This window comes from Scyliorhinus canicula, chromosome 17, assembly GCF_902713615.1.
Source record: "Scyliorhinus canicula chromosome 17, sScyCan1.1, whole genome shotgun sequence".
Taxonomy (NCBI): domain Eukaryota; kingdom Metazoa; phylum Chordata; class Chondrichthyes; order Carcharhiniformes; family Scyliorhinidae; genus Scyliorhinus; species Scyliorhinus canicula.
This window is the reverse complement of record NC_052162.1, coordinates 132,418,016-132,490,104: the sequence shown is the minus strand read 5'-3', so window position 1 is coordinate 132,490,104 and position 72,089 is coordinate 132,418,016. Positions and strand designations below refer to the sequence as shown.

General features: G+C 47.2%; 2 protein-coding genes across 2 annotated transcripts; both read right to left on the bottom strand.

The window, feature by feature from the left end:
- Positions 1 to 26,667: 26,667 nt before the first annotated feature.
- LOC119951155 (probable G-protein coupled receptor 139) lies at positions 26,668 to 35,825 on the bottom strand. The gene is made up of 2 exons (XM_038774174.1): positions 35,687 to 35,825; positions 26,668 to 28,196 (listed from the first exon to the last, which is right to left on the bottom strand). The coding sequence occupies exons 1-2, from the start codon at positions 35,814 to 35,816 to the stop codon at positions 27,298 to 27,300; spliced, it is 1,029 nt and encodes a 342-aa protein (XP_038630102.1). The 5' UTR covers positions 35,817 to 35,825; the 3' UTR covers positions 26,668 to 27,297.
- LOC119951638 lies at positions 35,816 to 69,310 on the bottom strand. The gene is made up of 4 exons (XM_038774818.1): positions 69,278 to 69,310; positions 68,571 to 69,110; positions 61,105 to 61,384; positions 35,816 to 36,071 (listed from the first exon to the last, which is right to left on the bottom strand). Exons 2-4 carry the CDS (start codon positions 69,007 to 69,009, stop codon positions 35,816 to 35,818), a joined length of 975 nt encoding a protein of 324 aa, XP_038630746.1. The 5' UTR covers positions 69,010 to 69,110; positions 69,278 to 69,310.
- Positions 69,311 to 72,089: the final 2,779 nt, after the last annotated feature.

Here is a 72,089-nt window from a genome sequence, read left to right as displayed (position 1 = left end):
GAAAGTGATTGGGAAGTCAATGGAATGTTGCCGTTTATTGCAAGAGGAATGGACTATACAAGTCGGGATTTGCAGCTGCAGAGTGTTGGTGAAGCCACATCTGGAATGCTGCACACCGGCTTTGCTTTCCTCACTTGGGAAAAGATATAAATGGTCAGAGGAGGTTCACTCGACCGATACGTGACATGTGGGGTGGGGAGTGGCAGGGGCTCGGCGGGGGGTGTGCTGTGGCTGTGTTTACCTTATGAGTAAAGGTTGGACAGGTTGGGCCTGTTGTAAGATTGAGAGGTGACCTTATTGAAACATAAGATCCTGAGGGGACTGGACAGGGTGGGTACTTAGAGGATATTTCCCCTGTGGGTGAGAGTAGAGCTTTAAAGGAGGCACAGGTTAAAAATAAGGGGCCTTCCCTTTTAAGGTGGAGATGAGGAGAAACCTTTCCTTTCAGAGGGTCGAGAGTCTTTGGAACTCTCTTCCCCAGAGAGGGTGGAGGCAGAGTCATTGAACATTTTTATGGTCGAGGTAGATAGATTCTTGACTAACAAGAGTCATAAGCTTTTTCCTCAGAAGCCCCTAGCACCCAGCAGCACAACCCCTTCACATGCCACCTGCTATAGACCCCCCTGACCCATCAAGCGTGCAGCTCACAATGCCCCCTCTTTGTCCCCGGAGGAGAAGGCAGCCCATAATAAGCAGGGAAGGGCCAAGACAGGAGGTGGAGTCCGAGATCTGAGTCCTCACCCCCGATGTGATAAGTGTCCTAGAGATGGCAGGGTTGCCCAAGGAGAGAGCAGTGACCGACAGCGAGGTCAGCCTGTGCCAGAGAAGTGACGATTCACAGCTCCTTCATCCAGATGACCAGTTTCAAGTGACTCGTTCATGTTTCCCAGAAATGATCCTTCCCTCTCACTGACCACACGTCCGTTGTCTCGCAGGGTCACCATACGGTGAGTCATGTACCCGCCCACCCCGCCACCCAGGGGAGCACCTCAGAGGAGAGGTCCAAGGAGATCGCCGGTGAGGCATCACAGTTATCAGCCGCACCTTCCACCAGCGCAGATACACACATCTCGATGTGCGGCATTAGTGGGCAGGCTTAGAAGGTACAATCTGGTGAGAACAACACAGTTGCTGATGCCCATCAGGTGGAGGTAGGAGCAGCCAAGGCAGACAGCAGTTGGAGGACTGCTGGGTCCCAGGACTCAGCTGGGTCACAGTCAGATGTTGAGACTCTGGACTAGGTTCTCCCAGAGTTGATACGGGTGATAGGACACGACCGTGACATTCAGGAGACGGTATCAGTGACATTCCAGCGAGCACATAGACGATTGGAGGAGTCCCAAAGCCCTTCAGGTGCAGGATGTGGTGCCGACAATGCGTGGCACCCAGGCCAACACTGCTGGGATGGGGTCTGCAATGGAAAACTTGGAGCACGACATCCACACTTTGAGTAGTGGTGCCCAAGGCATGGCTCAGTCTGTGATGACCATGGCTGAGGGCCTCAACATCATGACCCAGTTGATGAGAACAAAGAAAAGTACAGCACAGGAACAGGCCCTTCGGCCCTCCAAGCCTGTACCGATCACAATGTCTTCACTAAAGAAAAATCCTTCTGCCCTTCCCTAGTCCCTATCCCTCTATTTCCTCCCTATTCATGTCCCCATCCGGATACCTCTTAAATGTTGCTAATGTTCCTGCTTCCACCACATCCCCTGGCAAAGCGTTCCAGGCACCCACCACTCTCTGTGTGAAAAACTTACCCTGTACATCTCCCTTAAACTTTCCCCCTCTCACCTTGAACCTGTGCCCCCCTTGTAAATGTCACTTCCACCCTTGGAAAAAGCCTCTGATTGTCCACCCTGTCTATGCCTCTCATAATTTTGTCGAAATTGCCCCAATACCAAGTCTAATATGCCCCCTTCCCTGGTTGAATGGTCAACAATTGTATCAAAAAGCCCTCCTGGACACATCTAAAAAATTGCTCTCCATCCAAGCCCCTGGCTATAAGGGATTCCCAGTCAATATGGGGAAAGTTAAAGTCACCCAGCACAACTACCCTGTTTTTTTCGCACCTTTTGATTGCACAATGCCATATTGGTTAGCATTGCTGCGTCACAGCTCCAGTGACCCCGGTTCAATTCCGACCTTGGGTGACTGTCTTTGTTGAGTTTGCACACTCTGTCTGCGTGGGTTTCCTCCAGATGCTCTGGTTTCCTCCCACAGTCCTAATATGTGCAGGTTGGGTGGATTGGCCATGATAAATTGTCCCTTGGTGTCCTAAAGTTCCGTGCAGTAATCCCGGCTCTCAGTTCATCAGGGATGGCCGCCAACACCCTTTTGATAAAATCTGCATCATCTCAATTTGGTGCATAAACATTCACTAATACCACTGGTGCCCCCGCCTACACCCCACTCACCACAACACAGTTCATAGAACATAGAACAGTACAGCACAGAACAGGCCCTTCGGCTCTCGATGTTGTGCCGAGCCATGATCACCCTACTCAAACCCACGTATTCACCCTATACCCGTAACCCAACAACTCCCCCCCTTAACCTTACTATTAGGACACTATGGGCAATTTAGCATGGCCAATCCACCTAACCCGCACATCTTTGGACTGTGGGAGGAAACCGGAGCACCTGGAGGAAACCCACGCACACACAGGGAGGACGTGCAGACTCCACACAGACAAGTGACCCAGCAAGGAATCGAACCTGGGACCCTGGAGCTGTGAAGCACTTATGCTAACCACCATGCTACCGTGCTGCCCCAGTTATCATAGAATTTACAGTGCAGAAGGAGGCCATTCGGCCCATCGAGTCTGCACCGGCTCTTAGAAAGAGCACCCTACCCAAGGTCAACACCTCCACCCTATCCCCATAGCCCAGTAACCCCACCCAACACCAAGGGTAATTTTGGACACTAAGGGCAATTTATCATGACCAATCCAGCTAACCTGCACATCTTTTGGACTGTGGAAGGAAACCGGAGCACCCGGAGGAAACCCACGCACACACGGGGAGGATGTGCAGACTCTGCACAGACAGTGACCCAAGCCGGAATCGAACCTGGGACCATGGAGCTGTGAAGCGATTGTGCTACCCACAATGCTACCGTGACCCCCCAAGCTTTCAAAATGCTAGTTGCCGTAAATGCCACCCTCTTATTTATCAAGATCACAACTCCTCTCGACCTTGTACAAAAATGTGAGTGGAACGCCAGCCCCACCCACCCTTTCGTCAGTCTTGTTTGAGCCCTGATTCGCAAATTTGCCTCCTGCAAGAAGGCTACATCTCCGTTCAAAGTCCTCAAATGAATAAATACCCGGGACCATTAAGTTCCCTAACGTTCCATGTCACCAACCTAGTGGGGGGGCTCCGGACCCTCCCTCCAGTAGAGTCAAGCATATCCTCTCTGTGAGGACCTCCAACTGGGCCCTAACCTACCTTGAATCCAGGCCCACACAAGATAATAATCTTTATTACTGTCACAAGTAGGCTTACATTAACACTGCAATGAAGTTACTGTGAAAATCCCCTATTCGCCACATTCCTGCGCCTGTTCGGGTACACAGAGGGAGAATTCAGAATGTCCAATTCGCCTAACAGCACGTCTTTCGGGAGGAAACCGGAGCGCCCGGAGGAAACCCACACAGACACAAGGAGAATGTGCAAATTCCGCACAGACAGTAACCCAAGCTGGGAATTGAACCTGAGGCCCTAGCGTCGTGAAGCAACAGTGCTCACCGCTGTGCTACCGTGCCGCAGCCGATGGAAGCCGCCCCCACCCCACGTCGGTTCATTCGTAAAGAGATTCTCGTCACCAACATTTTATCTGCCCCCCCCCCCCCCCCCCCCCCCCCCCCCCCGCACCTTCCAACCCTCCACCTCGGCTGTCCACCCAATACCCCTCCTCCCCCTTTCCCTCACCCTTCCAAACATCTGCCAACCATTCCTTCCAACTCAAATACTGTGACTCTTAGTCTGGTATTGTTTCTTGGTGTCCCTGATGGCTTTGTGGAGGTCGTATCTCGATTTCTTGTAGAGGTCAGGGTCCCCCCGTCTTGAATTCCTCAAACCTGGACTTCATTGGGGAGTGGACTTCCCCGTTAAACCATGCTTTCCAGTTGGGGAACCCACGTACTACCTTCTGAGGCATGCAGCCATCGACACACTTACTGTTAGAGCACAGGCACACTGTTCAGGCATCAAAGATTGCTGGACATCCAGACAACTAATCATCCTCTCAGACACGGCACATGTTTCTTCGAGGAAGCACTTGAAAGTTCAGGGACCATGAAGTGACCCCCAACCTCCATAAATTCTTCCACCCGCCTTTCAAGGGCATGGCTCACCTCCGGTCCTGACCTGTGGCCGTTGCCCCCCTGGCACCCTTGTGGATTGAGTACGGGGTTAGTGACTGAAGCTGAAGAGACTGAACAGTAATATAGTTCAACATGGTTTACAAATAAATAACTGGATCGAGAGACTTACCGGGGACACCAACAATAGCCAGGATGGGATAGTAACCCATTTGAATGTCCTTCAGTACATTTCTGATCTGATCAGCTAATGTTATTGGATATTCAGGTGGCCTGGGTATCGTTGCGAAGAAATCGTCATCAATATTCCAATCGAATACTTTCAGATTCTGATCCATTGTTGTAACATTCCAATCTGTTCTCAGATTCTGATCCATAGTTGTAACATTCCAATCTGTTCCCAGATTCTGATCCATTGTTGAAACATTCCAATCTGTTCTCAGATTCTGATCCATAGTTGTAACATTCCAATCTGTTCTCAGATTCTGATCCATTGTTGTAACATTCCAATCTGTTCTCAGATTCTGATCCATTGTTGTAACATTCCAATCTGTTCTCAGATTCTGATCATTCCTCTCTGTCTCCCTCTAGCTGCTGATCCCTGTTAGTGTCGGAGTTGAAGCTGCCGCTGACACTATGGGATAACACATTGAAAGGAGCCCCTTATTAAGAGAAGAGGGAAACCCTCCAGTGACGCAATTAGGATCCACGGAGATTGACATTAATTACAGTCACTGAACAAACAGGTTCAGTTAACCCCTTTCAGTCAAACACTTTTTCTATCACAATAATATGGAACATTTACCGGGTCTGGGTGGGATGATTCAGTGTGGCTGAGGGCAGGAATGGTGGAAATGGCGGAGGGATTGACCATAAACTTTCAATTCTGCTTGGGTATGGGAACGGCGGCAGAGGATGGGAGGTTGTAAATTTCTCACCATGTTTTTTAAAGGTGGGAGGGAGAGACCAAGGAACTATAAACCATTCAAGGTGGAGCGAGTGGGTGAAAAGAGGATTCGGAGACAGTGACCATCTGTCTGGCTTAAATGGGTCGGTGCAGAATGGCCTCCTTCTGCACTGTATGTTCTGTCCAGCGACAGTAACATGTGGAGGCGGTGGCATAGTGGTATTGTCGCTGGGCTAGTAATCCAGAGACCCTGGGTAATGATCTGGGAGCCCGGGGTCGAATCCTACCCTGGCAGGTGGTGAATTTAAACTCAATAAAATATCTGGAATTAAAAGTCTAACAGTGACGACGAAAGCATTGTCGATTGTTGTAAAACATCTGGTTCACTAATGTTCTTTAGGGAAGGAAATCCTTACCACATGTGACTCCAGACCCACAGCAATGTGGTTGACTCTTAAATTCCCTCTAAGTGGCCGAGCAAGCTGCTCAGTTATATTCAACAAAAAACCCCATAAAACAGGAATGAAACCGGCTGGACCACCAGCAACGGCCGACACACCGGACGGAAGTGACAATGGCAAACCCAGCCCTGTCGACCCTGCAGAGTCCTCCTCACTAACATCTGGGGATTGTGCCAAAGTTGGGAGAACTGTCTCACAGACTAGTTAAGCAGCAGCCTGACAGTCATACTCACAGAATCATACCTCACAGACTATGTCCCAGACACCATCACCATTCCTGGGTATGTCCTGTCTCACCGGCAGGACATTCCCAGCAGAGGAAAAAGAACAAAGAATTTTCAATTTACATAGATGATTTGGAGTTGGGGACCAAGGGTAATGTGTCCAAGTTTGTAGACGACACTAAGATGAGTGGTAAAGCAAAAAGTGCAGAGAATACCAGAAGTCTGCAGAGGGATTTGGATAGTTTAAGGGCCTGGCAGATGGAATACAATGTTGGCAAATGTGAGGTTATCCATTTTGATAGAAATGACAGCAAAAGGGATTATTATTTAAATTATAAAATATTAAAACACGCTGCTGTGCAGAGAGAACTGGGTGTCCAAGTGCATAAGATGCAAAAAGTTGGTTTACAGGTGCAACAGGTGATTAAGAAGGCAAATGGAGTTTTGTCCTTCATTGCCAGAGGGATGGAGTTTAAGACTAGGGAGGTTATGTTGCAATAAAACGTTAGTGAGGCCACACCTGGAGTATTGTGTTCAATTTTGGTCTCCTCACCTGAGATAGGATGTACTGGCGCTGGAGGGTGTGCAGAGGAGATTCACTAGGTTAATCCCAGAGTTGAGGGGGTTGGATTACGAGGAGAAGTGGAGTAGTCTGGGACTGTACTCGTTGGAATTAGAAGGATGCGGGGCGGAGGGGGGGGGGGGGGGGATCTTATAGAAACATAAAATTCTGAAGGGAATAGATAGGATAGATGCGGGCAGGTTGTTTCCACTAGCGGGTGAAAGCAGAACTAGGGGGCATAGCCTCAAAATAAGGGGAAGTATGAAGTGGAGATTCCGTCATTTGACTGGGGTGAGCACATTAAGAAATCTTACAACACCAGGTTAAAGACCGACAGGTTTGTTTCGAATCACTAGCTTTCGGAGCACTGCTCCACCCTCAGGTGAATCAGGTGAAGGAGCAGTGCTCCAAAAGCTAATGTTTGAAACAAACCTGTTGGAATTTACCTAGGGTTGTCAGACTTCTTACTAAGGCAAAGTAGATTTCGGACTGAGCTGAGCAGGAACTTCTTCACCCAAAGGGTTGTGAATCTATGGAATCCCTGCCCAGTGAAGTAGTTGAGGCTCCTTCATTAAATGTTTTCAAGATAAATATAGGTCGTTTTTTGAAGAATAAAGGGTTATGGTGTTCTGATGGGAAAGTGGAGCTGAGTCCACAAAAGATCAGCCATGATCTCATTGAATGGCGGAGCAGGCTCGAGGGGCCATATGGCCTACTCCTGCTCGTAGTACTTATGTTATTATGTAAAATTGCAGCACAGGAACAGGCCCTTTAGCCCTCCAAACCTGCACCGATCATGCTGCCCATCTGAACTAAAACCCCCACCCTTCCAGGGACCATATATCTCTATTCCCATCCTATTCATATATTTGTCAAGACGCCCCTTAAAAGTCATAATCGTATCTGCTTCCACTGCCTCCCCCGGCAGCGAGTTGCAAGCTCCCATCACCCTCTGTGTAAAAAAACTTACCTTGTACATCTCCTTTAAACCTTGCTCCTCGCACCTTAAACCTATGCCCCCCCTAGTTGACACTTCCACCCTGGGAGAAAGCTTCTGACTATCCACTCTGTCCATGCCCCTCATAATCTTGTAGACCTCTATCAACCTCTGTAGTTCCAGTGAGAACAAACCAAGTTACGCCAACCTCTCCTCATAGCTAATGCCCTCCATACCAGGCGACACCTGGTAAATCTTTTCTGTACCCTCTCCAAAGCCTCCACATCCTTCTGGTAGTGTGGCGACCCAAATTGAACACTATACTCCAAGTGTGGCCCAACTAAGGTTCTGTAAAGCTGCAACATGATTTGCCAATTTTTATACTCAATGCCCTGGCCGACGAAGGCAAGCGTGCTGTATGCTTTCTTGACTACCTTCTCCACCTGCATTGCCACTTCCAGTGACCTGTGTACCTGTACACCCAGATCCCTCTGCCTATCAATACGCTTAAGGGTTCTGCCATTTGCTGTATATTTCCCATCTGTATTGGCCCTTCCAAAATGCATTACCTCACATTTATACGGAATAAACTCCATCTGCCATCTCTCCGCCCAAGTCTCCAAATGATCTAAATCCTGCAGTATCCTCTGACGGTCCTCATCGCTATCCGCAATTCCACCAACCTTTGTGTCGTTCACAAACTTACTAATCAGACCAGTTACATTTTCCTCCAAATCGTTTATACATATTCAAACAGCAAAGGTCCCAGCATCGATCCATGAGGAACGCCACTAGTCACAGCCCTCCATTCAGAAACACACCCTTCCATTGTTCACTCTGTTTTCTAGTGGGTATAAATCCTGTCTTGAAGAATCCTCTCCAATAATTTCCCTTCCACTGATGTAAGGCTGACCGGCCTGTAATTATCCTTGCCACCCTTCTTAAACAAAGGAACACCATTGTCTATTCTTCAGTCCTCTGGGATCTCACCTGCAGTCAGTGAGGAGACAAAGATTTATCTCAAGGCCCAGCAATTTCCTCCCTTGCCTCTCAATATTTTGGGGTATATCCCATCTGGCTGGAGTCTTGTCTACCTTCATGTTTTTAACAACTCCCAGTACCTCCTCCTTTTTGATCTCAACATGACCCAAACTATCCACACACCCTTCCCCAAACTCATCATCCACCAAGTTCTTCTCTTTGGTGAATACAGATGCAAAGTACTCATTTAATACCTCGCCCATTTCCTCTGGCTCCACATATAGATTCCCTCCCCTGTCCTTGAGTGGATCAACCCTCTCCCTGGCTATCCCCTTGCTCTTTATATATGTACAAAAAGCCTTGAGATTTTCCTTAATCCTGCTGTCCAATGACTTTTCATGACCTTTTTTAGCCCTCCTGATTCCTTGCTTAAGTTTCTTTCTACTTTCCTTATATTCCACACTTGCTTTGTGTGTTTCCAGCCTCCAAGTTTTGCCAAATGCTTCCTTTTTCTTTTTGACTCGCATCACAATATCTCTCATTATCCAAGGTACTCAAAACTTGCCATACTTATCCTTCATCCTAACAGGAAAGGGCTGGTCCTGAATTCCTACCAACTTACACTTAAAAGCCTCCCACATGCCAGATGTTGATTTGCGTTCAAACATCTGCCCCCAATCTACATTCTTCAGCTCCTGCCTAATATTGTTGTAATTAGCCTTCTCCCAATTAGCACCTTCACCTGAGGACTACACTTATCGTTATCCATCAGTTCCTTAAAGCTTCCTGAATTGTGATCACTGTTCCCGAACTGCTCCCCTATGGAAATAGCGTATTCACCAATACCAGGTCCAGTATGAAGTCAAAATCCCCCACCGCAACAACCCTGTTACTTTTACACCTTTCCAAAATCTGCCTACATATCTGTCCCTCTATCTCCTGCTGGCTGTTGGGCGGCCTACAGTAAACATCCAACATTGTGTCTGCACACTTCCTATTCCTGAGCTCTACCATATTGCCTCCTGCATGAGCCCTCCGAGGTGTTCTCCCGTAGTACAGTTGTGATATGCTTCTTAACCAGTAGTGCAACTCCCCCACCCCTTTTACATCCCCCTCTATCCCTCCTTAGACATCTGTATCATGGAACGTTAAGCTGCCAAATCCTGTCCTTCCCTTAACCAAGCCTCTGTAATGGGAACAACATCATAGTTCCAAGTACTAAGCCAAGCTCTATGTTCATCTGCCTTACCTGTTATAATTCTCGCATTGAAACAAATGCGTTTCAGACCATCAGTCTCACTGTGTTTAGCAACCACACCCTGCCTGCTCTTCCTCGGAGTCTTACTGGCCTTACTCTCCAATTCTCCTTCAGTTAATTCACCTTTGCTTTGGCTCCCACCCCCCACCCCTACCAAACTAGTTTAAATCCTCCTGTGTAACACTAGCAAACCTCCCAGCCAGGATATTGGTGCCCCTCCAGTTCAGATGCAACTCGTCCTTCTTGTACAGGTCCCACCTGCCCCGGAAGAGACACCAATTTCTACCTAACTCACTGAACTGCTGCTGCAGGATCTCGTCACTCTTCCCACCCATTTTGTCAGTACCAATATGTACCACAACCTCTGGCTGTTCACCCTCCCCCTTCAGAATGCTTTCTGCCCATTCAGAGACATCCCGGCCCCTGGCACCAAGGAGGCAACATACCATCCTGGAGTCTCTTTCATGCCCACAGAAGCACCGATCTGTACCCCTAACCATAGGGTACCTTATACGTATTGTTCCAGTGATCTTTGTCCCTCCCTGATCAACAACAGAGACAGCCAGGCAGTGGCACAGTGGTATACAGTCGGGAGGGAGTTGCCTTGGGAGACCTCAGCATCGACTCTGGACCTCATGATGTCTCATGGCTTCAGATTAAACATGGGCAAGGAAACCTCCTGGCATATCCTCCAATCTACCATTACCACCATGGGGAGGGATTGTCATTGGACTAGGAATCCAGAGACCCAGAATAATGATCTGATGACCTGGGTTCGAATCCCAACACGGCAGGTGGTGGAATTCAATCTCAGTAAAATATCTGGAATTAAAATGTCTAATGATGGCCATGAAACCATTGTCGGAAAAACCCTTCTGTTCACTGACATCCTTTGTGGATGGAAATCTGCCATCCTTACCTGGTCTGGCCAACATGTGACTCCAGACCCACCAATGTGGTCGATTAGGGATGGGCAATAAATGCTGGCACAGCCTGCGATGAACGAATAAGAAAACAAGCCTGGTTCAATGACGAGTGCAGGAGAGCACGGCAGGAGCAACACCAGCCAAACCGAAAAATGAGGTGTCGACCTGGTGAAGCTACAACACAGGATTGGAACCATAGAATTCCTGTAGTGCAGAATGAGGCCATTCGGCCCATCGAGTCTGCACCGACCCTCTGAAAGAGCACTGTTCCTACGCCCACTGCCTTGCCTTCTCCCTGTAACCCCATATCTCCACTGAACCTGCACATTTTTGGACTGTGGGAGGAAACTGGAGCACCCGGAGGAAACCCACACAGACACGGGGAGAAAGTGCAAACTCCACACAGACAGTCACCCAAGACCGGAATTGAAGCTGGGCTCCTGGTGTTGTGAGACAGCCGTGCTAACCACTGTTATCACCTTGCTGGCTTCACTACTGTGTGCCAAACATCAAAAACAGCAAGTAATAGACAGAGCTAAGCGATTCCACAATGAATGCATCAGATCCAAGCTTTGTACGCCTGCCACATCCAGCCGTGAATGTTTCTGGATAATTAAACAACTCACTGGAGGAGGAGGCTCCACAAATATCCCCATCCTCAATGATGGAGGAGCCCAGCACATATGTGCAAAAGACAAGGCTGAGGCATGTGTAACAATCTTCAGCCAGAAGTGCCGAGTGGATGATCCATCTCAGTCTCCTCCAGAGGTCCCCAACATCACTGATGCCAGGTCTTCAGCCAATACGAATCACTCCATGTTATATCAGTAAGAAGTCTTACAACACCAGGTTAAAGTCCAACATGTTTGTTTCAAACACTAGCTTTCAGAGCACTGCTCCTTCCTCCTTTCACCTGAGGAAAGAGCAGTGCTCCATAAGCTAGGGGCTTTGAAAGCAGACCAAGGCAGGCCAGCAGCATGGTTCAATTCCCGTACCAGCCTCCCCGAACAGGCGCCGGAATGTGGCGACTAGGGGCTTTTCACAGTAACTTCATTGAAGCCTACATGTGACAATAAGCGATTTTCATTTCATTTTCATTCATTAGTGTTTGAAACAAACATGTTGGACTTTAACCTGGTGTTGTATGACTTCTTACTGTGCTCACCCCAGTCCAACGCCGTCATCTCCACATCATGTTATATCAAGAAACAGCTGAAGGCACTGGATACTGCAAAGGCTATGGGCCCTGACAATATTCTGGCAATATTTATTCCGGGCTGTTTAGCACAGGGCTAAATCGCTGGCTTTGAAAGCAGGCCAGGAGCACGGTTCGATTCCTGTAACAGCCTCACTGAACAGGCGCTGGAATGTGGCGACTCGGGGCTTTTCACAGTAACTTCATTTGAAGCCTACTCGTGACAATAAGCGATTTTCATTTCATTTCATTTCAATAGTACTGAAGACTTGTGCCCCAGAACTTGACTCACCCCTAGCCAAGCTGTTCCAGTTCAGCTACGACACTGGCATCTACCCAGCAATGTGGAAAATTGCCCAGGTTTGTCCTGTACACAAGAAACAGGACAAATCCAACCCAGCCAATTACCGCCCTATCAGTCTATTCTCCATCATCAGCAAAGTGATGGAAGGAGTCATCAACACCTCTATCGAGTGGCACTTGATAAAAGCAAATTACTGCGGATGCTGGAATCTGAAACGAAAGGGAAAATGCTGGAAAATCTCAGCAGGTCTGGCAGCATCTGTAGGGAGAGAAAAGCATTAATGTTTCGAGCCTGATGACTCTTTGTCAAAGCTAACAGACAGAGAAAGTGGGAAATATTTATGCTGTGGAGTGAGAATGAAAGATGAGTCGTAGCCACAGAAACCCAGGGAAACCGGGTGCTAATGGCCACAGAAACCAAGGGGAAAGAGTGTTAATGGCAGTCCCCAGAGAGGACAAAGGATGTGAAAGGCCAAACAGCAGAGAAACTATCATTAGAGGATGAATTGCAGATGTGGGGGGAGAGGAAAGGGGAAACAATGAGGAGAAAGGGTAAGGAAAGTTGGATAGGATTGTGTGGGGAGGGGTGGGGGCACGGGGGGTTAAATATCTATTAAGAAAGCAAGAAATGGTAAAAGACAGTTAAAAGAAACGAGATGGAAACAAATGGGTTGAGGTGGGGTAGAGGTAATCATCTGAAGCTGTTGAATTCGATGCTCAGGACAGAAGGCTGACGTGTGCCTAACTGGAAGATGAGATGGTGTTCCTCCAGTTTGCGTTGAGCTTAACTGGAACATGGCCGCAGGCCAAGGACAGACATGTGGGCATGGGAGCAGGGTCTTTTGTTAAAATGGCAAGCAACAGGAAGGTCAGGGTCCTGAATGCGCACAGACCGAAGATGCTCAGCAAAGCGATCACCCAGTCTGCCTTTGGTCTCTCCGATACAGAGGAGACGACATTGGAACAGCGAATGCAGTGGACCAAATTGGAAGAGATGCAAGTGAAACGCTGCTTAACCTGGAATGAGTGTTTTTGGTCTGGGATGTTAAGCATGGAAGAGGTAAAGGTGCAGCTGTTACACCTTCTGCGATTGCATGGGAAGGTGCCATGGGTGATGGGAGAGGTGTTGGTTATGGTGGAGGAGTAGACTAGATTATCTCGGCGGGAAAGGTCCCTGCGGAATACTGACAGAGGGAGTGAAGGGAAGATGTGTTTGGTGGTGGCATCACGCTAGAGTTGGTGAAAATGGCGGAGGATTATGCTTTGCATACGGAGGCTGGTGGGATGAAATGTGAGAACGGGAGGGTCTCTATCCTTGTTCTGGGAGGAGGTGGTACGCGACGGTAATGGCGCAGGAGATGGACCGCACACTGTTGAGGGCCCTGTCAACAACTGCCGGTGGGAATTCACGGTCAAGGAAGAAGGAACACATTTTCGAAGCACCATTTTGGAAAGTGGTATCTTTGGAACAAATGCGATGGAGGTGAAGGAGCTGAGAGAAAGGGATGGAGTCCTTACAGGATGTAGGGTGCAAAGAGCTGTATTCCAGATAGCCGTGGGAGTCAGTGGGCTTGTAGTGGATATTAGTGGATAGTCTATTGCCGGAAATGGAGACGGAAAGATCAAGGAAGGGGAGGGAAGTGTCTGAGATGGACCAGGTGAAAGTGATGGAGGGGTGGAAACTGGAAGCGAAGTTGATCAATGTATCGGTAAAGGAGTTGTGGGAGGGGACCGGGGTAAGCCTGGAACAAGGAATATTGCACATACCCCATAAAAAAGCAGCGTAGCTAGGACCCATGCTGGTACTCATTGCTACACCTTTGATTTGGAGAAAATGGGATGAGTTGAAGGAGAAGTTGTTGAGAGATAGAACGAGTTCAGCCAGGCGGAGGAGAGTGATGGTGGATGGGAATTGTCCAGGTCTCTTTTCGAGAATGAAGCGAAGAGCTCTCAGGCCATCCTGGTGTGGGATGGAGGTGTAGAGGGATTCCACATCCATGGTGAACAGGATGCGGTTAGGGCCCGCAAACTGGAAACTGTCAATATGGCGCAGGGCATCAGAGGAATCCCGGATGTAGGTGGGGAGGGAATGGACCAGAGGAGTGAGGATGGAGTCAAGATAAGAGGAAGTAAGTTCAGTGGGGCAGGAGCATGCTGACACAATGGGCCTGCCGGGACAGTCCTTTTTGTGGATTTTGGGAAGTAGGGAACAGCGGGCTGTCATGGGTTGGGAGACTATGAGGTTGGAAGCTGTAGGGGGAAGATATCCAGAGGAAATGAGGTCACTAACGGTGTTGGAGATAATGGTTTGATGTTCAGTGGTCTGGTCATGGTCCAGGGGGAGGGAGGAGGAAGTATCGGAGAGTTGGCACTCAGCCTCTGCGAGGTAGACGTCAGTGCGCTAGACGATAACAGCGCCCCCTTTGTCGGCAGGTTTGATGACAAACTCGGGGTTAGACCTGACGGAGTGAAGTGCAGAAAGTTCGGAAGAAGAGAGGTTGGAATGGGTGTGGGGGGGGGGGGGGAAAGAAAAATTAAGATGGCCAATGTCCTGTCGACAGTTCTCAATGAAAAGATCAAGGGCAACACAGTGGGTATACCTACACCTCAGGTTCAAGAAGAGAACTAACCATCACTATCTGATAAGCAACAAAGGATGGTCAATAAATGCTGGCCTAAGTGGCCTTTCCCACATCCCTAAATGAATTTTTAAAGTACCAACCTGTTACTGGGCAGAGCACAGCCCTCTGGGCCCATTCATTGGTCACCAAGTCCTCACGGATTGTTTGCACTGGAGTGCTGAATTTGGGTGCATTAGAGTGCTATAGTGAGAGTTTGGTGACTGAGGGAGTTGGGTCAGGAGGGAGCAAGGTGCTCCTTTCATTTCATTTCCTACATTTCCTCACAGAGCGTGAAGGAAGCTGGGGTGCAGCTGACTGGGAGCAGAGTTGGAGGGCGGAGTTCCAGTTGGCTCACAGCCAGCTACATTTCTGTAAAGTAAGATGGTTTTTTTGTTTTTTGGGGGGCAACAAGCTATCTTTGTATTATTCAGCAGATTCACCAATTTTAGAGGGTTTACCTAAGAGACTAGCAGCAGTATATATATATATTTTTTTTTAAAGGGCCTAATGAGTGTTTAATTTTTTTTTCCTTTTTAAATCTCTTTGGGAATTCAGATCAGAGGGGATAGAAGCTAGGGCAGTTGTATGCTTCTCCTGTAGGATGTGGGTGGTGAGGGATATCACTAGTGTCTGTGTTACAGTCCGGGGAAGGAAAATAAACAGGCAGACAATGCAGGGAACCCCCGTGGCCATTCCCCTTCAAAACAAGTATACCTTTTTGGATGCTGTTGGGGGGATGACCTACCAGGGGAAGGCCCTGGCGGCCAGGTCTCTGACACTGAGTCTGGCTCTGTGGCTCAGAAGGGAAGTGGGGGGGGGGGGGGGGGGGGGGGGAATAGACAAGCGATAATGATAGGAGACTCAATGGTTACGGGAACGGATAGGAGATTCTGTGGTCACGAACGAGACTCCCGGAAGGTATGTTTCCTCCCGGGTGCCAGGGCCAGAAATGTCTCGGATCGAGTTGACAGAATTCTTAAGGGGGTGGGTGAGTAACCAGAAGTCGTGGTGAACATAGGCACCAACGACATAGCTAAGAAAAGGGATGAGGATCTAAAAAGTGATTTTAGGGAGTTAGGTTGGAAGCTAAAGAGCAGGACCAGCACAGTAGTGATCTCAGGGTTGCTACCAGTGCGACCTGCAAGTGAGGTAAGGAACAGAGAGCGAGTGCAGCTGAAGACATGGCGACAGGGCTGGTGCAGGAGGGAAGGCTTCAGATATGTGGATCATTGGGATATCTTCTGGGGAAGGTGGGACCTGTACATGAAGGACAGGTTGGACCGAAACTGGAGGGGCTCCGATATCCTGGGTGGGAGGTTTGCTCGAGCTCTTTGGGAGGGTTTAAATTGGTTTGGCAGGGGGATGGGATCCAGAGCTATGGGTCAGAGGATAGGGTAGCTGTTGAACAGGCAGAAATAGTATGCAGTGAGTCTGTGAGGAAGGATAGACATTGATAGGGCAAAGTGGCATTCAGTGTCTGTTAAAGTGTGTCTGTTTTAATGCAAGAAGTATCAAGAATAAGGGAGATGAACTTGGAACATGGTTATACAAGTCCCCTTCCCAGTCTCTCCATTGGTGAATAGTCAGCCCTTAAACACGTGACAAATCATCCGCAATCACATTGTCCTTTTCAGGAATGTGTACAATTGTAAAGTTGAACTGTTGGGATAATAAACTGGAACAATATAATCCTGCATTCTAGGCTTTACTCTATAAACACAAGTGGATATGGTCTGTGGAAATCAAGCTTTGTTGATTGTTATGATGGATATATACTTCAAAGCTGAAGGGCTGGTGCCAAGGCAAAGCTTCCTTTTCAATGGTGGAATATTTTCTCAGGCACGGACCTAGATTTAAAACAAAATATCCCACTGGCCTCTCTAGTCCTGCATTTTCATCTTGTAGTTGCACTGCCCGACCCCGTGATCACTGACGTCTGTGACCATCTTAAATGGTCTGAAACGACAAGCAAAGTTTGTGCACTAACACATCAATCTTTGAACCTCCACTTGGAATTCTGTGGACCACAGCCGTTTCACCTGTTTGTGCAACATGCACTGCATTTCAGTCTCTAACTGAGCCAGTCTCCGTGGTTTTAGTCGAGACGGATGACGCTTATTAGTTCAGAGTTTTTTATACCTGCATCATGATTAGGTAACTGAGTGCCTGCTGGTGTTTCCCTACAATCCTGTCCATACTCTTTCAATATCTTTATTTTATCTATCTCTTTCTGTGTCTTGTGTAATGCAGTCAATCTTTTCTGATTGTCCAATGAATGTTTAACCAAATTTCGAAGATCTCTTACAACCAAACAACAAGTAGTATTGTCAATGCTGATGGAAATATTTGGTGAATTTTTAATCAATAAATACTCTTCAACCCCTCCACCTTTATCTCCTCTCTTTTCCTTCACAGGGTTACTTTCAGTGACACGTACAGCTGAGGGTTCAATCTCCACAGAGTTGATTGGCACCATTTTCTGTTTTACAGCTTTTACCTCCTCATCGGAGTCTTTGTAATCATACCTCTTATCTCCATTTAGCAATACCGACTTACACATTTTGTGCTTTCCAGATTTCGACTGTTCCTCTTTATTTCAGACTCAGAGGATGGCAGATCATTGGCCCATGAACTGTCTGTATTTTGTGAACGGATTCAGTGGCAGAATCACTACATGGTTCTCCATCCACCTTCTCCATTACCTTTGGAAGAAATTAAGTACAGATTATTTCATTTCCTTTGCTCGTTGCTTCCTCTACATGAAGAGGCACTGTGGACCTTTGCAAGGACGTGGGCTGACCTGCCGTTAACTTGGTATCACTTCATTGATACAGAGAAAATAGAAGCAGGAGGAGGCCATTCAGCCCTTCGAGCCTGCTCCACCATTCATTCTGATCATGGCTGATCATCAAGTTCAATACCGTGATCTCGCCTTACCTCCATACCCCTTGATTCCTTTAGCCCCAAGAGCTATATCTAATTCCTTCTTGAAATTACACAAAGTTTTCACCTCAGTTATTTTCTGTGGAAGTGATTTCCACAGGCTCACCACTCTCTGGGTGAAGACATTTCTCTTTACCTCAGTCCTAAAAGGTTTCCACTTATCCTCAAACTATGACCCCTCGTTCTGGACTCCCCCACCATCGTGAACATTCTTTCTGAATCTGTCCTGTGTAATCCTGTTAGAAATTTGAAGTTTCTATGAGACTTCCCTCTCACTCTTCTCAACTCAAATCAATTTAATCTGAACCAGTTTAGTCCCTCCTCATATGACAGTTCCGCCATCCCAGGAATCAGCCTGGGAAACCTTCGCTGAACTCCCTCCATAGCCAGAACATCCTTCTTCAGATAAGGACACAAAAACTGCACACATTACTCCATAAGTTTTTTGAAATTCATTTACAGGATGTGTGCCTTGCTGGTTAGGCGAGCATTTATTGCCCACCCTAGTTGTCCTTCAGGACATGGTGATGAGTTGCATTCTTGAACCGTTGCAGTCCCTGAGGTGTAGGTACACCCACAGTGATGTTAGGGAGGGAGTTTCAGGATGCTGCCCCAACGACAGTGAAGCAACGGCGATATCCTTTCCAAGTCGGGGTGGTGAGTGACTTGGAATGGAACCTCCAGGTGGTGGGGTTCCAAAGTATCTGCTGCTCTTGTCCTTCAAGATGGTAGTGGTCGTGGGCTTTGAAGGTGCTGTCTGAGGAATCTTGGTGAGTTACTGCAGGTCATCTTGTAGATGGCACACAAGGCTGCCACTGCTCATCAGTGGTGGAGGGTTGGTGTAAGGAGGACCAATCAAGCACTATATGTTCTATGTCTATGTCTATTAAAGCATCGGTTCACTACAAAGCGTCTTGACTGAATTGATATCCATCAATTCTGTACCACAGAAGGTTGTGCAGGCCACGTCACTGAATATATTCAAGAAAAAGATTGATAAGTTTTTAGATTTTAATGGCATCAAGGCGCAGGGGGAGAAAGCGGGATTACGGCATTGAGATAGAAAATCAGCCATGATCACATTGAATGGCAGAGCAGGCTTTTGTTGAGTTATGTACTCTGGGAGAACACAGGCTGCAACTCGATGCAGCTTTGACCAAAAGATACTCCAGACGTTGAAGTAAGTTCAGTGTGATTTATTGAACCATTAGCACAGTTCCCCACGAGTTCGACTCTCCTGCTAATCTTGCTGTAGTAACTCAGTCTAACTAACGAGTCTGCTTTCAGCCACGTGGTGGGTGTGATGCTTCTGATCTGCCCCTGTCCTACTCTCTAAGTGTCACCTATGGAAAGAGACAGGGCATGTGTGCCCTGTACTTATATATGGGTTGTGTTATGGCCCATTGTGGTAGTGTCACCTCTGGGTGTCTTGACTGCCCATTGGTCGTGTCCTATTCTAGGTGTTCATTAGCTGAATGTCTGCATGTCATGACGGCTCTGGTGCTCCCTCTAGTGTTTACTTAGTCGTAGTGTATTTACATTAACCCCTTGTGTATTTACAGTGATGCATATCACCACAGCTTGAAGGGCCGAGTGGCCTACTCCTCCTTTTTCTATGTGACTCACTTACACTTTATTACCTCACTTCCTCTTCGTGATCTTGTTAATTCCTGATTATTTTGCTGTCATTCTGGATTCAATAAAATCTGAGATGGATTTGCAGGTATCATATCATTTAATAATAACTGACTTGCAAGGCTGACTCAATCCATAGGACCTCAGGACACACACACTGACTTCTGAGAGCCCAGGATAAAGAGAACCTCAGGACAAAGGAACACTGGAGATATACTTCAAATGACATCAAGATTTGCATACAAACTTCCCATTGGTCATTTTACACACCTCCTGACCTAGTCATATATCCTAATTGGCTCACTTATCCTGGGCCTCTTGTTACCCAACATCCTTTTCACCATTCTCTCTATGAGGCTACCATCCCCCGTGTCATGCTTTGCTCATCCCTTTCTTCTCTGTTTGTGAACTCATTACCCTCAGGGTCCTACTGTCCATCACATTCGTTTGCTCACTTCCTCATTCCCTCCTTTTATCATTTCATGATAACCCATCGGTCCAAGCTGTAGTTATGGCCCCTCAGCTAAGAAAACTCGTTGCTGCATTTCTAAATCCTATTGCAGCACCCCATCGGCCGCTGCACCCTTGTCGTTTCTAACAGTCAAGACTCTAGGGGCGGCTATCCGTTCCAGCGCACCCTGCATTTTACCCATCACGCATTTAAGGGTGGCCAGGCCCACAAAGATGCAGACAAGAAAGTCAAGAGCATACCGGTTCTGCATGGCAAACAACCTGAGTTGAGATAATTCCTTGGTTATTGCCCCGAGGGCCCCCAAGCTTTCGTTGCCCAGGATGGTAAGGCCACAAATAACTGAACCTGCCCAGCGTGCCAACTGGTGGTGCAGTATCCACGCAGAGGGGCAAGGGACCGTAATAGGGACTAGAGTCCCGATAGCAATTTGGTGGGGAAATGGGGGTGACAAAACATTGGTCCTCGCTCCGTGTACAGGCTAGCATTACAATCAGTATATTGGTGAAGTAGGGATTCCCCAGTAGCCCAGTTCATCCAGCTTCGGAACGCCCATTCAGGCCTCCTAGCAATGCGGAAAGCCCTAGTTCCAACAGTGATATGAGAGACATTCGCCCAGCCACAAAGGAGCTGGATGCCTGGCGTCAGTGGGACACAAGTGGCATTGTAACAGGGGCATTGACCTGATGTCAGGGTTATGCAACACTTTGGATCAGTACAAATGGAGAACAGACATGTTATATTCATTTTCATCTCTACCAGCAAACAGCCGTACCCCTCACTGCTGAAACAATTCTCGCACGACCGGGAGTCTCTATTGGGAGTGAAGTGGCTAGGTATGTACGCCCTCCACCGTCGAAGCTTATCCTGCTGTGAGTGGGAATTATCCCGAGGAAGGGGAAGGCGAATAGCTGGTGGGGCCGAACCCGGATCATAAGGAAGAGTAATTTGCTTGGGCGGTGGCTCGGAACTCTGACAATGAACCACAGTTTGGGGAGTGCCCCAAAGCGGTGAAACAGAAAATAACCTAGACACCGATGTGGGGTTCGGGTAGCAGACAACCCGTCCCTGGCCATACAAGCGGTGGGAGATCTAGTAGAAGAGATTCATACTGTCCAGGTTTCCCTCATACTGGGTCCTAAATGAATTAAGTACATCTCCTGGTAATCTCCTTTCTAGTTGTACCTCCCTCCTTACACAGCCCTTCCTCTGTCTAGTCCCTCTCTCTCTCTCACAACCTCTTCCTACCCCCTCCTCACACTCTGATTTTACCTGTAAGGCACCAAGGTTAACACATCCAAAATCAAATTTACATATACTCCAAAAACAAGGCAATGTCCATGCAGTCTTCCCTTCCCATCGTTGGGACCGGTGCAATTGCTTCATAAGTCCTGCACGGTCCGTTAGCCGGATGACCTTCCATGAGTCCATGCCACGTCCTCATATATGGGGGCAGCGAAGAACGTCACCTCTGCAGAGGTGAAATGTCCGGGTACTTCGGTTGGGGTTACAGATGTAGATGATATTCCCCTGTTCCATTTCCGCCGCCGATGTCAGTCTAAGCGAGGCAATGCCGAAGATCACACAGGCGGCGTGTAGCCACCCCATCATGCTTCACACCTGTAAAATAGCGCTGGGGAAGGGAGGCAGGTTAGTGACCGACATTTTACAGTGGTGGAGGTGGACCCAAGCACTCCGCCCCTCCACTTTGACTGCAGTAGGGGTAGTAAGGAGAACTTGGAAGGGCCCCTCCCATCGTGGCTCTGACCCTTTCCGAGTCCAATTTTTGACCATGACATAACTACCAGGCTGCACTGAGAGCAAGCTATGTGATAGGGACGGTGACTAGTGAGCTGCGCGGAATTGGCCATGGAGCTCCTTGAGGGCGTTAGTAAGGGCTAGAACATAGTTAGTCCTTTCTTTAGTCAGATGGTGAAACTGGACCAATCTGGGAACAGGCAGGTTCCAGGGTGTTCTAATGGGCCTGCCGTAAAAGATCTCGGCAGGAGAGAGCCAGGCCGCTCCTGCAGGTGTGACTCACAGCTGAAAGAGGGCAACGGGGAGCAACTTAAGCCATGTCAGTCCCGTGTCCGTTCTTAATTTAGCCAATTTAGTTTTGAGGGTCTGATTGTGTCTCTCAACCAACCCGGCCGCCTGCGGTCAGTACGCACAGTGTAACTGCTGGCGTATGCCCAACTGGGAGCAGAACTCCTTGTTAACCTGTCCAATAAAATGAGGCCCGTTATCAGAACTTAACTGAGCCGTTATTCCGTACATAAACACTTCATCACATTTTTACAGCTTCTGGCTCTCCGTCCTCTTCCGTCTGGTGTGATGGTCACCAGTAACGAGATGTCATCTTTGGTGAATAATGATGGGCCAAGCCTATCGGCAGCATCCGAGCCCTAGCCAGCGTACAACACATATTAAGGAATCCAATGATTATGCAGTATACAATTATAATAACAAGTATTATCAATCCATGCATCACGTAAAACCCCATGGCCAAGCTATGAGAGAACACTGAGCTGAATCCGACTAGATAGATAGCCATCCTCAATGCTACCGTGTTGCCCTTAGGATTTATATCCTTCTTATAGTTATACTGACTAGCAACTATCCCTCAGCATTGTCATTCGTATGTACATGTCATGATTTGTAAACTGTGCAGGAAAATCAATGGTAACTGCATCCATCTCGCAGACCAGTGTCGATAGACCCTTTGTGATGTGCTTTCCTCAAGTCCAATCACCGTGAACCATAGCTGGCGCCGCTCAGGAAGGTAACAAAATAGCCATTCAGGTTGTTCCACTACCTCTAAGGCATCTGACTACCTTGGGGTAGTCGCACCATAAAAGCTTCCTCATGTCCCTTAGAAGCAGCACACAACTCAGTCCATCAGAGACCAAAAGCTCCTTATCCCTCACTGGGGTTTTTTTGTAGGAAGTGCTTTCCATTTCCCATAGGAATGGTAAATTATGATATCATGTTTCATGCACTGATTATCTTGCTGTATTAATTGCAGGAGCTTCAACCAATCCTGTTTCTATTCCTGACTTCCTGACTCTGACGTCGAACATTGTACTGAATCATGTAGCCTGCCAGCCCTGGCTTACTTGAGATAATAGCTCAGTTTTCTTCAAACCCCTGTTGTCTGTTATCATTTTCCTTACAGCATGGAGTGTATACTTGCCATTATTTGTTTTTTTGTTAAACACCACTCACACACTTAGTACAGTTAACTTTTTGTGGTTACAACCCAATTGAATTTATACATAACAGTCCCTCACAATTTACAGGACATTTCATCTGTAATAACTGTTATACTCTCCAATGCTATATTGGTTGCTGCATTGGTTACAATTCCCCTCGCGGCAGCAAGCTGCCAAAATTCTAGACTATCGTCATTTAAAATACGGGGGTTCCTCGTCAGTCGCTGCTGTCTGCCGAGACCCTTAATAACTCCACCGTGTAATACGTCCTTCCTGGAGACCACAGATCACCCATCAGCTAACGTCCCGTTAGAGATGTCTGACCGGAGGTTTCAGTATTCGGTAATAATTTGATATTTTGATTTGTTGCTAACCCGTAAGGTTGTTCTTCCGGGCTCTATCATTTAATTCCCTCAAACATGTAGCCAATTGTATCATTAGTTTTTTTCCCATACTGTCTGAAACATTCTTCTGCAGAGTGTTGTTCAGGTTCTTCATCTGTATTATTGTTGCTTCATCTGAAACTAAAATCAAAGGTCAAAGGCGGAGAGGGCCCTATTTCTTGATTTGTATCTTCCTATCCTTGCTTGGATATTCCAGAAGTACCATCTCCAGGACTTCCGGATTTCCATTGCCACCATTCCTCTTTTTCTAACTCAGTGATTCAATCAGGTCGAAACTTTCCCTGATACATTTCGGATATTGCTACTGCGTCTACTTCAATGTTTTTAATTCTGATTGTGACAGGATAAGTTCCGAACATAATATTTTCACTGATTCATCTGTCCTATTGATGCTGCTAACAGGTTTCAATTCACTGGCATCCTGACACCCACACCCAAACATTCATTTTTCCCTTGTCTGAGCGAATTGGGGATATGATCTATCCTATGGCACGGCATCATTGCAGTGATACAGTCTCTAACACTGTTAGGCTCATTTTACATCCCCAGGTCATCCCAACAGCATAAACCACGTACTTCCTCATAAATCGATACCACAAGTCTGTCACTTGTCCACAAGTTTGCACAGCCTTTTAGAGTCACATTGTTATGAGGAAAGGCTGATGGACTTGAGGTTGTTTTCGTTAGAGAGAAGAAGGTTAAGAGGTGACTTAATAAAGGCATACAAAATGATCAGAGGGTTAGATAGGGTGGACAGCGAGAGCCTTCTCCCGCGGATGGAGGTGGCTAGCACGAGGGGACATAGCCTTAAATTGAGGGGTAATAGATATAGGACAGAGGTCAGAGGTGGGTTTTTTACGCAAAGAGTGGTGAGGCCGTGGAATGCCCTACCTGCAACAGTAGTGAACTCGCCAACATTGAGGGCATTTAAAAGTTTATTGGATAAGCATATGGATGATAAGGGCATAGTGTAGGTTAGATGGCCTTTAGTTTTTTTCCATGTCGGTGCAACATCGAGGGCCGAAGGGCCTGTACTGCGCTGTATCGTTCTATGTTCTATGTTGTCGGCCAAATTATCCTTGCAGTAATTGCACATTGTCATTAATCTACCATCCCACTTACACTGACACTTCTTGGATTCAAAATTCCCCCCTGTGGTCACAAACCTCAATCATTAAAGTTGCCTGATATTTCACAAAACAATCATGACAAACCTGAATGCCCCAAATCTCCCTGGGGGCTGCAGCATCCCATCGCTGTCTTTGCAAATGCATTATCAATTCTCCTGAATACTCAGTATCTGACCGTCTCCTGGGTCTCATATGACTACTACCAGTCCAAACAATCGGGCTACAGAATGCCCCACAATCCTGACTTGTGGTTTCCTGATGCTCACTGTGAAGCATTTTAAACTGAGGGCCATTAATCACCACCCTTGTTCTATCATTCCATACATTTAAATCTTTACTGATTACATTCCTGCGCTCATTGCCCTTAGGCTGCCGATGGAGTATCATAATTCCTCTGTTATTGTTCAATTTGACCAGATTTTGAAATTCTGACACAATTTCTTTTGCTCCAGACGCCATGGTTCTCTAATACAATTGTATGTTCACCCACATTTTTTATGATTACTTCTCCTGTGGTTGTATTCGGCAGTTTCACCCACACTTCCTCTCTGTCATCAATTGGTTTTAATATCCTAATTTTTCCTGCATCATCTTAATTTTATTAAATCTTTCCCTGTCATCAGATTCTTATTTCCTGATACTGCAAGTAATTCTCCTAATCTAACTTCAGGTCTAACGTTTCTATTGCCTAATACCCCCTCTATAATGTAATCTCTAACTTCTGTTCTAATATCTTTATTCCTTAAAGCTCCTTCAACAATGTATTTAACACCCTAAACTTCATTTCTTCTGCTAGTAACTTTCTAGCGATGCATCGGCACTAGGACCCTGGTGGAGCTGTGCCGTGTCAATTTCAACCGGTTAGTTTCAAAGTAATTTCCTGCACAAAGCTCTGACTGCTTGGGAGTAAAACTTCTCTTTGTGTTTTGCGAAGACCAATTTAGTGCTGAGCATATTAAATTCCTACCTCATAATATTGATCACATTTCTTGCCTGCCATTTATAACTTCTAATTGATGTGAAACTATTTTATTTATTTATTTTTTAGCAGCCAAGACTATGCCGAGTTGCAACTAATCATTTACAAATCCCAATTTATACATTTTGATTTCATTTTGTGTTTATTTCCTGAGAATTATGTGCTAATTAACTCCCACAACGTTAATCATTATTACTAAGTTTCTAAAGAACTTTCAAATACTTACCCCATTTTCAATCTCACTTTAATACCTCCTAAAATACAACATTTCACAAAACTAGGAACAGAGGATATCACATTCTTATTAAACAGACTCATTCATTCATTGGAGATCTCCATTCAAACAAAATAATTCAAATCATTATACTTTCATTCATCAACACACAAGTGTGTCTCTGGTTCCCCCTAGTGGCCATTCATCTCCCAATTTTGTTTCATTCAAACAACCCATATCTTCCCATAATAAATGTTCGCGTAACCAATTATATTTGTACGGAATTGAACTGTCCGCAAACATTCCATCAGCGGTCTTTTACTGAACTGTTCTGCGACATCACATCAACCCGATAAAGACCTTACCAATTTTAGCCAATTCGAATTGCACAGAATTAAACTGTCCGCAAACATATCATCAGCGGTCTTTTACTGAACTGTTTCAGCGACATCACATCAATCCGTTAAAGACCTTAACCGAATTAAAGTGTAATTTAATAGAACCAATTTTTAATTTTCTACTCACATGCAACTGACTGACCAGGCAACATTCCCTCAGTCACCAACTGAATTGTTACCTCATTCCAACCCTCAGCCGTACCTGCATTGACTGAAATAAATTCTTCTAATCCATCAGACTGACCTTTGATTTCGTCGAGACAATCTTACCTGATCAAATGCGAGTGATTAGACTGTTAGCAGAATACGAGACAGAGGAAAATCGATATGGCAAGTTTTATCTATTCATATCGTGGGCCCATTTCCTTTTTCCCCTTCCGAGAGCAGTCCAATTCTGATTTCGCAGATGAAAGGCAAGCATCTAGAGAAATCCTGATTTCGGTACCAAATGTTAATTCCTGATTATTTTGCTGTCAGTCTGGATTCAATAAAATCTGAGATGGATTTGCAGGTATCATATCATTTAATAATAACTAACTTGCAAGGCTGACTCAATCCATAGGACCTCAGGACACACACACTGTCTTCTGAGAACCCAGGATAAAGAGAACCTCAGAACAAAGGAACACTGGAGATATACTTCAAATTACATCAAGATTCGCATACAAACTTCCCATTGGTCATTTTACACACCTCCTGACCTGGTCAAATATCCTAATTGGCTCACTTATCCTGGGCCTCTTGTTACCCAACATCCTTTTCACCATTCTCTCTACGAGGCTACAATCCCCCAAGCCATGCTTTGCTCATCCCTTTGTTCTCTGCCAGTGAACTAATTACCCTCAGGGTCCTACTGTCCATCATATTCGTTTGCTCACTTCCTCAATCTCACCTCTTCTACCCTGCCCTCCCCACAAACTGGTGCACTCTGGGAATTGTAGTCCCACTTGCCCATCAGGTGATGGATGGAGGATTCATGTCCAATAAGTGTGAAGCAGCGAGATGATGGATAGTTGGACTGGCGAATGGGAGAGGTGAAATGTCAGTGCAGTTGCTTTCCTGTCCAATCAGCGTATGGTACACTGGATGATGGATAGGTCACCTAGCCAATGGAAGGGGAGAGACCCTGTGGTGTGGGTTCCCCTCTACCCTTCTGGAAATGTGAAACAAAATGAGAAAATTCTGGAAACTCTGAGTGATTCAGATCTTCTCATCATTTGATTAATTGAAGAATTGGAGTAAAGGGATATTTCAGCATATTCTTCAAATGCTCCCTGAACTTTGTCTGCGTCACGGCATAAATAGCAGTGTTTGTGCAGCAACTCAGTAGCTGCAGCATGTAGCCCAATTCTTCAACAAAAGCATCCAGATTTGCAGAATGATACGTCAACCACCATATCTGTAAATCTAAAGTAGTAACCATTAATGTTGACCATAACAGGATGAAATTGGCCGAGATAACGAACAGTAAAATGATGGATTTCCTTCGACTCTCCATCTCTGGGTCTCTGGGACTCTGTTCACTGCTGTGAACCCGGAGTCTCCTGCGGGCTCTGCTCATCACTAAAATGTGTCTGGTGGTGAGAACATTGAGCAGCAGAATGAGGACAAATGGGACACATGGGTTTAGAATGTAATGGAGGAACACAATTGTGCCCCAGACCGGAGATAACAGGTCAGCAAATGTGTAATAACAAAACCAGGGGTCATTAATCAGCACATACTGGCCGCTTACCATAAAATACCAGAAAATGTTCTTTAAACAGCTCAGCACAGTCACTGTTCCCAGAACCACAGACGCCGTTTTCTCGCTGCAATATTTACTTTTCAGCTTCTGACAAGCAATGGCCACAAATCGATCAAAAGTGAAAGTGACGGTGAACCAGACAGACCAGTCAGTGGCTGCATAAAGCAGGACAGCGTGGATATTACACACGGGGATGAACTTCAGGAAATGAAACTGTTCATGGAACACAATCGGAATGTGTCTCAATATCAGGTCGAGGATAACGACCAGTAGATCCGCCAATGACATGGCCACCAGGTAATGAGTGACACATTTGGAGAGACCACAGTTTTTGCGGATGAGGATCACAACCGTGACTAAGTTCACTGTAAGGAAGGAAAATAAACAATGAAATTACACATCAGGCTGGTAGCGAAATGACCAGTATGATTGAGGAGTTATTGGTGGCACAGTGGTTAGCACTGTTGCTTCACAGCGCCAGGGACCCGTGTTCGATTCCCGGCTTGAGTCACTGTCTGTGCAGAGTCTGCACGTTCTCCCTGTGTCTGCGTGGGTTTCCTCCGGGTGCTCTGGTTCCCTCCCAGAAGAAAGACATGCATATTAGGTGAATTGGACATTCTGAATTCTCCCTCTGTGTACCCAAACAGACACCGTACTGTGGCGACGAGGGGATTTTCACAGTAACTTCATTGCAGCGTTAATGTAAGCCAACCTGTGACAATAATAAATATTATTATCAATTCCCTGGATATGGAAAAAGTTCCAGGGGATTGAAAAATGCTGACGTAACGCCCTTATTCAAAAAGAGAGGGAGGCAGAAAATACCAAACTATAGACGAGTTAGTTTAACATCTGTCATTGGGAAACTGTTAGAATCCATTATTGAGGAAGTAACAACAGGACATTTAGAAAGTCAAAACCGTCAGAGTCAGCTTGGTTTCATGAAGGGTAAATCATGCTGACTAATTTGCAAGAGCACTTCGAAGATGGAACAAGCAAAGTGGATAATGGGGATGCTGCAGATGGACTACCGGAAGGCGTTTGATAAGGTGCCGCTGAAAAGGTTAATACACAAGATCAAGATTTGATTTAATTTATTATTGTCACATGTATTAGTATGCAGTGAAAAGTATTGTTTCTTGCATGCTGTACAAACAATGCATAACCGTACATAGGGAAGGAAGGAGAGACTGCAGAATATAATGTTACAGTTATAGCAAGGTGTAGAGAAAAGATCAACTTAATAAGAGGTAGGTCCATTCAAAAGTCTGATGGCAGCAGGGTAGAAGCTGTTCTTGGGTCGGTTGGTACGTGACCTCAAACTTTTGTGTCTTTTTCCTGACGGAAGAAGGTGGAAGAGAGTATGTCCGGGGTGCGTGGGGTCCTTAATTTTGCTGGCTGCCTTTCTGAGGCAGCGGGAATTATAGATAGAGTCAATGGATGGGAGGCTGGTTTGCGTGATGGACTGGGCTACATTCACGACCTTTTGTAGTTTCCTGCGGTCTTGGGCAGAGCAGGATCCATACTAAGCTGTGATACAACCAGAGAGAATGCTTTCTATGGTGCATCTGTAGAAGGTGGTGAGGGTCGTAGCTGACATGCCAAATTTCCTTAGTCTTCTGAGAAATCACATGGGATTAGGGGTAATTTATTAGTTTGGATAGAAGACTGGTTAAGCAGCAGTAGGCAGAGAGTCGGCAAGATGGAACTGGTGAGGTACTCTGGATTCGGTCCTCTGGCCCTAACTATTTACAATATATATGACCTGGATGTAGGGATGGAAGGTACTGGAGCCAAATTTGCAGATAGTGCTAAAATAGGTGGGATAGTAAGTTGCAATGAGGAAATAATAAATTTGCAAATGGATATAGATAGGTTAGGTGAGTGGGCCAAGATGTGGCAGATGGAGTTTAACGTAGATAAGTGTGAGGTTATCCATTTTGGTTGTATAAATAGAAAGGAAGCTCATTGGGCACGATTCAATGGAAACATTTTGGAGAGTCATTTCGGGCGGGTTTGGTGGGGGGTTTTGTGTCCGCTGCAATGGCGAGATGGAGACCGCTATTCAATAGCACTTAGTGCAAGAAGCGAGCCCCCACGTGAATCTCAACATGCCTGGCATCCTTGGGGTCTGATTCACCCGACTCCTGCCTCAGCTGCTCACCATTAACCAGGGGAAGCTGCTTTTAGATGTTCCCTCAGCACTCACTCTCTGCCAAGACACGAGGATGGCAGCGCAGAGACCTGCTCCTTGCTCTGGGGATGCCGATCTGACCAGGCTTCTCGATGCCTGTCAGCAGAGAACCAGTCAGCAGGGTCAGCGATGCCGCCTGGGAGGCCGTGGCTGCCAGTGTGGGCACCATGACCAGGAGGACCCACGTCCAATGTCGGAAGAAGACCAATGATCTCTAAGGAGCTGCAAGGGTTACCACCTCTCTCATGGCATCAGTCCCACCTGCCACCCCTCAAATTCCCAAACCCCCCGATCTACCTCCCCAATCCACTGGCTGGTACCTCGTACCCCTCCCAACATCCCTCCCAGTTCCTAATCGCCCTTCAGAAGGTGGTGGTGAGCTGCCTTCTTGAGCCCCTGCAGTCCTTCAGGTGTAGGTGCACCCAATGTGCTGTTAGAGAGGGAGTTCCAGGATGTTTCCCCAGCGACAGTGAGGGTGGTGAGTGACTTGGAGGAGAACCTCCATGTGGTGGGGTTCCCAGGTATCTGCTGCCTTTCCTGACGTTTTTAGTCACAGGTTTGGAAGGTGCTGCCTAAGGAGCCTTGGTGAGTTGCTGCAGTGCACCTTGTAGATGTCACACACACTGCTGTCGCTGTGTGCTGCTGATGGAGTGAATGAAACAAACTACTTGTGGTCCACCATTATTTCTGTCTCTCCCTTGCCAGAAGACTGCTCATCGCTCAGATATAACTCCACAGCGGTCATAGAGAAAGAACAATAACCATAAACAGCATCATCGATCACAGGATGACTAAACGTCTGTACGCCACACTTACCCTTTCCTTTCTTGTCTAAAACATCAAATCTCATTCATGAAGGTCTGGAACTACTGGACAATCTGATCATGGCTTCTCCAAAACTGTCTACCACAGGCCTACCTTCACCGGCCGATATCCCATTGGAATTCATACACTTTCACATCCCGTAAGATTGGCCTTATCAGCAATCTTGCAAATAACACTCTAGCTATTTGCTCACCTTGTAAACTTGACACAGAAATCCGGCACATCGGAGTTACCCTGCAGGACAATGACTAACCTGTTCAGATCAGCGATCACTGTGTACCACCCACCCAAACTCACAAACAGCTGTGACCTTCAGCCCTGAGAAGTGCCTGGTCACCTCAAATTCCCCAGGAATGTGATTGGGAAGTCAATGGAATGTTGGCGTTTATTGCAAGAGGAATGGACTATACAAGTCGGGATTTGCAGCTGCAGAGTGTTGGTGAAGCCACATCTGGAATGCTGCGCACCGGCTTTGCTTTCCTCACTTGGAAAAGATATAAATGGTCAGAGGAGGTTCACTCGACCGATACGTGACATGTGGGGTGGGGAGTGGCAGGGGCTCGGCGGGGGGGGGGGGGGGTGCTGTGGCTGTGGTTACCTTATGAGTAAAGATTGGACAGGTTGGGCCTGTTGTAAGATTGAGAGGTGACCTTATTGAAACATAAGATCCTGAGGGGACTGGACAGGGTGGGTACTTAGAGGATATTTCCCCTGTGGGTGAGGGTAGAGCTTTAAAGGAGGCACAGGTTAAAAATAAGGGGCCTTCCCTTTTAAGGTGGAGATGAGGAGAAACCTTTCCTTTCAGAGGGTCGAGAGTCTTTGGAACTCTCTTCCCCAGAGAGGGTGGAGGCAGAGTCATTGAATATTTTTATGGTCAAGGTATATAGCTTCTTGACTGACAAGAGAGTCATAAGCTTTTTGCTCAGAAGCCCCTAGCACCCAGCAGCACAACCCCTTCACATGCCACCTGCTATAGACCCCCCTGACCCATCAAGCATGCAGCTCACAATGCCCCCTCTTTGTCCCCGGAGGAGAAGGCAGCCCATAATAAGCAGGGAAGGGCCAAGACAGGAGGTGGAGTCCGAGATCTGAGTCCTCACCCCCGATGTGATAAGGGTCCTGGAGATGGCAGGGTTGCCCAAGGAGAGAGCAGTGACCGACAGCGAGGTCAGCCTGTGCCAGAGAAGTGACGATTCACAGCTCCTTCATCCAGATGACCAGTTTCAAGTGACTCGTTCATGTTTCCCAAAATGATCCTTCCCTCTCACTGACCCCATGTCCGTTGTCTCGCAGGGTCACCATACGGTGAGTCATGTACCCTCCCACCCCGCCACCCAGGGGAGCACCTCAGAGGAGAGGTCCAAGGAGATCGCCAGTGAGGCATCACAGTTATCACCCGCACCTTCCACCAGCGCAGATACACACATCTCGATGGGCGGCATTAGTGGGCAGGCTTAGAAGGTACAATCTGGTGAGAACAACACAGTTGCTGATGCCCATCAGGTGGAGGTAGGAGCAGCCAAGGCAGACAGCAGTTGGAGGACTGCTGGGTCCCAGGACTCAGCTGGGTCACAGTCAGATGTTGAGACTCTGGACAAGGTTCTCCCAGAGTCGATACGGGTGATAGGACACGACCGTGACATTCAGGAGACGGTATCAGTGACATTCCAGCGAGCACATAGACGATTGGAGGAGTCCCAAAGCCCTTCAGGTGCAGGATGTGGTGCCGACAATGCGTGGCACCCAGGCCAACACTGCTGGGATGGGGTCTGCAATGGAAAACTTGGAGCACGACATCCACACTTTGAGTAGTGGTTCCCAAGGCATGGCTCAGTCTGTGATGACCATGGCTGAGGGCCTCAACATCATGGCCCACTTGATGAGAACAAAGAAAAGTACAGCACAGGAACAGGCCCTTCGGCCCTCCAAGCCTGTACCGATCACAATGTCTTCACTAAAGAAAAAACCTTCTGCCCTTCCCTAGTCCCTATCCCTCTATTTCCTCCCTATTCATGTACCCATCCGGATACCTCTTAAATGTTGCTAATGTTCCTGCTTCCACCACATCCCCTGGCAAAGCGTTCCAGGCACCCACCACTCTCTGTGTGAAAAACTTACCTCGCACATCTCCCTTAAACTTTCCCCCTCTCACCTTGAACCTGTGCCCCCCTTGTAAATGACACTTCCACCCTTGGAAAAAGCCTCTGATTGTCCACCCTGTCTATGCCTCTCATAATTCTGTCGAAATTGCCCCAATACCAAGTCTAATATGCCCCCCTCCCTGGTTGAATGGTCAACAATTGTATCAAAAAGCCCTCCTGGACACATCTAACAAATTGCTCTCCATCCAAGCCCCTGGCTATAAGGGATTCCCAGTCAATATGGGGAAAGTTAAAGTCACCCAGCACAACTACCCTGTTTTTTTCGCACCTTTTGATTGCACAATGCCATATTGGTTAGCATTGCTGCGTCACAGCTCCAGTGACCCCGGTTCAATTCCGACCTTGGGTGACTGTCTTTGTTGAGTTTGCACACTCTGTCTGCGTGGGTTTCCTCCCGGTGCTCCGGTTTCCTCCCACAGTCCAAATATGTGCAGGTTGGGTGGATTGGCCATGATAAATTGTCCCTTGGTGTCCTAAAGTTCCGTGCAGTAATCCCGGCTCTCAGTTCATCAGGGATGGCCGCCAACACCCTTTTGATAAAATCTGCATCGTCTCAATTTGGTGCATAAACATTCACTTATACCACTGGTGCCCCCGCCTACACCCCACTCACCACAACACAGTTCATAGAACATAGAACAGTACAGCACAGAACAGGCCCTTCGGCCCTCGATGTTGTGCCGAGCCATGATCACCCTACTCAAACCCACGTATTCACCCTATACCCGTAACCCAACAACTCCCCCCCTTAACCTTACTATTAGGACACTATGGGCAATTTAGCATGGCCAATCCACCTAACCCGCACATCTTTGGACTGTGGGAGGAAACCGGAGCACCCGGAGGAAACCCACGCACACACGGGGAGGACGTGCAGACTCCACACAGACAAGTGACCCAGCAGGGAATCGAACCTGGGACCCTGGAGCTGTGAAGCATTTATGCTAACCACCATGCTACCGTGCTGCCCCAGTTATCATAGAATTTACAGTGCAGAAGGAGGCCATTCGGCCCATCGAGTCTGCACCGGCTCTTAGAAAGAGCACCCTACCCAAGGTCAACACCTCCACCCTATCCCCATAACCCAGTAACCCCACCCAACACCAAGGGTAATTTTGGACACCAAGGGCAATTTATCATGGCCAATCCACCTAACCTGCACATCTTTTGGACTGTGGGAGGAAACCGGAGCACCCGGAGGAAACCCACGCACACACGGGGAGGATGTGCAGACTCCGCACAGACAGTGACCCAAGCCGGAATCGAACCTGGGACCCTGGAGCTGTGAAGCGATTGTGCTATCCACAATGCTACCGTGACCCCCCAAGCTTTCAAAATGCTAGTTGCCGTAAATGCCACCCTCTTATTTATCAAGATCATAACTCCTCTCGACCTTGTATGAAAATGTGAGTGGAACGCCAGCCCCACCCACCCTTTCGTCAGTCTTGTCTGAGCCCTGATTCACAAATTTGCCTCCTGCAAGAAGGCTACATCTCCGTTCAAAGTCCTCAAATGAATAAATACCCGGGACCATTAAGTTCCCTAACGTTCCATGTCACCAACCTAGTGGGGGGGCTCCGGACCCTCCCTCCAGTAGAGTCAGGCATATCCTCTCTGTGAGGACCTCCAACTGGGCCCTAACCTACCTTGAATCCAGGCCCACACAAGATAATAATCTTTATTACTGTCACAAGTAGGCTTACATTAACACTGCAATGAAGTTACTGTGAAAATCCCCTATTCGCCACATTCCTGCGCCTGTTCGGGTCACAGAGGGAGAATTCAGAATGTCCAATTCGCCTAACAGCACGTCTTTCGGGAGGAAACCGGAGCACCCGGAGGAAACCCACACAGACACAAGGAGAATGTGCAAATTCCGCACAGACAGTGACCCAAGCTGGGAATTGAACCTGAGGCCCTAGCGTCGTGAGGCAACAGTGCTCACCGCTGTGCTACCGTGCCGCAGCCGATGGAAGCCGCCCCCACCCCTACGTCGGTTCATTCGTAAAGAGATTCTCGTCACCAACATTTTATCTGCCCCCCCCCCCCGCACCTTCCAACCCTCCACCTCGGCTGTCCACCCAATACCCCTCCTCCCCCTTTCCCTCACCCTTCCAAACATCTGCCAACCATTCCTTCCAACTCAAATACTGTGACTCTTAGTCTGGTATTGTTTCTTGGTGTCCCTGATGGCTTTGTGGAGGTCGTATCTCGATTTCTTGTAGAGGTCAGGGTCCCCCCGTCTTGAATTCCTCAAACCTGGACTTCATTGGGGAGTGGACTTCCCCGTTAAACCATGCTTTCCAGTTGGGGAACCCACGTACTACCTTCTGAGGCATGCAGCCATCGACACACTTACTGTTAGAGCACAGGCATACTGTTCAGGCATCAAAGATTGCTGGACATCCAGACAACTAATCATCCTCTCAGACACGGCACATGTTTCTTCGAGGAAGCACTTGAAAGTTCAGGGACCATGAAGTGACCCCCAACCTCCATAAATTCCTCCACCCGCCTTTCAAGGGCATGGCTCACCTCCGGTCCTGACCTGTGGCCGTTGCCCCCCTGGCACCCTTGTGGATTGAGTACGGGGTTAGTGACTGAAGCTGAAGAGACTGAACAGTAATATAGTTCAACATGGTTTACAAATAAATAACTGGATCGAGAGACTTACCGGGGACACCAACAATAGCCAGGATGGGATAGTAACCCATTTGAATGTCCTTCAGTACAATTCTGATCTGATCAGCTAATGTTATTGGATATTCAGGTGGCCTGGGGATCTGTAGCGAAGAAATCGTCATCAATATTCCAATCGAATACTTTCAGATTCTGATCCACTGTTGTAACATTCCAATCTGTTCTCAGATTCTGATCCACTGTTGTAACATTCCAATCTGTTCCCAGATTCTGATCCACTGTTGTAACATTCCAATCTGTTCTCAGATTCTGATCCATTGTTGTAACATTCCAATCTGTTCTCAGATTCTGATCGTTCCTCTCTGTCTCCCTCTAGCTGCTGATCCCTGTTAGTGTCGGAGTTGATGCTGCCGCTGACACTATGGGATAACACATTGAAAGGAGCCCCTTATTAAGAGAAGAGGGAAACCCTCCAGTGACGCAATTAGGATCCACGGAGATTGACATTAATTACAGTCACTGAACAAACAGGTTCAGTTAACCCCTTTCAGTCAAACACTTTTTCTATCACAATAATATGGAACACTTACCGGGTCTGGGTGGGATGATTCAGTGTGGCTGAGGGCAGGAATGGTGGAAATGGCGGAGGGATTGACCATAAACTTTCAATTCTGCTTGGGTATGGGAACGGCGGCAGAGGATGGGAGGTTGTAAATCTCTCACCATGTTTTTAAAAGGTGGGAGGGAGAGACCAAGGAACTATAAACCATTCAAGGTGGAGCGAGCGGGTGAAAAGAGGATTCGGAGACAGTGACCATCTGTCTGGCTTAAATGGGTCGGTGCAGAATGGCCTCCTTCTGCACTGTATGTTCTGTCCAGCGACAGTAACATGTGGAGGCGGTGGCATAGTGGTATTGTCGCTGGGCTAGTAATCCAGAGACCCTGGGTAATGATCTGGGAGCCCGGGGTCGAATCCTACCCTGGCAGGTGGTGAATTTAAACTCAATAAAATATCTGGAATTAAAAGTCTAACAGTGACGACGAAAGCATTGTCGATTGTTGTAAAACATCTGGTTCACTAATGTTCTTTAGGGAAGGAAATCCTTACCACATGTGACTCCAGATCCACAGCAATGTGGTTGACTCTTCAATTCCCTCTAAGTGGCCTAGCAAGCTGCTCAGTTATATTCAACAACAAACCCCATAAAACAGGAATGAAACCGGCTGGACCACCAGCAACGGCCGACACACCGGAAATGACAATGGCAAACCCAGCCCTGCCGACCCTGCAGAGTCCTCCTCACTAACATCTGGGGATTGTGCCAAAGTTGGGAGAACTGTCTCACAGACTAGTTAAGCAGCAGCCTGACAGTCATACTCACAGAATCATACCTCACAGACTATGTCCCAGACACCATCGCCATTCCTGGGTATGTCCTTTCTCACCGGCAGGACAGACCCAGCAGAGGAAAAAGAACAAATAATTTACAATTTACATAGATGATTTGGAGTTGGGGACCAAGGGTAATGTGTCCAAGTTTGTAGACGACACTAAGATGAATGGTAAAGCAAAAAGTGCAGAGAATACCAGAAGTCTGCAGAGGGATTTGGATAGTTTAAGGGTCTGGCAGATGGAATACAATGTTGGCAAATGTGAGGTTATCCATTTTGATAGAAATTACAGCAAAAGGGATTATTATTTAAATTATAAAATATTAAAACACGCTGCTGTGCAGAGAGAACTGGGTGTCCAAGTGCATGAGATGCAAAAAGTTGGTTTACAGGTGCAACAGGTGATTAAGAAGGCAAATGGAGTTTTGTCCTTCATTGCCAGAGGGATGGAGTTTAAGACTAGGGAGGTTATGTTGCAATAAAGTGTTAGTGAGACCACACCTGGAGTATTGTGTTCAATTTTGGTCTCCTCACCTGAGATAGGATGTACTGGCGCTGGAGGGTGTGCAGAGAGATTCACTCGGTTAATCCCAGAGTTGAGGGGGTTGGATTACGAGGAGAAGTGGAGTAGTCTGGGACTGTACTCGTTGGAATTAGAAGGATGCAGGGCGGGGGGGGGATCTTATAGAAACATAAAATTCTGAAGGGAATAGATAGGATAGATGCGGGCAGGTTGTTTCCACTAGCGGGTGAAAGCAGAACTAGGGGGCATAGCCTCAAAATAAGGGGAAGTATGATGTGGAGATTCCGTCATTTGACTGGGGTGAGCACATTAAGAAATCTTACAACACCAGGTTAAAGACCGACAGGTTTGTTTCGAATCACTAGCTTTCGGAATACTGCTCCGTCCTCAGGAGAATCAGGTGTAGGAGCAGTGCTCCGAAAGCTAATGTTTGAAACAAACCTGTTGGAATTTACCTAGGGTTGTCAGACTTCTTACTAAGGCAAAGTAGATTTCGGACTGAGCTGAGGAGGAACTTCTTCACATCAAAGGGTTGTGAATTTATGGAATCCCTGCCCAGTGAAGTAGTTGAGGCTCCTTCATTAAATGTTTTCAAGATAAATATAGGTAGTTTTTTGAAGAATAAAGGGTTATGGTGTTCTGATGGGAAAGTGGAGCTGAGTCCACAAAAGATCAGCCATGATCTCATTGAATGGCGGAGCAGGCTCGAGGGGCCATATGGCCTACTCCTGCTCGTAGTACTTATGTTATTATGTAAAATTGCAGCACAGGAACAGGCCCTTTAGCCCTCCAAACCTGCACCGATCATGCTGCCCATCTGAACTAAAACCCCCACCCTTCCAGGGACCATATATCTCTATTCCCATCCTATTTATGTATTTGTCAAGACGCCCCTTAAAAGTCATTATCGTATCTGCTTCCACTGCCTCCCCCGGCAGCGAGCTGCAAGCTCCCATCACCCTCTGTGTAAAAAAACTTACCTTGTACATCTCCTTTAAACCTTGCTCCTCGCACCTTAAACCTATGCCCCCCCTAGTTGACACTTCCACCCTGGGAGAAAGCTTCTGACTATCCACTCTGTCCATGCCCCTCATAATCTTGTAGACCTCTATCAACCTCTGTAGTTCCAGTGAGAACAAACCAAGTTACGCCAACCTCTCCTCATAGCTAATGCCCTCCATACCAGGCGACACCTGGTAAATCTTTTCTGTACCCTCTCCAAAGCCTCCACATCCTTCTGGTAGTGTGGCGACCCGAATTGAACACTATACTCCAAGTGTGGCCCAACTAAGGTTCTGTAAAGCTGCAACATGATTTGCCAATTTTTATACTCAATGCCCTGGCCGACGAAGGCAAGCGTGCTGTATGCTTTCTTGACTCCCTTCTCCACCTGCATTGCCACTTCCAGTGACCTGTGTACCTGTACACCCAGATCCCTCTGCCTATCAATACGCTGAAGGGTTCTGCCATTTGCTGTATATTTCCCATCTCCCTTCCAAAATGCATTACCTCACATTTATACGGAATAAACTCCATCTGCCATCTCTCCGCCCAAGTCTCCAAACGATCTAAATCCTGCTGTATCCTCTGACGGTCCTCATCGCTATCCGCAATTCCACCAACCTTTGTGTCGTTCACAAACTTACTAATCAGACCAGTTACATTTTCCTCCAAATCGTTTATACATATTCAAACAGCAAAGGTCCCAGCATCGATCCATGAGGAACGCCACTAGTCACAGCCCTCCATTCAGAAACACACCCTTCCATTGTTCACTCTGTTTTCTAGTGGGTATAAATCCTGTCTTGAAGAATCCTCTCCAATAATTTCCCTTCCACTGATGTAAGGCTCACCGGCCTGTAATTATCCTCGCCACCCTTCTTAAACAAAGGAACACCATTGTCTATTCTTCAGTCCTCTGGGATCTCACCTGCAGCCAGTGAGGAGACAAAGATTTATCTCAAGGCCCAGCAATTTCCTCCCTTGCCTCTCAATATTTTGGGGTTGATCACATCTGGCTGGGGTCTTGTCTACCTTCATGTTTTTAACGACCCCCAATACCTCCTCCTTTTTGATCTCAACATGACCCAAACTATCCACACACCCTTCCCCAGACTCATCATCCACCAAGTCCTTCTCTTTGGTGAATACAGATGCAAAGTACTCATTTAATACCTCGCCCATTTCCTCTGGCTCCACATATAGATTCCCCCCGCTGTCCTTGAGTGGATCAACCCTCTCCCTGGCTACCCCCTTGCTCTTTATATATGTACAAAAAGCCTTGAGATTTTCCTTAATCCTGCTGTCCAATGACTTTTCATGACCATTTTTAGCCCTCCTGATTCCTTGCTTAAGTTTCTTTCTACTTTCCTTGTATTCCACACTTGCTTTGTGTGTTCCCAGCCTCCAAGTCTTGCCAAATGCTTCCTTTTTTCTTTTTGACTCGCATCACAATATCTCTCATTATCCAAGGTACTCGAAACTTGCCATACTTATCCTTCATCCTTACAGGAAAGGGCTGGTCCTGAATTCCTACCAACTTACACTTAAAAGCCTCTCACATGCCAGATGTTGATTTGCGTTCAAACATCTGCCCCCAATCTACATTCTTCAGCTCCTGCCTAATATTGTTGTAATTAGCCTTCTCCCAATTAGCACCTTCACCTGAGTACTACACTTATCTTTATCCATCAGTTCCTTAAAGCTTACTGAATTGTGGTCACTGTTCCCGAACTGCTCCCCTATGGAAATAGCGTATTCACCAATAGCAGGTCCAGTATGAAGTTAAAATCCCCCACCACAACAACCCTGTTACTTTTACACCTTTCCAAAATCTGCCTACATATCTGTCCCTCTATCTCCTGCTGGCTGTTGGGCGGCCTACAGTAAACATCCAACATTGTGTCTACACACTTCCTATTCCTGAGCTCTACCATATTGCCTCCTGCATGAGCCCTCTGAGGTGTTCTCCCATAGAACAGTTGTGATATGCTTCTTAACCAGTAGTGCAACTCCCCCACCCCTTTTACATCCCCCTCTATCCCTCCTTAGACATCTGTATCATGGAACGTTAAGCTGCCAAATCCTGTCCTTCCCTTAACCAAGCCTCTGTAATGGGAACAACATCATAGTTCCAAGTACTAAGCCAAGCTCTATGTTCATCTGCCTTACCTGTTATAATTCTCGCATTGAAACAAATGCGTTTCAGACCATCAGTCTCACTGTGTTTAGCAACCACACCCTGCCTGCTCTTCCTTGGAGTCTTACTGGCCTTACTCTCCAATTCACCTTCAGTTAATTCACCTTTGCTTTGGCTCCCACCCCCCACCCCTACCAAAATAGTTTAAATCCTCCCTGTGTAACACTAGCAAACCTCCCAGCCAGGATATTGGTGCCCCTTCAGTTCAGATGCAACTCGTCCTTCTTGTACAGGTCCCACCTGCCCCGGAAGAGACCCCAATTTCTACCTAACTCCCTGAACTGCTGCTGCAGGATCTTGTCACTCTTCCCACCCATATTGTCAGTACCAATATGTACCACAACCTCTGGCTGTTCACCCTCCCCCTTCAGAATGCTTTCTGCCCATTCAGAGACATCCCGGCCCCTGGCACCAGGGAGGCAACATACCATCCTGGAGTCTCTTTCATGCCCACAGAGGCACCGATCTGTACCCCTAACCATAGGGTACCTTATACCTATTGTTCCAGTGATCTTTGTCCCTCCCTGATCAACAACAGAGACAGCCAGGCAGTGGCACAGTGGTATACAGTCGGGAGGGAGTTGCCTTGGGAGACCTCAGCATCGACTCTGGACCTCACGATGTCTCATGGCTTCAGATTAAACATGGACAAGGAAACCTCCTGGCATATTCTCCAATCTACCATTACCACCATGGGGAGGGATTGTCATTGGACTAGGAATCCAGAGACCCAGAATAATGATCTGATGACCTGGGTTCGAATCCCAACACGGCAGGTGGTGGAATTCAAACTCAGTAAAATATCTGGAATTAAAATGTCTAAGATGGCCATGAAACCATTGTCGGAAAAACCCTTCTGTTCACTGACGTCCTTTACGGAAGGAAATCTGCCATCTTTACCTGGTCTGGCCAACATGTGACTCCAGACCCACCAATGTGGTCGATTAGGGATGGGCAATAAATGCTGGCACAGCCTGCGATGAACGAATAAGAAAACAAGCCTGGTTCAATGACGAGTGCAGGAGAGCACGGCAGGAGCAACACCAGCCAAACCGAAAAATGAGGTGTCGACCTGGTGAAGCTACAACACAGGATTGGAACCACAAAATTCCTGTAGTTCAGAGTAAGGCCATTCGGCCCATCGAGTCTGCACCGACCCTCTGAAAGAGCACTGTTCCTACGCCCACTCCCTTGCCCTCTCCCTGTAACCCCATATCTCCACTGAACCTGCACATCTTTGGACTGTGGGAAGAAACCGGAGCACACGGAGGAAACCCATGCAGACACGGGGAGAAAGTGCAAACTCCACACAGACAGTCAGCCAAGACCGGAATTGAACCTGGGTCCCTGGCGCTGTGAGACAGCTGTGCTAACCACTGTTATCACCTTGCTGGCTTCACTACTGTGTGCCAAACATCATAAGCAGCAAGTAATAGACAGAGCTAAGCGATTCCACAATGAATGCATCAGATCCAAGCTCTGTACTCCTGCCACATCCAGCCGTGAATGTTTCTGGATAATTAAACAACTCACTGGAGAAGGAGGCTCCACAAATATCCCCATCCTCAATGATGGAGGAGCCCAGCACATATGTGCAAAAGACAAGGCTGAGGCATGTGTAACAATCTTCAGCCAGAAGTGCTGAGTGGATGATCCATCTCAGTCTCCTCCAGAGGTCCCCAACATCACGGTGGCATTGCGGATAACACAATCGCTTCACAGCTGATGCCAGGTCTTCAGCCAATACGATTCACTCCATGTTTTATCAAGAAACAGCTGAAGGCACTGGACATTGCAAATGCTTTGGGCCCTGGCAATATCCCGGCAGTAGTACTGAAGATTTGCGCTCCAGAACTTGATTCTCCCCTATCCAAGCTGTTCCAGTTCAGCTGCAACACTGACATCTACCCAGCAATGTGGAAAATTGCCCAGGTTTGTCCTGTACACAAGAAACAGGACAAATCCAACCCAGCCAATTACCGCCCTATCAGTCTATTCTCCATCATCAGTGATGGAAGGAGTCATCAACAGCTCTATTAAACGGCACTTGATAAAAGCAAATGACTGCAGATGCTGGAATCTGAAACGAAAGGGAAAATGCTGGAAAATCTCAGCAAGACTGGCAGCATCTGTAGGGAGAGAAAAGCATTAACGTTTCGAGCCTGATGACTCTTTGTCAAAGCTAACAGACAGAGAAAGTGGGAAATATTTATGCTGTGGAGTGAGAATGAAAGATGAGTCATAGCCACAGAAACCCAGGGAAACTGGGTGTTAATGGCCACAGAAACAAAGGGGAAAGAGTGTTAATGGCAGTCCCCAGACAGGACAAAGGATGTGAAAGGCCAAACAGCAGAGAAACTAACATTAGAGGATGAATTGCAGATGTGGGGGGAGAGGAAGGGGGAAGCAATGAGGAGAAAGGGTAAGGAAAGTTGGATAAGATTGTGTTGGGGGGGGGGGGGAGTTAAATATATATTAAGAAAGCCCAGTCCAGCACACGAACCTGCCTCCCATCCATTGATTCCATCTACACCACCCGCTGCCGGGGGAAAGCAGGCAGCATAATCAAGGATCCCTCCCACCCGGCTTACTCACTTTTCCAACTTCTTCCATCGGGCAGGAGATTCAAAAGTCTGAGAACACGGACAAACAGACTCAAAAACAGCTTCTTCCCCACTGTCACCAGACTCCTAAATGACCCTCTTATGGACTGACCTCATTAACACTACACCCATGTCAGCTTCATCCGATGCCAATGCTTATGTACAGTAAGAAGTCTTACAACACCAGGTTAAAGTCCAACAGGTTTGTTTCAAACACGAGCTTTCGGAGCACGGCTCCTTCTTCAGGCCATTCACCTGAAGAAGGAGCCGTGCTCCGAAAGCTCGTGTTTGAAACAAACCTGTTGGACTTTAACCTGGTGTTGTAAGACTTCTTACTGTGCTCACCCCAGTCCAACGCCGGCATCTCCACATCAATGCTTATGTAGTACATTGTATATATTGTGTTGCCCTATTATGTATTCTCATGTATTTTCTTGAATTCTGTTTAATTCCCTTTTCTTCCTATGTACTGAATGATCTGTTGAGCTGCTTGCAGAAAAATACTTTTCACTGTACCTCGGTACACGTGACAATAAACAAATCCAATCCAATCCAGAAAGCAAGAAATGGTAAAAGACAGTGAAAATGAAACGAGATGAAAACAAATGGGTTGAGGTGTGGTAGAGTTAATCATCTGAAGTTGTTGAATTCGATGTTCAGGCCAGAAGGCTGACGCGTGCCTAACTGGAAGATGAGATGTTGTTCCTCCAGTTTGCGTTGAGCTTCACTGGAACATTGCAGCAGGCCAAGGACAGACATGTGGGCCTGGGATGTTAAGCATGGAAGAGGTAAAGGGGCAGGTGTTACACCTTCTGTGATTGCATGGGAAGGTGCCATGAGTGATGGGAGAGGTACTGGGTATGGTGGAGGAGTGGACTAGATTATCTTGGAGGGAACGGTCTCCGTGGAATGCTGACAGAGGGAGTGAAGGGAAGATGTGTTTGGTGGTGGCATCACGCTGGAGTTGGTGAAAACGGCGGAGGATTATGCTTTGCATACAGAGGCTGGTGGGATGAAATGTGAGAACGGGGGGGTCTCTATCCTTGTTCTGGGAGGGAGGTGGTATGCGACGGTAATGGCGCAGGAGATGGACCGCACACTGCTGAGGGCCCTGTCAACAACTGCCGGTGGGAATTCACGGTCGAGGAAGAAGGAACACATTTTCGAAGCACCATTTTGGAAAGTGGCATCTTTGGAACAAATGCGATGGAGGTGAAGGAGCTGAGAGAAAGGGATGGAGTCCTTACAGGGTGTTGGGTGTGAAGAGCTGTAGGCCAGATAGCTGTGGGAGTCAGTGGGCTTGTAGTGGATATTAGTGGATAGTCTATTGCCGGAAATGGAGACAGAAAGATCAAGGAAGGGGAGGGAAGTGTCTGAGATGGACCAGGTGAAAGTGATGGAGGGGTGGAAACTGGAAGCGAAGTTGATCAATGTATCGGTAATGGAGTTGTGGGAGGGGACCGGGGTAAGCCTGGAACAAGAAATATTGCACATAGCCCATAAAAAAGCAGCATAGCTAGGACCCATGCTGGTACTCATTGCTACACCTTTGATTTGGAGAAAATGGGATGAGTTGAAGGAGAAGTTGTTGAGAGATAGAACGAGTTCAGCCAGGCGGAGGAGAGTGATGGTGGATGGAAATTGTCCGGGTCTCTTTTCGAGAAAGAAGCGAAGGGCTCTCAGGCCATCCTGGTGTGGGATGGAGGTGTAGAGGGATCCCACATCCATGGTGAATAGAATGCGGTTAGGGCCCGCGAATTGGAAACTGTCAATATGGCGCAGGGCATCAGAGGAATCCCAGATGTCGGTGGGGAGGGAATGGACCAGAGGAGTGAGGATGGAGTCCAGATAAGAGGAAGTAAGTTCGGTGGGACAGGAGCATGCTGACACAATGGGCCTGCCGGGACAGTCCTTTTTGTGGATTTTGGGAAGTAGATGTAGCCACCAAAGTTGGCCATTCCCTCAATACAAAATGGATGAACGCAAAGCTTGCAGGTTAAAATGGACAATGTTAACAGCACAAGCAGGCTGCACCAAGCCAGTGTGTATTCTGTCTGCTAAGAGAGCAGACAGCACCGAAATGAACATTCCGCATACTAATGAGGAAATCTCCGGGATAGTTAACATAGTAATGGAATGATCCCAGGGACAATGGACACAAATGGGGTAGTGATTGCAACAGTGTATGGGAAACCAGACACCCCGGCACCAGCGAGGTTCGAAAACAAAGCACCTGAAGGCCCGCCCAGTAGCCAAGGAACAGCCTCAGTATTGGGGGGATTCAAACATATCGATTGGGAAGAGACCCAATCGATTCCCAGCAAGAAAAGGGTCCGCCCAAAAGGGCGCGAAGCCCTAGGACCTATAAAAGACAGGTCCCACACTTAGTTCATTCTTCTTAACCAGCCCTCCCCTCTGGGCCAGTAGCTCGACCAGCTTTTGCCAAAGAAGACCTTGACCGAGAGAGAGGAGAGGTTTGGGACAGCAGCCGCCAGCAAGTAAGTCTCACAGCGATCGCTACCAGAGATAGACACTCCTGACCCCTTTTTAACCCGTACCAACCTGAAGTCTGCAGAGCAGAGCAGAGCAAGAGATCTTGTCCCCTGATCCGGCAGTTCCCTTTGAGATAAGTATTGGTTTATTTAGCGGTAGGAATAGTTTAATCTTCTTAGCATGTGCATGGGTAGTATCATAATTGTATTATAATAAACTCAGTTGTTTGAACTTACTAATTGGTGTATGGTTTTATTGCTTTGAACTTGACCTTGAAACTTGTGGCGGTATCTTAACGATACCTGGCGACTCCAGAGTTAAGTAACGAAACAGAGCCAAATTGAGTGTTAAGCACTCTCACCGAGAACGAGCAACATTTAGTGGCGACTCCTAGATGGGACTTGATTAGAAGTGCCCCCCCCCCCCCCCCCCCCCACTCCGAGAGAACCCAGAAATTTGAATTGGAAATCCAATTGGGAAAAGGAAAAACCACAAGTGTTCAAGGAGTTCAAATCAATAGTCATAATTCGGAAGTGTGTTTTTGCATGCGTAACTAACAGGGTTGTAAGGTTAAACCGAGAGACTTTTGTAGCGACAAACTGTCGGGAATTTTATAAGTCGGAACATAGCGAAAGCCGTACCCGTATTTTAAGGATTACCTTATCATCTCTCCTTCCAAATTAAAGAGAGCATAAGAGAAAATGGCCATGCAGGCAATGGAACGCCTCATGAACCCAGAACAGTTCGTGGTCGCAGCGACCAGCTGTAGCAGAGTAGGCCAGTGTCCCGGATGAGAGCTGGAACTCAGGAAGTACCTCAAAGGGAAAGGATGGCCCCATTGGAGTGAGTTTTGTTTGAATGAGGAGACAGGTCCCGGGAGTATAGGACATACTTGGTGGGACAACCTACCTCAAATTCATAAAAAGAATTTAAGTAAAGCACGCAAGCCGATGGCAATTGTGTCCTGCTTGGCACAATTGCGAGTCACAGAGGAGGTCGTTCGGACGCTCCGCAAAGAATTAGAAGGGAGGAATAGGATGAGCAAAGTGGATGTCAGGGACATCGAAAAGGAGAATCTAGAATTAAGAAGGAAGTTGGCAGAGAAGGATAGAGAGGTGGATGATGCCAAGAGGGCACATCAGTCTTGTCTAGCCCATCTGAGCAGTTCCCAAACCCAGTATGAGAAAGCCTATCAGGATGTGCAGCGTGCAGTTCTGATCAGGGAAAATTCAGAGAAGCAGGTAGAGGCATTGCAAAGGCAATGCTCTGACCAAAAGGCAGCTTTAAGAGCGCTCCATGCTGCCACCACTGAACAAAGGCAAAGCACAGTGGATCATGCGAAATGCAGGAAGCAGATTGCGCAGCTGCAATCTCTGCTTTCTGTGCAGAATGGGTTCCAAGAGACATTTGGAACACAATTAGATGAGGAAAATGCCCCAGATTGGCAGGAATTAAGCGAAACTGTGCAGCGCTATGTTCAGGGAACATGTGCGCCAGCAGCGCAACAGAAAAGGAAAGCGCCCCAACCCCCCACAGATCAGCAAGCACCCGCACCTATGAACCCACTGCAGACCTCCACCAATTTTTCGCGAGAGTAAAACAGCAGGCGACCATGTACAGCCTGGATAAGCGAGAGCAGGTAAAGCTCACAGTCTTGAGTTTAGACTCATCAGTTGTAGCAGCCCTCCCCGACCCACAGAACGTTGGAGGAGGCACACTAGAGGAGATGCATACAGCTATTTTAGACGCGATAGGGTACAACAGAGGAGACCCAGTCGAAGGCCTAAATAAGTGTAGGCAGAAAAGGACAGAGCATCCCACAGCTTTCGCAGGAAGGCTGTGGATTCATTTCACTGCCGGTTTTGGCGATTTAGGCCGAGCACATTTAACCCGCGACAATATGGTTAATTGGACCCGCACAATCATCTTCCACCCCACAGATGCAGGACAGAATGTCTGCAGCAGTTCTGACCCCTCAGAAGAGGCCCATAATGAAAAATGGGTACTGAAAAGATTGTCCCGCGCTTGGGAACAATCTGTCCAGGGCAAGGTTAAAGTAAAGACCCCAGAAGAAGCTCAGGCTGCAGCAGATATACAGGCAGTAAGAGTGCACCAAAATCCCGCATGGGTAAATGAAGGAAAGAACAGCCCCCCACAGAAGTCGCGGGAATGTTACAACTGCGGACATTTAGGACATTTTGCAAAAGAATACAACGCCCCACAGAGATCTCAGAGAGGCCAGCAGACAGGCACTCTAACCAGGAACAAAGCAAAGCCAATCCACAGTATAGGGACACAGTCAAGACAGACCAATGTGGACAGAACGGACTGACGGTGTTTGGGCTCCCCCACTTGGGTCTGTGACACCCTCTGGGACCGATCCGGAAGACCGGTGGTCACAGCAAAAATTAGAGGGAAGCCCATAGAATTACTTTGGGACACAGGAGGGTCCCGCACGACCATTAATTCCTCCACTACACCACAGGCAGACACGTGGCCCACTACAGCCACAATAACACTCAGCGGATTTACAGGTCACTCACAGCAGGGACACATTACAGCCCCTGTATCAATTCAGCTAGGGAACATCTCCACCAGACACCCCGTTGTTTTAGTTAAGCTGCCCCGCACAGCCGAACACATACTGGGCATTGACTTTATGAATGCCCACAGCCTGTCGTTCGATCCAGTAAATCAGTGTGTCTGGCGAATGGCGAAATCCGACAGAGCACCCGCAACTCTCACAGTAGGAGAGTATGCGAACAGGATTAGCGCAGTAGGCGACTATTGTTTTGACCCGACCACGCTTAGCACGGACAAACAGGTTAGGGCAGTTTTGAACAGACACAGGACAGCATTTGCCAGTCACTGGCACGACTGCGGCAGAATGACTGGACAAGTTCAAGTTACTGGACCTGACCCGAGACCACAGAGACAGTACCGATTTCCCCTAGAAGCAGAGGGAGAAATTGGAAAAGTTATAGAGAGCTTATTAGAGCAGGGTGTACTTAGGACAGTAGCCTCAACTAATAATGCACCTATTTGGCCAGTGAGGAAGCCCGACGGATCATGGCGTCTGACCATTGATTATCGGGAACTCAACAAAGTAACCCCAGCAGTAGCCCCCATGGTAGCAACAAGTCCCGAGACCATGCTCAAACAGGGACTGCACTCCAAATATTTCACGGTGTTGGACATTAGCAATGGCTTCTGGCCAATCCATTGGCAAAAGCGTGCCAGTACAAATTTGCCTTCACATTTAAAGGTCAGCAGTACACGTGGACATGCCTCCCACAAGGATTCCACAATTCCCTCTCCATTTTCCACCGACAGCTGGCAAATAGATTTGCAAAATTTTCCCGACCCGAATGTCTGGTACAGTGTGTGGACGACCTATTACTGCAGACAGACACCAAGGCAGAGCACATCACGCTTCTGTCCGAACTCCTGGAACTTTTACAAGACATTGTATGTAAAGTTAACCCCAGAAAGGCCCAAATATTGGAGAATAAAGTGATGTATTTGGGTACAGTCATCACACACGGCAAACGCGAGATCGAGTTCAAAAGAATTGACTCAATCGTCAAATTGCCCCTTCCCCAGAATGTTTCAGCCCTCCGGTCACTTTTAGGACTGGTTGGGTATTGTCGGAACCATATTGATGGTTTTGCGACCAAGGCAGCCCCACTTTCAGACATCCTTAAGAAAGGAGCCCCTTGGGAATGGCTTCCGCAGCATACAGAGGCTGTGGAAGAGTGAAAGAAAGCCCTCAGCTTAGCACCCGCACTACAAGTTCCAGACCAACTCTCCCCCTATGCAATAGAGGTAGCTAGCACCGATCTGACCCTCTCGGCCGTGCTCCTTCAGGAATGGCAGAAGCAGCTGCGACCAGTGGCTTATGCCTCCAGACTTTTAGACCCCGTAGAAAAAGGATTTTCAGTGAGAGGCACCTACTAGCAGTATTTTGGGCAGTTCAGTACTTTTCGTACATTACCGGATTCAATCCCATCACCATTTCGACCGAACACACCCCCACACAGTTACTTTTAGACGGTCGACTGAAGGACGGTTCAGTGAGCCAGATAAGAGAAGCTAGGTGGACACTTCTGTTACAAGGATGGGACATAACAGTTAAACGGACCAAGACACACACATTTCTAGCGGACAACCTACAGTATCCAGGACAACCCCATGATTGTGAGATAGTAGCACCCCTACACAACACAGGACCATTCATTGCCAAAACGCCCCCCAGGAAGATAAGGAATTCAAGCCAGAGCCCCCAGCACACAGACGCGTGTGCCCCACTGAATATATATGTGGACGGTTCATCCACAGTTTTAGATGGCGAACGCATCACAGGATGCGGGATTTATGTTGAGGATGCACAGGGACGCGCTTTAGAGGAGATATCTCTAAAACTCCCAGGTCACTTAGGCGCGCAGGCAGCAGAACTCGCGGCCATTGCATATATAGTGGACCACCCAGATTCGTTCCCCAGCCCAGCAGACATATACTCGGACAGTTTATATGTCTGTAACAGCCTCACAGACTTTCTAACCCTGTGGAGGACAAGAGGTTTTGTCTCCGCGAACGAGAAGCCCCTTCCATCAGCCCCATTACTCCTCCATATCCTAGAGAAGGCAAAGGATAGGACGCATGGCATTATCAAAGTTAGAAGCCACCATCGATCATCCCCCCCTGGAAATGTAAAAGCCAACGCACTGGCTAAAGCAGGTTCCAGGCGAGGTCATTTTTAGACACCCCCAGCTAGCACACCAGCTAGCGCCCCTGTGAGTTCAGTTCAGGTCTCACAGACAGAAATAGAAGATTTAGTACAGGCACAGAAGCAGGACGAAAATCTCCAGGAGATTTTAAAAGGAAACTTTGTGGCCCAGTATGATAAATTCAAACACGCTTTGACCACGCATGAGGGTGTGATCATAAAAGACAAATTGTATGTGGTTCCTGAAAAGGACAGGAATCAAATGATTGCCTTATTCCATGATAGTCATGGACACCAAGGGATCGACCCTACCACAACACACCTTAGACAACTCTATTGGTGGCCCAACTTAAGACAAGATGTTACCCACTATATCGAGAATTGTTTAATTTGTGCACAGAATAACCCGGAGAGGTATTCAAAGAAGGCACAACTCAGCCACACTCGCCCCGTTAATGGCCCCTGGACAAACCTCCAGATCGATTTTATAGGCCCATTTCCCCCCTTGCAGGAATGGCTATAAATATGTTCCGGTGGTCATAGATACCTTTACCAAATGGGTAGAGGCATTCCCTTCCCGCACCAACACAGCAAAGACATGTGACCCGCCACACCTTTACAAGATGGGGACTCGATTCTCAATTTCGGACAAAATCAGCCCCTCAGTATATAGAATAAAATACCCAAACGGTAAGACTGAGTGGTTCCATATTAACCAGCTAAAGGCTTATGGAACACAGTCAAACCACTCGCACCATGTCCTGCTCGATGCAGCAGAACACCTCGTCCTGCCCACAAGAGACACATTTCCACCCTCCTCCTCATAGACCAGTTCCTCATCGGGCTCGACCCTCGACTCCACCCACTGACTCCAGACCGCGCCCCGGAACGCCCACAAGCTGCCACAGCAGAGACAGTGACAGTGACTGTGAGACTGAGGACAGCCACAGCACTCCACCCTACAGCCCCCACTTCAGCGACTACGACCCCAACTCCAGTGACCCCATGGAGATCACCTACATTAAAAACCCAACACCCAACACTGACGACCCCGACAACGCTCCTTCAGTTTTAGACCCCATGATTTGGCACAGGGACAATTCTATTTACATCCAGGAACATTTTGGGATGGTAAATTGCAACACTCTGCGAGACGGCTTGCACTGGTTTAATAGATAAGTATGTGTCTGGTCCTAAATCCGTTTTGAAAAATAAATGAGCGAGTCACATGGAGGTGACCATCATAAAGGGAAAATTGGAACAAGAGGACAGATATACTTACAGTCAAGATATTAAGCTGGACACGAACAGATAATATGCTTGATCCCTTAGCTTTTGGACGTTCAAGAGAGGAACCGAAGAACAGCACAGCAAGATCCCAGGAAGGAAGAGAAGAGAAGAGACAGAGAAGATGAAGAGCATTCCAATTGCTATGTTTTTAGCTATTGTGGCATCTGTGTGGTTGCGCGTGGACGCGGACCCCCTTTCCCACAGTACAATGTTTGCTAACTTCTCCCAAACCGAGACCACCCCCAGCCCAGTCAATGGTAACAGTACCCCGACCTAGTGTACCACATTTCTGACATGGTACTCCTTGTCGTATGTAATAGAACCACTTTTGGTGATTGCAGTTCTCTGTATTATAGTCCAAACCCTCAGGATGAGGAAATGGAGAACGAGAGCCCACCGCTCTCGTGCCTCAACAGTGTACAGAGTACAATCCCCTATTTTCGGATTCCACCAATCCCCCCAACCCCTTGATGTGTAATAAAGTATTTAACTTTGATATGATCTGTAAATAAAGACTTTTGCGGATGTATTATAACGTTCTGCGCTCGACTGCCGAGTCAGAAAATGAAATGTAAAGATGCTGTTGTATGAATGATTAAGGGTTTAGAATATTGTAGAATGTTTATATATGAGATGAGAGTAGTTTATTGAGGATAGTTAGAGGTTCCCGATTCCAATTGGTAATGCATATCCCCTTTGACACAGCACCAATCAGAAATTGTTAGTTAAAATGTTTTGCCATAGTTGAGGAAAGGATAGAAGCCATAGAACTCGCTGAGGCCAGGGGACCCAAAGACACCATACTTGGGTGATCCTTCATGATTTCTCATGAGGATCACAAGGAGGGAATGTAGCCACCAAAGTTGGCCATTCCCTAAATACAAAATGGATGAACGCAAAGCTTGCAGGTTAAAATGGACAATGTTAACAGCACAACAGGCTGCACCAAGCCAGTGTGTATTCTGTCTGCTAAGAGAGCAGACAGCACCGAAATGAACATTCCGCATACTAATGAGGAAATCTCCGGGATAGTTAACATAGTAATGGAACGATCCCAGGGACAATGGACACAAATGGGGAAGTGATCGCAACAGTGTATGGGAAGCCAGACACCCCAGCACCAGCGGGGTTCGAAAACAAAGCACCTGAAGGTCTGCCCAGTAACCAAGGAACAGCCTCAGTATTGGGGGGATTCAAACATATCGATTGGGAAGAGACCCAATCGATTCCCAGCAAGAAAAGGGTCCGCCCAAAAGGGCGCGAAGCCCTAGGACCTATAAAAGACAGGTCCCACACTTAGTTCATTCTTCTTAACCAGCCCTCCTCTCTGGACCAGCAGCTTGACCAGCTTTTGCCAAAGAAGACCTTGAACGAGAAAGAGGAGAGATTTGGGACAGCAGCCGCCAGCAAGTAAGTCTCACAGCGATCGCTACCAGAGATAGACACTCCTGACCCCTTTTTAACCCGTACCAACCTGAAGTCTGCAGACCAGAGCAGAGCAAGAGGCCTTGTCCCCTGATCCAGCAGTTCCTTTGAGATAAGTATTGGTTTATTTAGCGGTAGGAATAGTTTAATCCTCTTAGTGTGTGCATGGGTAGTATTATAATTGTATTATAATAAACTCAGTTGTTTGAACTTACTAATTGGTGTATGGTTTTATTGCTTTGAACTTGACCTTGAAACTTGTGGCGGTATCTTAACGATACCTGGCGACTCCAGAGCGAAGTAACGAAACAGAGCCAAATTGAGTGTTAAGCACACTCACCCAGAACGAGCAACATAGGGAACAGAAGGGGGAAGGCATCCAGAGGAAATGAGGTCGCTAACAGTGTTGGAAATAATGGCTTGATGTTCAGTGGTCTGGTCATGGTCCAGGGGGAGGTAAGAGGATGTATCTGAGAGTTGGTGCTCAGCCTCTGTGAGGTAGAGGTCAGAACCCCAGATGACAACAGCACCCTCTTTGTCGGCAGGTTTGATGACAAAGTCGGGGTTAGACCTGACGGAGTGAAGAGCAGAAAGTTCGGAAGAAGAGAGGTTGGAATGGGGGAGGGGGGGGGGGAGAAGAATTAAGATGGCCAATGTCCCGTCAACAGTTCTCAATGAAAAGATCAAGGGCAGCACAGTGGGTATACCTACACCTCAGGTTCAAGAAGACAACTAACCATCACTGTCTGATAAGCAACAAAAGATGGACAATAAATGCTGGCCTAAGTGGCCCTTCCCACATCCCATAAATGAATTTTTAAAGTACCAACCTGTTACTGGGCAGAGCACAGCCCTCTGGGCCCATTCATTGGCCACCAAGTCCTCACTGATTGTTTGCACTGGAGTGCTGAATTTGGGTGCATTAGAGTGCTATAGTGAGAGTTTGGTGACTGAGGGAGTTGGGTCAGGAGGGAGCAAGGTGCTCCTTTCATTTCATTTCCTACATTTCCCCACAGAGCGTGAAGGGGAGCCGGGGTGCAGCTGACTGGGAGCAGAGTCGGAGGGCGGAGTTCCAGTTGGTTCACAGGCAGCTACATTTCTGTAAAGTAAGATGGTTTTTTTGTTTTTTGGGGGCAACAAGCTATCTTTGTATTATTCAGCAGAATCACCAATTTTAGAGGGTTCACCGAAGAGACTAGCAGCAGTATATATATATATATTTTTAAAGGGCCTAACGGGTGTTTAATTTTTTTTTCCTTTTTAAATCTCTTTGGGAATTCAGATCAGAGGGGATAGAAGCTAGGGCAGTTGTATGCTTCTCCTGTAGGATGTGGGTGGTGAGGGATATCACTAGTGTCTGTGTTACAGTCCGGGGAAGGAAAAGAAACGGGGAGACAATGCAGGGAACCCCTGTGGCCATTCCCCTTCAAAACAAGTGCACCATTTTGGATGCTGTTGGGGGGATGACCTACCAGGGGAAGGCCCTGGCGGCCAGGTCTCTGACACTAAATCTGGTTCTGTGGCTCAGAAGGGAAGGAGGGGAGAATAGACAAGCGATAGTGATAGGAGACTCAATGGTTAGGCGAATGGATAGGAGATTCTGTGGTCGCAAACGAGACTCCCGGAAGGTATGTTTCCTCCCAGGTGCCAGCGTCAGGGATGTCTCAAATCGAGTTTACAGAATTCTTTAGGGGGAGGGGGAGTAACCAGAAGTCATGGTGAACATTGGCACCAACGACATAGCTAAGAAAAGGGGTGAGGGTCTAAAAAGTGATTTTAGGGAGTTAGGTTGGAAGCTAAAGAGCAGGACCAGCACAGTAGTGATCTCAGGATTGCTACCAGTGTGACGTGCAAGTGAGGTAAGGAACAGAGAGCGAGTGCAGCTGAACACATGGCTATAGTGCTGGTGCAGGAGGGAAGGCTTCAGATATGTGGATCATTGGGATATCTTCTGGGGAAGGTGGAACATGTACATGAAGGGCGGATTGCACCTAAACTGTAGGGGCACCAGTATCCTGGGTGGGAGGTTTGCTAGAGCTCTTTGGGAGGGTTTAAACTGGTTTGGCAGGGGGATGGGATCCAGAGCTATGGGTTAGAGGATAGGGTAGCTGTTGAACAGGCAGAAATAGTATGCAGTGAGTCTGTGAGGAAGGATAGACAGTTGATAGGGCAAAGTTGCACTCAGTGTTTGTTAAAGTGTGTCTGTTTCAGTGCAAGAAGTGTCAAGAATAAGGGAGATGAACTTGGAACATGGATCAGTGCTTGGAACTACGATGTTGTGGCCATTACAACATGGATTTCACTGGAGCAGGAATGGTTGTTAGATATTCTGGGGTTTAGATGTTTTCAGAAGAATAGGGAGGGAGGTAAAAGAGGAGGGGGAGTGGCACTGTTAATTAGGGTGTGCATCACAACTGCAGAAAAGGAGGTAGTTGAGGAGGGTTTGTCTACTGAGTCAGTATGGGTGGAAGTCAGGAACAAGAAAGGAGCAGTCACTTCACTGGGGGTTTTCTGTAGACCTCCCAATAGCAGAGAGATGGAGGAACAGATTGGACAGCAGATCTTGGAAAGGTGCTGAAGTAACAGAGTTGTCATGGGTAACTTCAACTTCCCTAATATTGACTGGAACCTCCTGAGTGCAAATGGTTTGGATGGAGCACATTTTGTCCGGTGTGTCCAGGAAGGATTCCTGACTCAATATGTTGATAGGTCGACTCGGGGGGAGGCCATATTGGACTTGGTGCTTGGCAACGAACCAGGCCAGGTGTCAGATGTCTCGGTGGGAGAGCATTTCGGTGACAGTGACCACAACTCCTTGACCTTTACCATAGTCATTGAGAGACCTCTTCATTCACCTGAGGAAGGAGCAGTGCTCTGAAAGCTAGTGTTTGAAACAAACATGTTGGACTTTAACCTAGTGTTGTAAGACTTCTTACTGTAGTCATGGAGAGGGATAGGAGCAGACAGTATGGGAAGGTATTTAGTGGGGGAGGGGAATTATACTGCTATTAGGCAGGAGCTGAGGAGTATAAAATGGGAAGAGTTGTTCTTGTGGAAATGCACAACAGTAATGTGGCGGTTGTTTAAGGAGCACTTGCGAGAGCTGGATAGTTTTGTCCCACTGAGACAAGGAAGGAATGGGAAGGTGAAGGAGCCTTGGATGACGATGAAGGTGGTTCACAGGAACCTGTTCTGGGACATCGGCTCTTTGTGGTTTTTATAAATGACTTCGATGAGAAAGAGGAAGGGTGTGTTAATAATTTTGCCGGTGACATGAATGTTGGTGAAGTTGTAGATAGTGTTTTTTTTTGTTTTTTTTTATAAATTTAGAGTACCCAATTATTTTTTCCAATTAAGGGGCAATTTAGTGTGGCCAATACACCTATCCTGCACATCTTTTGGGTTGTGGGGGCGAAACCCACGCAGACACGGGGAGAATGTGCAAACTCCACACGGACAGTGACCCAGGGCCGGGATTCGAACCCGGGTCCTCAGCGCCGTAGGCAACAATGCTAACCACTGTACCACCGTGCTGCCCCCAGTTGTAGATACTGTCGAGGGCTGTTGCAGGTTACAACAGGACACTGACAGGATGCAGAGCTGGGCTGAGAAGAGGCAGATGGAGATCAACCCAGATGAATGTGAAGTGATTCATTTTGGAAGGTCGAATTTGAATGCTGAATACAGGGTTAAAGGCAGGATTCCTGGAAGTGTGGAGAAACAGAGGGATCCTGGGGTCTACATACATAGATCCTTCAAAGTTGCAACCCAGATTGATAGGGTTGTTAAGAAGGCGTATGGTGTGTTGGCTTTCATTAACAGGGGGATTGAGTTTAAGAGCCGCGAGGTTTTGCTGCAGCTTCATAAAATTCTAGTTAGACCACACTTGGAATATTGTATCCAGTTCTGATTGCCCCATTCTCGGAAGGATGTGGATGCTTTGGAGATGGTGCAGAGGAGATTTACCAGGATGTTGTGTGGACTGGAGGGCATCTCTTACGAAGAAAGGTTGAGGGAGCTAGGGCTTTTCTCACTGGAGCGAAGATGGAAGAGAGGTGACTTGATAGAGGTGTACAAGGTGATGAGAGGCATGGATAGAGTGGATAGCCAAAGACTTTTCCCCAGGGCGGAAATGGCTGTCACGAGGGGACATAATTTTAAGGTGATTGGAGAAAGTCTAGGGGAGATGTCAGAAGTAGATTCTTTACACAGAGAGAGATGGGTGTGTGGAATGCACTGCCAGCAGAGGTGGTGGAATCTGAGTCATTAAGCACATTTAAGCAACTCTTAGACAGGCACATGGACAGCAGTAAATTGAAGAGGTGTAGGTTAGATTGATCTTAGATTAGGATAAATGGTCAGCACAGCATTGAGGGCCGAAGGGCCTGTATTGTGCTGTACTATTCTATGTTCTGTGATACCAGCCAGTCTGCAACCATCAGCACAGACTTCCAGACTCCTCTGTTTGAATTAAAGGTTCAGGTTTCTTGCCTTAAAGGGAGATGTCCATCAATCATCCATCAATCAAAAATGCAACAGCAAATGAAAAGAATGGGGGAAAAGGAAACAGGGAACAGGAAGAACCCTTACATACCTCCTCCCCAAAAAGAATGAAACTTCAGGACATGTGCGTTTCATTACGAGGTATGCAAGACATTAATTTCAAACAACTAACCAACTAACCCATCTCGGTTATACAAGTCCCCTTCCCAGTCTCTACATTGGTGAATAGTCATCCCTTAAACACGTGACAAATCATCCGCAATCACATTGTCCTTTTCAGGAATGTGTACAATTGTAAAGTTGAACTGTTGGGATAATAAACTAGAACAATATAATCCTGCATTCCAGGCTTTACTCTATAAACACAAGTGGATATGGTCTGTGCAAATCAAGCTTTGTTTTTTTTATAAATTTAGATTACCCAATTATTTTTTCCAATTAAGGGGCAATTTAGCATGGCCAATCCACCTACTCTGCACATTCTTGGGTTGTGGGGGCAAAACCCACGCAGACACAGGGAGAATGTGCAAACTCCACACGGTCAGTGACCCAGAGCCGGGAACGAACCTGGGACCTCAGCGCCGTGAGGCGGTTGTGCTAACCACTAGGCCACCATGCTGCCCTGAAATCAAGCTTTGTTGATTGTTATGATGGATATATACTTCAAAGCTGAAGGGATGGTGTCAAGGCGAAGGCTTCCTTTTCAATAGTGGAATATGTTCTCAGGCATGGACCTAGATTTAAAACAAAATATCCCGCTGGCCTCTCTATTCCTGCATTTTCATCTTGTAGTAGTACTGCCCCGACCCCGAGATCACTGACGTCTGTGACCATCTTAAATGGTCTGAAACGGCCAGCACCAGTTTGTGCACGAACACATCAATCTTTGAACCTCTACTTGGCATTCTGTGGACCACAGCCGTTTCACCTGTTTGTGCAACATGCACTGCATTTCAGTCTCTAACTGAGCCAGTCTCCGTGGTTTTAGTCGAGACGGATGACGCTTATTAGTTCAGAGTTTTTTATACCTACATCATGATTAGGTAACAGAGTGCCTGCTGGTGTTTCCCTACAATCCTGTCCATACTCTTTCAATATCTTTATTTTATCTATCTCTTTCTGTCTCTTGTGTAATGCAGTCAATCTTTTCTGATTGTCCAATGAATGTTTACAGGATGTATGCCTTTCTGGTTAGGCGAGCATTTATTGCCCACCCTAGTTGTCTTTCAGGACATGGTGATGAGTTGCATTCTTGAACCTTTGCAGTCCCTGAGGTGTAGGTACACCCACAGTGCTGTTAGGGAGGGAGTTTCAGGATGCTGCCCCAACGACAGTGAAGCAACGGCGATATCTTTCCAAGTCGGGGTGGTGAGTGACTTGGAATGGAACCTCCAGGTGGTGGGGTTCCAAGGTATCTGCTGCTCTTGTCCTTCAAGATGGTGGTGGTCGTGGGCTTTGAAGGTGCTGTCTGAGGAATCTAGGTGAGTTACTGCAGGTCATCTTGTAGATGGCACACAAGGCTGCCACTGCTCGTCAGTGGTGGAGGGTTGGTGTAAGGAGGACCAATCAAGCACTATATGTTCTATGTCTATTAAAGCATCGGTTCACTACTAAGCGTCTTGACTGAATTGATATCCATCAATTCTGTACCACAGAAGGTTGTGCAGGCCACGTCACTGAATATATTCAAGAAAAAGATTGATAAGTTTTTAGATTTTAATGGCATTAAGGCGTAGGGGGCGAAAGCGGGATTACTGCATTGAGATCAGCCATGATCACATTGAATGGCAGAGCAGGCTTTTGTTGTGTTACGTACTCTGGGAGAACACAGGCTGCAACTCGATGCAGCTTTGACCAAAAGATACTCCAGACGTTGAAGTAAGTTCAGTGTGATTTATTGAACCATTAGCGCAGTTCCCCATGAGTTCGACTCTCCTGCTAATCTTGCTGTAGTAACTCAGTCTAACTAACCAGTCTGCTCTCAGCCACGTGGTGGGTGTGATGCTTCTGATCTGCACCTGTCCTACTCTCTAAGTGTCGCCTATGGAAAGAGACAGGGCATGTGTGCCCTGTACTAATATATCGGTTGTGTTATGCCCCCTTGTGGTAGTGTCACCTCTGGGTGTCTTGACTGCCCATTGGTCGTGTCCTATTCTAGGTGTTCATTAGCTGAATGTCTGCATGTCATGACAGCTCTGGTGCTCCCTCTAGTGTTTACTTAGTCGTAGTGTATTTACATTAACCCCTTGTGTATTTACAGTGATGCATATCACCACAGCTTGAAGGGCCGAGTGGCCTACTCCTGCTCCTTTTTCTATGTGACTCACTTACACTTTATTTTCTCACTTCCTCTTTGTGATCTCACCTCTTCTACCCTGCCCTCCCCACAAACTGGTGCACTCTGGGAATTGTAGTCCCACTTGCCCATCAGGTGATGGATGGAGGATTCATGTCCAATAAGTGTGAAGCAGCGAGATGATGGATAGTTGGACTGGCGAGTGGGAGAGGTGAAATGTCAGTGCAGTTGCTTTCCTGTCCAATCAGCGAATGGTAGCTGGATGATGGACAGGTCACCTAGCCAATGGAAGGGGAGAGACCCTGAGGTGACCCTCTACCCTTCTGGAAATGTGAAACAAAATGAGAAAATTCTGGAAACTCTGAGTGATTCAGATCTTCTCATCATTTGATTAATTGAAGAATTGTTGTAAAGGGATATTTCAGCACGTTCTTCAAATGCTCCCTGAACTTTGTCTGCGTCACGGCATAAATAGCAGTGTTTGTGCAGCAACTCAGTAACTGCAGCATGTAGCCCAATTCTTCAACAAAAGCATCCAGATTTGCAGAATGATACGTCAACCACCATATCTGGAAATTTAAAGTAGTAACCATTAATGTTGACCATAACAGGATGAAATTGGCCGAGATAACGAACAGTAAAATGATGGATTTCCTTCGACTCTCCATCTCTGGGTCTCTGGGACTCTGTTCACTGCTGTGAACCCGGAGCCTCCTGCGGGCTCTGCTCATCACTAAAATATGTCTGGTGGTGAGAACATTGAGCAGCAGAATTAGGACAAATGGGACACATGGGTTTAGAATGAAATGGAGGAACACAATTGAGCCCCAGACCAGAGATAACAGGACAGCATATGTGGAATGACAAAACCAGGGGTCATTAATCAGCTCATACTGGTCGCTCACCATAAAATACCAGAAAATGTTCTTTAAACAGCTCAGCACAGTCACTGTTCCCAGAACCACAGACGCCATTTTCTCGCTGCAATATTTACTTTTCAGCTTCTGACAAGAAATGGCCACAAATCGATCAAAAGTGAAAGTGACGGTGAACCAGACAGAACAGTCAGTGGCTGCATAAAGCAGGATGGCGTGGATATTACACACGGGGATGAACGTCAGGAAATGAAACTGTTCATGGAACACAATCGGAATGTGTCTCAATATTAGGTCGAGGATAACGACCAGTAGATCTGCCAATGCCATGGCCACCAGGTAATGAGTGACACATTTGGAGAGACCACAGTATTTGCGGATGAGGATCACAACCGTGACTAAGTTCACTGTAAGGAAGGAAAATAAACAATAAAATTACACATCCGGTTTCCTCCCAGAAGAAAGGCATGCATACAGTAGTCCCCCGTTATACCGCGCTCCGCAATACCGCGGTTCGCGATATACCGCGGGGGGGCTTATGGACCCCAACTGTCAGTTGTGTCAATTTCAGCGGCCGGCTGATTATTTCAGTGAGAGCAGCTTCCCTCTCTGGATCAAAGTGAGCCGGCCGCTGAAATTGACACTGCCGGCTGCTCTCTCCCTCCAATCAGAAACATTAAAACTTAAAAGTTGGATTGGAGGGAGAGAGCAGCCAGCAGTGTCAATTTCAGCGGCCGCTGATTGCTTCAGTGAGAGAGCAGCTTCCCTCTCCGGCCGCTGAAATTTTAATTGGATCCACGATGGGGGTTTTAAATTTATTTAAAAATCTATGCTAGCACTTCCCATTGTGAGTCTACGGGGGTCTGACCTCTCCCCCCGCCCCCCCGTAGACTCACAATGGGAAGCGCATGCATAGATTTTAAAATAAATTTAAAACCCCCATCATGGATATCCGCGGCTCGGATACAACGCGGGTGGCTGTCTTGGACCCCAACACCCGCGTTATAAAGGGGGACTACTGTATTAGGTGAATTGGACATTCTGAATTCTCCCTCTGTGTACCCAAACAGACACCGTACTGTGGTGATGAGGGGATTTTCACAGTAACTTCATTGCAACGTTAATGTAAGCCAACCTGTGACAATAATAAATATTATTATCAATTACCTGGATATGGAAAAAGTTCCAGGGGATTGAAAAATGCTAACGTAACGCCTTTATTCAAAAAGAGAGGGAGGCAGAAAATACCAAACTATAGACTAGTTAGTTTAACATCTGTCATTGGGAAACTGTTAGAATCCATTATTGAGGAAGTAACAACAGGACATTTAGAAAGTCAAAACGCAATCCATCAGAGTCAGCTTGGTTTCATGAAGGGTAAATCATGCTGACTAATTTGTAAGAGCACTTCGAAGATGGAACAAGCAAAGTGGATAATGGGGGTGCTGCAGATGGACTACCGGAAGGCGTTTGATAAGGTGCCGCTGAAAAGGTTAATACACAAGATCAAGATTTGATTTAATTTATTATTGTCACATGTATTAGTATGCAGTGAAAAATAATGTTTCTTGCATGCTGTACAAACAATGCATAACCGTACATAGGGAAGGAAGGAGAGACTGCAGAATATAATGTTACAGTTATAGCAAGGTGTAGAGAAAAGATCAACTTAATAAGAGGTAGGTCCATTCAAAAGTCTGATGGCAGCAGGGAAGAAGCTGTTCTTGGGTCGGCTGGTACGTGACCTCAAACTTTGGTATCTTTTTCCTGACAGAAGAAGGTGGAAGAGAGTATGTCCGGGGTGCGTGGTTTTGCTGGCTGCCTTTCTGACGCAGCGGGAATTATAGATAGAGTCAATGGATGGGAGGCTGGTTTGCCTGATGGACTGGGCTACATTGACGACCTTTTGTAGGTTCCTGCGGTCTTGGGCAGAGCAGGATCCATACTAAGCTGTGATACAACCAGAAAGAATGCTTTCTATGGTGCATCTGTAGAAGTTGGTGAGGGTCGTAGCTGACATGCCAAATTTCCTTAGTCTTCTGAGAAATCACATGGGATTAGGGGTAATTTATTAGTTTGGGTAGAAGACTGGTTAACCAGCAGTAGGCAGAAAGTCGGCAGGATGGAACTGGTGAGGTACTCTAGATTCGGTCCTCTGGCCCTAACTATTTACAATATATATGACCTGGATGTAGGGATGGAAGGTACTGGAGCCAAATTTGCAGATAGTGCTAAAATAGGTGGGATAGTAAGTTGCAATGAGGAAATAATAAATTTGCAAATGGATATAGATAGGTTAGGTGAGTGGGCCAAGATGTGGCAGATGGAGTTTAATGTAGATAAGTGTGAGGTTATCCATTTTGGTTGTATAAATGGAAAGGAAGCTCATTGGGCACGATTCAATGGAAACATTTTGGAGAGTCATTTCGGGCGGGATTGGTGGGGGGTTTTGTGTCCGCTGCAATGGCGAGATGGAGACCGCTATTCAATAGCACTTAGTGCAAGAAGCGAGCCCCACGTGAATCTCAACATGCCTGGCATCCTTGGCGTCTGATTCACCTGACTCCTGCCTCAGCTGCTCACCATTAACCAGGGGAAGCTGCTTTTACATGTTCCCTCAGCACTCACTCTCTGCCAAGACACGAGGATGGCAGCGCAGAGACCTGCTCCTTGCTATGGGGATGCCGATCTGACCAGGCTTCTCGACGCCTGTCAGCAGAGAACCAGTCAGCAGGGTCAGCGATGCCGCCTGGGAGGCCGTGGCTGCCAGTGTGGGCACCATGACCAGGAGGACCCACGTCCAATGTCGGAAGAAGACCAACGATCTCTAAGGAGCTGCAAGGGTTACCACCTCTCTCAAGGCATCAGTCCCACCTGCCATCCCTCAAATTCCCAAACTCCCCGATCTACCTCCCCAATCCACTAACTGGCGCCTCGTACCCCTCCCAACATCACTCCCAGTTCCTAATCGCCCTTCAGAAGGTGGTGGTGAGCTGCCTTCTTGAGCCCCTGCAGTCCTTCAGGTGTAGGTACACCCAATGTGCTGTTAGAGAGGGAGTTCCAGGATGTTGCCCCAGCGACAGTGAGGGTGGTGTGTGACTTGGAGGAGAACCTCCATGTGGTGGGGTTCCCAGGTATCTGTTGCCTTTCCTGACGATTGTGGTCACAGGTTTGGAAGGTGCTGCCTAAGGAGCCTTGGTGAGTTGCTGCAGTGCATCTTGTAGATGTCACACACACTGCTGTCGCTGTGTGCTGCTGATGGAGTGAATGAAGCAAACTACTTGTGGTCCACCATTATTTCTGTCTCTCCCTTGCCAGAAGATTGCTCATCGCTCAGATATAACTCCACAGCGGTCATAGAGAAAGAACAATAACCATAAACAGCATCATCGATCACAGGATGACTAAACGTCTGTACGCCACACTTACCCTTTCCTTTCTTGTCTGAAACATCAAATCTCATTCATAAAGGTCTGGAACTACTGGACAATCTGATCATGGCTTCTCCAAAACTGTCTACCACAGGCCTACCTTCACCGGCCGATATCCCATTGGAATTCATACACTTTCACATCCCGTAAGATTGGCCTTATCAGCAATCTTGCAAATAACACTCTAGCTATTTGCTCACATTGTAAACTTGACGCAGAAATCCAGCACATCGGAGTTACCCTGCAGGACAATGACTAACCTGTTCAGATCAGCGATCCCTGTGTACCACCCCCCCAAACTCACAAACAGCTGTGACCTTCAGCCCTGAGAAGTGCCTGGTCACCTCACATTCCCCAGGAAAGTGATTGGGAAGTCAATGGAATGTTGGCATTTATTGCAAGAGGAATGGACTATACAAGTCGGGATTTGCAGCTGTAGAGTGTTGGTGAGGCCACATCTGGAATGCTGCGCACCGGCTTTGCTTTCCTCACTTGGGAAAAGATATAAATGGTCAGAGGAGGTTCACTCGACCGATACGTGACATGTGGGGTGGGGAGTGGCAGGGGCTCGGCGGGGGGTGGGGGGGGGTGCTGTGGCTGTGGTTACCTTATGAGTAAAGATTGGACAGGTTGGGCCTGTTGTAAGATTGAGAGGTGACCTTATTGAAACATAAGATCCTGAGCGGACTGGACAGGGTGGGTACTTAGAGGATATTTCCCCTGTGGGTGAGGGTAGAGCTTTAAAGGAGGCAAAGGTTAAAAATAAGGGGCTTCCCGTTTAAGGTGGAGATGAGGAGAAACCTTTCCTTTCAGAGGGTCGAGAGTCTTTGGAACTCTCTTCCCCAGAGAGGGTGGAGGCAGAGTCATTGAACATTTTTATGGTCGAGGTAGATAGCTTCTTGACTAACAAGAGAGTCATAAGCTTTTTCCTCAGAAGCCCCTAGCACCCAGCAGCACAACCCCTTCACATGCCACCTGCTATAGACCCCCCTGACCCATCAAGCGTACAGCTCACAATGCCCTCTCTGTGTCCCCGGAGGAGAAGGCAGCCCATAATAAGCAGGGAAGGGCCAAGACAGGAGGTGGAGTCCGAGATCTGAGTCCTCACCCCCGATGTGATAAGGGTCCTGGAGATGGCAGGGTTGCCCAAGGACAGAGCAGTTTCTGACAGCGAGGTCAGCCTGTGCCAGAGAAGTGACGATTCACAGCTCCTTCATCCAGATGACCAGTTTCAAGTGACTCGTTCATGTTTCCCAAAATGATCCTTCCCTCTCACTGACACCATGTCCGTTGTCTCGCAGGGTCACTATACGGTGAGTCATGTACCCTCCCCCCCACCCCTCCACCCAGGGGAGCACCTCAGAGGAGAGGTCCAAAGAGATCACCAGTGAGCATCACAGTTATCAGCCGCACCTTCCACCAGCGCAGATACACACATCTCGATGGGCGGCATTAGTGGGCAGGCTTAGAAGGTACAATCTGGTGAGAACAACACAGTTGCTGATGCCCATCAGGTGGAGGTAGGAGCAGCCAAGGCAGACAGCAGTTGGAGGACTGCTGGGTCCCAGGACTCAGCTGGTTCACAGTCAGATGTTGAGACTCTGGACAAGGTTCTCCCAGAGTTGATACGGGTGATAGGACACGACCGTGACATTCAGTAGACGGTATCAGTGACATTCCAGCGAGCACATAGACGATTGGAGGAGTCCCAAAGCCCTTCAGGTGCAGGATGTGGTGCCGACAATGCGTGGCACCCAGGCCAACACTGCTGGGGTGGGGTCTGCAATGGAAAACTTGGAGCACGACATCCACACTTTGAGTAGTGGTGCCCAAGGCATGGCTCAGTCTGTGATGACCATGGCTGAGGGCCTCAACATCATGACCCAGTTAATGAGAACAAAGAAAAGTACAGCACAGGAACAGGCCCTTCGGCCCTCCAAGCCTGTACCGATCACAATGTCTTCACTAAAGAAAAATCCTTCTGCCCTTCCCTAGTCTCTATCCCTCTATTTCCTCCCTATTCATGTCCCCATCCGGATACCTCTTAAATGTTGCTAATGTTCCTGCTTCCAGCACATCCCCTGGCAAAGCGTTCCAGGCACCCACCACTCTCTGTGTGAAAAACTTACCTCGCACATCTCCCTTAAACTTTCCCCCTCTCGCCTTGAACCTGTGCCCCCCTTGTAAATGACACTTCCACCCTTGGAAAAAGCCTCTGATTGTCCACCCTGTCTATGCCTCATAATTTTGTCGAAATTGCCCCAATACCAAGTCTAATATGCCCCCCTCCCTGGTTGAATGGTCAACAATTGTATTAAAAAGCCCTCCTGGACACATCTAACAAATTGCTCTCCATCCAAGCCCCTGGCTATAAGGGATTCCCAGTCAATATGGGGAACGTTAAAGTCACCCAGCACAACTACCCTGTTTTTTTTCGCGCCTTTTGATTGCACAATGCCATATTGGTTAGCATTGCTGCGTCACAGCTCCAGGGACCCAGGTTCAATTCCAACCTTGGGTGACTGTCTTTGTTGAGTTTGCACACTCTGTCTGCGTGGGTTTCCTCCCGGTGCTCCGGTTTCCTCCCACAGTCCAAATATGTGCAGGTTAGGTGGATTGGCCATGCTAAATTGTCCCTTGGTGTCCTAAAGTTCCGTGCAGTAATCCCGGCTCTCAGTTCATCAGGGATGGCCGCCAACACCCTTTTGATAAAATCTGCATCGTCCCAATTTGGTGCATAAACATTCTCTAATACCACTGGTGCCCCCGCCGACACCCCACTTACCACAACATATCACCCCCCATGCTTTCAAAATGCTAGTTGCCGTAAATGCCACCCTCTTATTTATCAAGATCACAACTCCTCTCGACCTTGTATGAAAATGTGAGTGGAACGCCAGCCCCACCCACCCTTTCGTCAGTCTTGTCTGTGCCCTGATTCGCAAATTTGCCTCCTGCAAGAAGGCTACATCTCCGTTCAAAGTCCTCAAATGAATAAATACCCGGGACCATTAAGTCCCCTAACGTTCCATGTCACCAACCTAGTGGGGGGGCTCCGGACCCTCCCTCCAGTAGAGTCAGGCATATCCCCTCTGTGAGGACCTCCAACTGGGCCCTAACCTACCTTGAATCCAGGCCCACACAAGATAATAATCTTTATTACTGTCACAAGTAGGCTTACATTAACACTGCAATGAAGTTACTGTGAAAATCCCCTATTCGCCACATTCCTGCGCCTGTCCGGGTCACAGAGGGAGAATTCAGAATGTCCAATTCGCCTAACAGCACGTCTTTCGGGAGGAAACCGGAGCACCCGGAGGAAACCCACACAGACACAAGGAGAATGTGCAAATTCCGCACAGACAGTGACCCAAGCTGGGAATTGATCGTGAGGCCCTAGCGTCGTGAGGCAACAGTGCTCACCGCTGTGCTACCATGCTGCAGCCGATGGAAGCCGCCCCCACCCCTGCGTTGGTTCATTCGTAAAGAGATTCTCGTCACCAACATTTTATCTGCCCCCCCCCCCCCCCCCCCCCCCGCACCTTCCAACCCTCCACCTCGGCTGTCCACCCAATACCCCTCCTCCCCTTTCCCTCACCCTTCCAAACATCTGCCAACCATTCCTTCCAACTCAAATACTGTGACTCTTAGTCTGGTATTGTTTCTTGGTGTCCCTGATGGCTTTGTGGAGGTCGTATCTCGATTTCTTGTAGAGGTCAGGGTCCCCCCGTCTTGAATTCCTCAAACCTGGACTTCATTGGGGAGTGGACTTCCCCGTTAAACCATGCTTTCCAGTTGGGGAACCCACGTACTACCTTCTGAGGCATGCAGTCATCGACACACTTACTGTTAGAGCACAGGCACACTTTTCAGGCATCAAAGATTGCTGGACATCCAGACAACTAATCATCCTCTCAAACACGGCACATGTTTCTTCGAGGAAGCACTTGAAAGTTCAGGGACCATGAAGTGACCCCCAACCTCCATAAATTCCTCCACCCGCCTTTCAAGGGCATGGCTCACCTCCGGTCCTGACCTGTGGCCGTTGCCCCCCTGGCACCCTTGTGGATTGAGTACGGGGTTAGTGACTGAAGCTGAAGAGACTGAACAGTAATATAGTTCAACATGGTTTACAAATAAATAACTGGATCGAGAGACTTACCGGGGACACCAACAATAGCCAGGATGGGATAGTAACCCATTTGAATGTCCTTCAGTACATTTCTGATCTGATCAGCTAATGTTATTGGATATTCAGGTGGCCTGGGGACTGTAGCGAAGAAATCGTCATCAATATTCCAATCGAATACTTTCAGATTCTGATCCATTGTTGTAACATTCCAATCTGTTCCCAGATTCTGATCCATTGTTGTAACATTCCAATCTGTTCTCAGATTCTGATCCATTGTTGTAACATTCCAATCTGTTCCCAGATTCTGATCCATTGTTGTAACATTCCAATCTGTTCTCAGATTCTGATCCACTGTTGTAACATTCCAATCTGTTCCCAGATTCTGATCCATTGTTGTAACATTCCAATCTGTTCCCAGATTCTGATCCACTGTTGTAACATTCCAATCTGTTCTCAGATTCTGATCCATTGTTGTAACATTCCAATCTGTTCTCAGATTCTGATCGTTCCTCTCCGTCTCCCTCTAGCTGCTGATCCCTGTTAGTGTCGGAGTTGAAGCTGCCGCTGACACTATGGGATAACACATTGAAAGGAGCCCCTTATTAAGAGAAGAGGGAAACCCTCCAGTGACACAATTAGGATCCATGGAGATTGACATTAATCACAGTCACTGAACAAACAGGTTCAGTTAACCCCTTTCAAACACTTTTTCTATCACAATAATATGGAACATTCACCGGGTCTGGGTGGGATGATTCAGTGCGGCTGAGGGCAGGAATGGTGGAAATGCCGGAGGGATTGACCATAATCTTTCAATTCTGCTTGGGTATGGGAATGGTGGCAGAGGATGGGAGGTTGTAAATCTCTCACCATGTTTTTAAAAGTCGGGAGGGAGAGACCAAGGAACTATAAACCATTCAAGGTGGAGCGAGCGGGTGAAAAGAGGATTCGGAGACAGTGACCATCTGTCTGGCTTAAATGGGTCGGTGCAGAATGGCCTCCTTCTGCACTGTATGTTCTGTCCAGCGACAGTAACATGTGGAGGCGGTGGCATAGTGGTATTGTCGCTGGGCTAGTAATCCAGAGACCCTGGGTAATGATCTGGGAGCCCGGGGTCGAATCCTACCCTGGCAGGTGGTGAATTTAAACTCAATAAAATATCTGGAATTAAAAGTCTAACAGTGACGACGAAAGCATTGTCGATTGTTGTAAAACATCTGGTTCACTAATGTTCTTTAGGGAAGGAAATCCTTACCACATGTGACTCCAGACCCACAGCAATGTGGTTGACTCTTAAATTCCCTCTAAGTGGCCGAGCAAGCTGCTCAGTTATATTCAACAACAAACCCCCATAAAACAGGAATGAAACCGGCTGGACCACCAGCAACGGCCGACACACCGGAAATGACAATGGCAAACCCAGCCCTGCCGACCCTGCAGAGTCCTCCTCACTAACATCTGGGGATTGTGCCAAAGTTGGGAGAACTGTCTCACAGACTAGTTAAGCAGCAGCCTGACAGTCATACTCACAGAATCATACCTCACAGACTATGTCCCAGACACCCAGCGGCGTGCAGAGGTCTGGTGATGCCCGGGGCAAATCTTGATTATATGCCCCAAAGACTCAAGTATAAGGCCTAATATACTGAGAAATATTATGAGAAAGGAAAACATTTTGAATATATAAACACAGATGAAACATGAAATAAACGCTTTATTCGATTTTAATATTAATCAATCAAATTTATTAAGTTCTTTTCCCCAAATGATACCTCCTGTCACAAAACACCTGAACTACTTCACTTTTTACATCAGCTGTGAGAAATTCTTTTTCAATGCTTATTAAAGCCAGGTTGGTCAGTTGCTCCTGTGACATAGAAGACCTCAGATATGTTTTTATTAATTTCAGTTTTGAAAATGACCTTTCACAGCTTGCGACTGAAAATGTGATTGTAAGCAGTAATCTGTATGAAACACACAGCGTCGGAAAGACATCCCTCCCATACTGCAGTAAAGACTCCAGAGCATCTTTAGGATCAGGGGGAACTCTATTCCCTCCAGCTCGAAGGAGCATCACAAAATCAATAATTTCGTCATATAACTGAATTGCAACCACATCATTGTCATAATAATTTGCAACGTCTGAACATTCCTTTTTTAATTTCTCTCTTTCTTGTTCATCTTCAATCACTACTGAATTCAAGTTCAGAAGAAAAGAAAATCGGTCACTGAGTCTTTGAAGACGGACACTGCTGTCTTCAATTTCAGTTTTTAATCTGTTCACAATCTCTACCATTACTCTATTCATTTCTTCTTGTGCCATCAGTCCACTATCTCTTGCTGACTCTCCAGGCATTCTTCTTCTTCTCCTTGTTCGTGCAATTGGTATTCCCCAATTTTCACAATATTCATTGGCTAAATCTATTGCATTGTGGATAATTTCGTCATTCTTCAAATTCAAGATATGAATAAGTCCTCTCAGATCACAAGAAGCTTCATGGAACCCCATTTTCGGATCCCGGAAACGTTTTGAGACTTTCTCCACTGATGATAAAACTGAGTACCAAAAATTTAATAAAGCTATAAACGGGAACTGTTGAATAGAGTTAAGTAGCGATCCTGCATCAGATTTAGTTTCCCTTGAAAATTCTCCTTCCAGCAGGTGTTGAAGGCTTGCAATAACGTTGTCACACTCTTCGTGGATTACTTGCACAGCATCATGGCTGGAACTCCATCTTGTGTCACACTGTCTTTTCACAGTCCGAGTGACAAATGATTTTAACACTTCCCAACGAGAAGTAGATGAAGAAAAAAAAGTAAAGAGTTTTTCTAGAATGCTAAAAAATGTAACAACAACAGGTTGCACCTCACTTGCATGGACACAGGCCAAATTGAGGCTGTGGTTCTCGCAGTTCACAAACACAGCTTTTGGGTTAACTTCAAGAATTTTTTGTTGAACACCTCCTCTCACTCCAGCCATAACTGCTGCGTTATCATATGCTTGACCACGACAGTCATTCATGGAAATTTTGTCTTCTTCCAATTTTTCCTGAATTTTATTTACCAGGCTGACTGCATCTTCCTTGTTGACTTGAAAAAATCCCAGAAATGTCTCCTTTATTTCTACTTTTCTGTTTTCATCAATATGAAAGTAACGCAGAATTTCAGAAATCGGATCTTCATGGGCAATATCTGGAGTTGAATTCAGCATTATGCTAAAATATTTTGCGTCCTTAATTTCGGAAATTATACTTTTCTTGACAGTTTCACCAAGAAGATTGATTATTTCGTTTTGAATTCTGTTGGACAAGTAGGTGACACTTTTTCGTTTCTCTTTCCCGCTCTGCAAGTGTTTTGCTAAGATGTCATCATATTTGGCCAAAAGTCTGATTGTTGCTAGAAAGTTTCCTGTATTTTCACTGACTGTCTCCTCTGGCTCTGATAACCCAGATATTCCTTCTCCTCGATGTCCACGATAGGCCAGATTCTGTTTTGCCAGAAAGGATATAACCTCGACAATCCGTTCAGTTATAGCTTTCCACCTTTTCT

Bases quoted from the DNA above. Each gene is read 5' to 3' on its own strand.
- LOC119951638 (XM_038774818.1), bottom strand. From the start codon at position 69,009: ATGGATCAGAATCTGAGAACAGATTGGAATGTTACAACAGTGGATCAG. The intron at 61,385-68,570 runs GTAAGTCTCTCG...CCTTCCTTACAG, and splicing joins GGCTATTGTTGGTGTCCCCG to TGAACTTAGTCACGGTTGTG. The intron at 36,072-61,104 runs GCTGAAAAGTAA...GTTATCCCATAG, and splicing joins GTGGCCATTTCTTGTCAGAA to TGTCAGCGGCAGCATCAACT.
- LOC119951155 (XM_038774174.1), bottom strand. From the start codon at position 35,816: ATGACGATTTCTTCGCTACAGATCCCCAGGCCACCTGAATATCCAATA. The intron at 28,197-35,686 runs GTAAGTCTCTCG...CCTTCCTTACAG, and splicing joins GGCTATTGTTGGTGTCCCCG to TGAACTTAGTCACGGTTGTG.